Source organism: Schistocerca nitens, chromosome 1 (assembly GCF_023898315.1).
Source record: "Schistocerca nitens isolate TAMUIC-IGC-003100 chromosome 1, iqSchNite1.1, whole genome shotgun sequence".
Taxonomy (NCBI): domain Eukaryota; kingdom Metazoa; phylum Arthropoda; class Insecta; order Orthoptera; family Acrididae; genus Schistocerca; species Schistocerca nitens.
The window spans coordinates 1,294,411,371-1,294,483,459 of record NC_064614.1 but is presented as its reverse complement, the minus strand read 5'-3'; positions in this window follow the sequence as shown (position 1 = coordinate 1,294,483,459).

Genomic DNA, 72,089 nt, shown 5'->3' with positions numbered 1-72,089 from the left:
CCAATGAGAGGCTGGTGGTTCTTACCCCTACAGTATCTCTTTCGAGACTAACTCATGTGTAGCAAATCAGACCTTTTTATTAGTGGCTTTGCTGCATATGCACATGTCAAGTATATTTCACACACATTTAACATATTTCACATACATCTGTACATATATTTCACTTGCATGTCTGGAGAATTTCACCATGCAGTTTCATTTTTATGCAGCTCAATGTTTGTGACATTGTATTTCTTGAACTATATGATGTTTAACATTGTAAATTTTCAGATACATCCAGTGGTATACATGCCTATTGTCTGCAGAATGTGTTGTGGATAGAGTAAGTAGTAAAGAAATAATAAATGAAAATGTCATCCACAATGTAGAAGTTGCTCGTGCATCTCAGTTTTTATATCATATCTCCTGCATTAGTTGTCTTACAAAGATATTCTTTTCCAGGCACATTCAGCAGCATATGTGGATAATGTTTGTGAAATATGTTCCAATTAGAGTTAGTAGCAAAGAAGTGATAAATTAAAAGTCATTCACAATGCAGCAGTTTTTCACGCATTTCGGTATTTGACATCATACCTCCTGAACTACATGCAGTGTGTATGTGGACAAGAAAAAAAATTCCCAGATTTTCTGGTTAAAAATACACTTTTCCCAAGGGAAAATACAAATTTTCCCTGATGACAACACACTTTCTCCATGTTAAGTGGCAGTATACTTTCTCTCAGAAGTGTAAAACATATTAATCCCTTGAATAGTAAAGGTTTTATACATTGGCATAGAACTTCCCATTGGTCTTTCTTTGCATGTGTTACCCTTTAAACTATATAAAACACATATGTGCCACTAAAATTTTAAATAATGACATAAGTATCTGATCTCCTGGGCCCAATTTATTTCTCAGTGGCTGGTCCTGAAAGTATTTTGAATGAGGGTCGAACACTACGATTTAACAAAGTCATCTCACTTTCTCAAAGTTAAGATAATTCATCTTACATAAAAGGAAATCTACTTTGAAAGTAATGTTTTTCAAACCACAATTCACAATTTTTTCTCACAACTTGAGCAGTTACTAGAGAGCACCAGAAGACAGCAATTACTGCACATGGGCAGCTATGATGACATAGAGAGCCCACGCTTTGTGTTTGCTCTGCTCATACACCTTTCATCACATTTCTGTTTGGAATTTCGTGCATAGCGGAACATCACGTGACCCTGTGTAGCAGTGACATTTTGTTTGAAAGAGGCATTCGGAGTTATTGTTCTGAGGACTAATTAGGACATATAAGGAATGCAAAATTAGAATGCACTCCTTGGCATGATATTTGTTTCAAAACTAGACTCTACAACTCAAATTATGCAAATATTTTGCTATTTGGTGACTTTAACATAATTTTTTTTTATTCGTACTCTACAATACTGTCATTTATCATTTCCAGTCAGGTTCACATCCACACAGAATTGCAGAAAGCCAGTAAGAAGAACTAAGAACTAAGAACAGCATGCTTTTCTAGATTTTCAAACTGTATAAAATTTAATAAGATTATTTGTGAAATCAAGAAACTGTATACTTATCTATTAGATTCTACTTCAGGAGTAAACAAACATGGTGTGCTATCAGTCTATAATTTGCTCGAGAATGGTGTTCTGTAAATTTAAGATGTGGGCAACACAAATTAGGAAATAATGTCAGGCCTAGAGGAGGAACCAGGCAAGCATTGAAACACGTTTTGCAACTGAAAAAAAGACTGTTTCACGGGAGGCAGATATGTAAAATTCCGCTAAAGCTTTTCAGTGTGGCATTCATGATGCCAATATTCTCGGGGTACTATTACTGCATTATCTCAAGTTCCATTATTTATTATGGCATAATGCCACACATGCCAGAAGATGAAAACGTGCACTTGAGATTCAGTGAATAGCAAACTAGATAATAGTGTGGAATGTGGCAACGGCCTTGCTGCAGTGGATACGCAAGTTCCCGTGGGATCACTGAAGTTAAGCGCTGTCGTGTGTGGTCAGCACTTGGATGGGTGACGATCCAGGCTGCCATGCACTGTTGCAATTTTTCGGGGTGCACTCAGCCTTGTTATGCCAGTTGAGGAGCTACTCGACTGAATAGTAGCAGCTTCGGTCAATAATACCATCGTAACAACTGGGAGAGCTGTGTGCTGACCCCACGCCCCTCCTATCCACATCCTCCACTGAGGATGACTCGGCAGTCAGATGGTCCCGGCAGGCCACTCGTGGCCTGAAGACAGAGTGCTTAATAGTGTGTAATGAAACACTTTGTTTCAAAGAAACAGAATGCCTGTGCAGAAACGACTAATAGAAGTGACGTTTCCTTAGTAAACCTACAAAAATAAATTTATTGTTATGCAAAGTGATTAAGCTTAATTGCAAATAACATGGAAATAAAATAAAATCAGAAAACAAATTAATGACATATTTCAGTCCTCCATAATTATGTGAATGTATTTTAATTCACTTGATAGCAGCAGTTATTCGTTTTCATCTGACGTGAGAGCTGTAAACAAAGAGAGAACAGCAAAATCACATAACAAATGGAGGTTATGTGGACAGTACTCCTCACTACAAATAAGATTGCTCTGCACACCTTTGGTGTGCCAGAAAATTTTTTCTGGGTAGCTCTGTGCATGTGCATGCGCATGAGGCCACTGGCATCTGCTCAAATGTACCTAACTTAAACAGTTGTGACGCCACATTCGTCAAAAACAGTTTTTGTTATGAAGCATTGCACTATCTCTATCCTAAAGCCTTTGACGCATTTTGATTTCAGCTAATGCTTGTGTGTACATTGTGTTTTCTTGTTACAAATGGAGCATTTTCTTTGTAACATTTATACTGGTGTTTTTCTATTGTTTATGTTTTATTGCTGCAGTATTATTCTGCAGCAGTAGGCTGAGCATCAGTACTCATCAAAATTGCAAAAATTTAACTCAAAACTGAAACAATGAAAGATTTCTAGAATTATAAAAAGTTCCCAGTTTTTTCCCAGTGAAGCAGGCAAAAAGGAATACAAACGTCTCAAAAATGAGATCAACAGGAAGTGCAAAATGGCTAAGCAGGGATGGCTAGAGGACAAATGTAAGGATGTAGAGGCTTATCTTGCTAGGGGGTAAGATAGGTACTGCATACAGGAAAATTAAAGAGAACTTTGGAGAAAAGAGAACCACTTGCATGAATATCAAGAGCTCCGATGGAAACCCAGTTCTAAGCAAAGAAGGGAAAGCAGAAAGGTGGAAGGAGTCTATTGAGGGTCTATACAGGGGCAATGTTCTTGTGGACAATATTATGGAAATGGAAGAGGATATAGATGATGATGAAATGGGAGATATGATACTGCGAGAAGAGTTTGATAGAGCACTGAAAGACCTGAGTCGAAACAAGGCCCCGGGAGTAGACAACATTCCATTAGAACTACTGACAGCCTTGGGAGAGACGGGCCTAACAAAACTCTACCATCTGGTGAGCAAGATGTACGAGACAGGCGAAATTCCCTCAGACTTCAAGAAGAAAATAGTAATTCCAATCCCAAAGAAAGCAGATATTGACAGATGTGAAAATTCCCGAACTATCAGTTTAATAAGTCACAGCTGCAAAATACTAACATGAATTCTTTACGGAGGAATGGAAAAACTGGTAGAAGCCGACCTTCGGGAAGATCAGTTTGGATTCCGTGGAAATGTTAGAACACATGAGGCAATACTGACCCTACGACTTAGCTTAGAAGAAAGATTAAGCAAATGCAAACCTATGTTTCTAGTATTTGTAGACCTAGAGAAAGCTTTTGGCAAAGTTGACTGGAATACTATTTTTCAAATTCTAAAGGAGGCAGGGGTAAAATACAGGGAGTGAAAGACTATTTACAATTTGTACAGAAAACAGATGGCAGATGGCAGTTACAAGAGTCGAGGGACATGTAAGGGAAGCAGTGGTTGGGAAGGGAATGAGACAGGGTTGTAGCCTCTCCCTGGTGTTATTCAATCTGTATATTGAGCAAGCAGTAAAGGAAATTAAAGAAAAATTCGGAGTAGGTATTAAAATCCATGGAGAAGAAATAAAACCTTTGAGGTTCACCAATGACATTTTAATTCTGCCAGAGACAGCAAAGGACTTGGAAGAGCAGTTGAACAGAATGGACAGTGTCTTGAAAGGAGGGTATAAGATGAACATCAACAAAAACAAAACAAGGATAATTGAATGTAGTCTAATTAAGTTGGTTGATGTAGCGGGAATTAGATTAGGAAGCGAGACACTTAAAGTAGTAAAGGAGTTTTGCTATTTGGGGAGCAAAATAACTGATGATGGTCGCAGTAGAGAGGATATAAAATGTAGACTGGCAATGTCAAGGAAAGCGTTTCTGAAGAAGAGAAATTTGTTAACATCGAGTATTGATTTAAGGAAGTCGTTTCTGAAAGTATTTGTATGGAGTGTAGCCATGTATGGAAGTGAAACATGGACGATAAATAGTTTAGACAAGAAGAGAATAGAAGCTTTCAAAATGTGGTGCTACAGAAGAATGCTGAAGATTAGATGGGTAGATCACATAACTGATGAGGAGGTATTGAATGGAATTGGGGAGAAGAAGAGTTTGTGGTACATCTTGACTAGAAGAAGGAACTGGTTGGTAGGACATGTTCTGAGGCATTGAGGGATCACCAATTTAGTACTGGAGGGCAGCGTGGAGGGTAAAAACCGTAGAGGGAGACCAAGAGATGAATACACTAAGCAGATTCAGAAGGATGTAGGTTGCAGTAGGTACTGGGAGATGATGAAGCTTGCACAAGTTAGATTAGCATGGAGAGCTGCATCAAACCAGTCTCAGGACTGAAGACCACAACAACAACAACAACAACAAAAACAACAACAATCAGGCATTTTAACATGGTAGTGAAGACGTAAGCTTTAACTTCCAAAGCATTAACAGCTGTCAAATACTATGCATATTGAGCACTTTACACATTTGCTAACCAAAAATCTTGTTTTATGGGAGTATTGTGAGCAAAAAAAAAAAAGTTTTATATTTAACAATTACATCCATAAGTAGTACCAAATTGAAAAAAATGGGGAAAAAGAATGAAAAAGCTGCATACTCATCCAAAAAAAATGGAAAAGTAATGAAAAGAATGCATACTCATCGTAGAAGCATACAGAAATGTATTTACAGCATATTAAATGTAAACTGTTAATCAAAAAAATTATAATTTTGCTGATTGTGCATGTGTGCCTACCTGAAAGTATGGGCTACAAGCAGAGAGAACTACTCTGTGAGCCTGGAGATGCTTGCCCTCAGCAGCTAGTGTTACATCCACCATAGATTCCGTGCGTAGTAGATGCGTGAAAACTGAGATAAAATTTGGCTGGTGATTATTACAGCGAAGGCAAAACTGTTCCTCAGCCATTGCCACTCTGACCTAGGGAAAAAAAAAATAGTTTTTATTTTCATAACTTTCAGACACACAAATAATGGTAACCCAATTATTCTACTTGAAGAAGTAAAACACAAAACATAAAATATTTTATATTTGATAAAAGATACATAAGAGACAAGGAATACAGAATGAACATGGAAACTGGCTTCAATTTTCCATTTGTTTCTCAAAATGAAACATGTAAAAATGACACAGACCAGAAGCCATAACACAATTACACCCTCAACTGTGCTCTACAAGCTGAGCTCAGGATACACTGCACAGGTGGCAACATTCGGAAGGCTCTACAACACGTACTTAGAGACGTCACGTGGGTAAGGTGATACTCAAGTGCTGGCTGCTGACTGTAGTTCCATGAGAACATGGTCTGTTAACTATAGTGCAGGCAGGACTACATTTGCACTTACAGGGACAATGTATATAAAAATAGTTTTGCTTGTTTTCTGAATCCACATGATACTTTCACTTTAACGATAGGTTGTTAACAAAGATAAGTACTGAGATGAACAAGTATGCTGAACAATTTGTAAGTCCCCACAAGTACAGACTGAAACAATTGTGTGTCCATCAATCAGTACCAACAAACAGAGCAAAGTTGTATTCCTTGTTCAAAGTCAAAGTTCAGAAACCCTAATTTGAAATTTATTGTTTAAGCAAAGAAACTCTTTAAACACCACTTTTCTGGAAAGTAATGCAAGAAAGTAGATTTAGTCTTCTTCTGAAATTTATTCATTTTAATGACTATAGTTTCTGCTTGAAAGATTATAGTATTCCAGCTGAAGAATAAAAATTAAATACTTGTGGCTGACCATCTGCAGAAAAAATTTCATGCAGTGTACACTCCCGAATGAGAATTCTGGTGAGAAATCATGAATGGTTTTTTCCCAAGGCTCAATATTAGCTCTTCTTTTGTTCCTCATACAGGTAAACAATTTTCTATCTAATCTACAACAAGCAGAATTACTTATTTTTGTAGACGACATTAGTTTTGTCATCATTCCGAGCATATACACAGGAACAGAAGAAATGGTAAGCAAAGTTTTGGCTTTCTGTAAATGGTCCCCCACTATTTCAAAGAGACACTACATACTCAGTTCAATACACTCAGAGGTACTATAGCAATGTTAAGTATAATACTAGGTGAGAAGGAACAATTAGGGTGGAAAGGATCAATATTTTTAGGTGTCAATGTTGACTAGAATTTAAACTGGAAAAAATACATTTTTGAATACCCTATAAAACATAGATCAGCCACACTTGCACTTTGAATCATTAGAATCTTTGGGGTGAAACAAATCTGTAATCTGTGATATTTTGTGTGTTTTCAATCAATGATGCCTTACATAATAATATTCTGGGTTAATTCAACTTTAAGAAAGAAAGTTTTCATTGCCCAAAAATGTGCTGTAAGACACATAAGTGGTGCTCACAACCAATCATCTTATAGGTATCCATTTGAAGAGTTAAGCATTTTGACTATTGCTTCACAGTATATTTACTCCCTTGGTGCTTCACAGTATATTTACTCTCTCATGAAGTTTGTTGTAAATAGTCCACTGCAGTTCAATAACGTACATTATCACAATAGCAGAAGAAAAAGTGACATTCATTACTCAACAATATGGTTGTTTTCAGCATGAACAGGTGTGCACAATGCTGCAACCTACAATTTTGGATCACCAAATGACATAAAATGTCTGACACTGATGTAAATTTTGAAAACAAACCAAGAAAGCTTCTCCTTGACAAATATTTCTATTTCATAGAACAATTTGTACTATTGCAATGTTCAAAGATGGTAGGTAGGAATTACTAATTGTCATCTGTATATCACAAACAGAATGGTCATCATGAAGCCAGCCATACTTAAAAATTAATTTGTTGTTGTTGTTGTTGTTGTTGTTGTTGTTGTGGTGGTGGTGGTGGTCTTCAGGCCTGAGACTGGTTTGATGCAGCTCTCCATGCTACTTTATCCTGTGCAGGCTGCTTCATCTCCCAACCTACATCCTTCTGAATCTGCTTAGTGTATTGATCTCTTGGTCTCCCTCTACAATTTTTACCCTCCACGCTGCCCTCCAATACTAAATTGGTGATCCGTTGATGCCTCAGAACATGTCCTACCAACCGATCCCTTCTTCTTGTCAAGGTGTGCCACAAACTCTTCTCCCCAATTCTATTCAATTCCTCCTCATTAGTTATGTGATCTATCCATCTAATCTTCAGCATTCTTCTGTAGCACCACATTTTGCAAACTTCTATTCTCTTCTTGTCTAAACTATTTATCATCCATGTTTCATTTCCATACACGGCTACACTCCATACAAATACTTTCAGAAACGACTTCCTTAAATCTATACTCGATGTTAACAAATTTCTCTTCTTCAGAAATGCTTTCCTTGCCATTGCCAGTCTACATTTTATATCCTCTCTACTTTGACCATCATCAGTTATTTTGCTCCCAAAATAGCAAAACTCGTTTACTACTTTAAGTGTCTCATTTCCTAATCTAATTCCCTCAGCATCACCTGACTTAATTCGATTACATTCCATTATCCTCATTTTGCTTTTGTTGATGTTCATCTTATACCCACCTCTCAAGACACTATCCATTCCATTCAACTGCTCTTCCAAGTCCTTTGCTGTCTCTGACAGAATTACAATGTCATCGGCAAACCTCAAAGTTTTTATTTCTTCTCCAAGGATTATAATATCTACGCCGAATTTTTCTTACTGGGAACGCCTTACGTGTGGCCGCCTGGGAAGTCTTTCGCCACCTTCTTCACCCCGCGGAGACATCCCACTCGACCATCTAACACAGAACACCCAGACAGAGCCGGTTAATTTGCCTGCCACGTGCCGCTTGCTATTGGCTGCAGGCAGCAGAGGCACTGGGACAAGAACGAGGACAGTTCCTGCCTCGCCGCCCGCCCGCCCTCTCCGGTTCCCGTCTCTCTGTCCGCCCGCCCTCTCCGGTTCCCGTCTCTCTGCCCGCCTGCCCTCCCTCTCCGGTTCCCGTCTCTCTGCCCGCCTGCCCTCCCTCTCCGGTTCCCGTCTCTCTGCCCGCCTGCCCTCCCTCTCCGGTTCCCGTCTCTCTGCCCGCCTGCCCTCCCTCTCCGGTTCCCGTCTCTCTGCCCGCCTGCCCTCCCTCTCCGGTTCCCGTCTCTCTGCCCGCCTGCCCTCCCTCTCCGGTTCCCGTCTCTCTGCCCGCCTGCCCTCCCTCTCCGGTTCCCGTCTCTCTGCCCGCCCGCCCTCTCCGGTTCCTGTCTCTCTGCCCGCCCGCCCTCTCCGGTTCCTGTCTCTCTGCCCACCCGCCCTCTCCGGTTCCTGCCTCGCTGCCCACCCTTTGCACAAGTGCAGCCCCACTGGGCACCTGCCCCACCTCCTACAGAAGCCCACCGTGCTGCTAGCCCCGCCCTGCCTGCTGTAGAGTCCCACAAGGTTCCCCCACCCCTCTTGCCCACTAGACATTTATACCCGCCCTCCACAGTCCTCATTTATAGTTGCTGCCTGTTCTCGGTCCAGTCCCTCTGTCGCCTGCAGCCAATAGCGAGCGGCATGTGGCAGGCAAATTAACCGGTTCTGGCTGGGTGTTTTGTGTTTGTTCTCCAGACTGTATTTACTTATGCTGTCACGCTGTGATTTGATAAATAGCTGGTGGCTCACGACTGTTTTTTATTGTGTTCAGAGTTAGAACAGGACACAGTAAGCACTGGAAATTTGGTCTTTCTGTTCCCTGAGGAAAGAGTGTTGTATGTACATTGTGTATGACATTTGTAAAAATTCTTCAGGTAGGTTTTCATTGTAGGAAGTAATACATATAGCGCCACTTGACAGAAGAAAGTTTTTTATGTACGAAAGAGTGCACACATATTGAGTTGTGTGGGCAGGAGTCTTCATAAGTGACAGTTCTTTCTCAAACGTGCTTAACCCCTACATTAGGCCATTTCTTGCACCATGCAGCTGCCGTTATTGTGGAGTTACCTGCTGCTATTGTGTGGATTTGCAGGAGCTGCTATCCGTTCTGGCCTATGTAATTATTCCTGAGCCTCAAGGTGCTCTTTTGCAGCACATTCTATTTTGACACGTTTTGACATGCTTTTCTCAAATGAAGTGACTTGTGATTTTAATTTGCCAACAGTTTGAAGCTTTTGGCAGCAGTAATGTGTGTTACGAAAATAAACAAATTACTTTTGACTTATTTTGATAGACAGGGGGATGATTTTATCCAAGGAGCTAATGCATACTCAGTTTCCTTGTACAAAATTTATTTAGAAATTATTTTTTATCTGGTACTATTAGAAACAAGGTATTAAAAATAGACCAAAATAACATGCTTCACAATAAACATGTGTTTTTCTTATTTTATTTCCATTGATGTTTTTTCTACTGCAACACATTTGGCAATGTCTCATAGGTGCCTGTTTCTTCTCAATAGAGGGAACATCTTCCAGAAAGCACAGTTTGACAAACCCGTGTCGGAGCTGACACTTGGCAGAGGCAACCCACTTTTCTTTGTTGAGAGGAAGAATGTATAAAATGCTCCAAATTTTTCAATTAAAACTTTCAGTTGAATTTGACTGTCAAACCTCTCGAATTTTTCATTAAGTTTCTCATGCAAGAGATTAAAATTTAGAGCAGCAACAGTCAACATGGTGAAAGTGCTTTATGTAATGTTTTTAAGAGAAGTTTCCTTTCTCTCGAATAATTTGTCATGTACTAGTCAGAAGTCATTGCCACACATTGTGTCACTGTATTTGAGGATAGTTTCTGGCTTCACTTTCACTGTTTTCTTCCTCACAGCTTGTAGTAATTATTCACTGTACATACTAAGTACCATATAGACGTCTTTGTGTTACTGTCCCATTGCCATCCATTTCACTTTTCAAAAAGTCATACCTGTACCCTTCTTGAGTTTTGCCTCCCTCAAAGCAGCTGGTATTTCCATGGTGGTACTCATAACTGTGCCAGTGCCGTCAGTATTTTTAGAGACAAGGAAGTCAAATAACTGGAGACATGAATAAAATCTGTCGGTATGCCCTTTGTCAAAATATCCTTTGAGCAAAAGCAAAACTTACTTTTATATGTAAGAGGATTTTTAATATGTTGTGGCTCAAATACTATGAATCTCCCTGTGTGAACTGTAAGGCAAAATAAAAAGCCACTACTTGCTTCACACAAGCAAAATGTTTGAATATCAAATTGATCATATTTCATTGGTACTACTTTTTTTATAGCGGTGTCCCTTTCCACTATGAAAGTTACTTGTCAGTAGTAAGTTAGTTACGTGTTCAACAAATGATTGGCATGATAAATTGTAATGATGTGGAATGAGTCATTTTACATTAGAGTAACATATTAATACCTGCCTGCCCGATTAAGGGATCTGACATTCCACGCTCCAATCCATAGAACGCCAGTTTTCTTTCCCCTGATAACGACATCCTCTTGAGTAGTCCCTGCCAAGAGATCTGAATGGGGGACTATTTTACCTCCGGAATATTTTACCCAAGAGGACGCCATCATCATTTAACCATTCAGTAAAGCTGCATGCCCTCTGGAAAAATTACGGCCGTAGTTTCCCCTTGCTTTCAGCCGTTCGCAGTACCAGCACAGCAAGGCCATTTTGGTTAGTGTTACAAGGCCAGATCAGTCAATCATCCAGACTGTTGCCCTTCCAACTACTGAAAAAGCTGCTGCCCTCTTCAGGAACCACATGTTTTTCTGGCCTCTCAACAGATACCGCTCCGTTGTGGTTGCACCTACAGTACGGCTGGCAAGGTCCACGGTTCAGGGGGGGTGGGGGGGGGATGACCGATTGCGGACCTATGGTACAGAGCTGAGTGGAGGATCTGAATCAGAGGCTCAGACGGTTCTGCAACCATGTAGGCTGCAGATTCATCGACTTGCGCCAAAGGGTAGTTGGGTTTCTGGTTCCGCTGAATATGTCAGGTGGCCACTATACACAGGAGGCGGTTACACGGGTAGCAGGATCTGTGTGGTGTGGACTGGGCGGTTTTTTAGGTTAGAGAACTCGGGAAAACACAAGAAGGGCTTCAGTCACAAAGAGTGCAGGCTGAACACAGAAAGAACGTAGATACAGGAACCATCGGTATAACAGTTGTAAATTGTCGTAGCTGTGTTGGGAAAGTACCAGAGCTACAAGCGCTAATAGAAAGCACTGATGCTCAAATCGTTATAGACACTGAAAACTTGCTAAAGCCGGAGATAAGCTAGGCTGAAATTTTTGCAAAGAATCTAACGGTAATCCGAAAGGATAGGCTGAACACAGTTGGCGGAGGCATGTTTGTTTCTGTCAGAAGTAGTTTAACTTGTCGCGAAATTTAAGTACATACTTCCTCCATGGGAAGGGAATTATTAATATCTGTTTGCATTCATGGATAACACGATTTTGAGATGAATTGTGGACTGAGTAAAAAGTCTGCACTCCAGATTTTATTAGCTACTCAGGACTGTGACCTTTTCCTATCATTGGATAAGTCAATTTCCAGTCAATTTCCAGTCAATTTCCAGTCAATTTCCAGTCAATTTCCAGTCAATTTCCAGTCAATTTCCAGTCAATTTCCAGTCAATTTCCAGTCAATTTCCAGTCAATTTCCAGTCAATTTCCAGTCAATTTCCAGTCAATTTCCAGTCAATTTCCAGTCAATTTCCAGTCAATTTCCAGTCAATTTCCAGTCAATTTCCAGTCAATTTCCAGTCAATTTCCAGTCTGCGCATAATAAGATTATCATATTCCTGTACATAGCCATGAAGAGAAATGTATAGACACTTTGTCAAGTATCAGAGATATGTACGAAGACCAAAGGAACTTCTGATTGACAATTGTAAACAGCATCTAGAATCAAGTTACATAATATCTATGCTTTTTATTATTTTAATAAATGTGTGTGAAAATTAATAAATTTCTGTTTAAAGTTGGTCACCGTCAATCTGCTACTCTGAGTGTGCAAGTGGCATTTCTATCATCTGACCTAACGGCAGAAGATAAACATGCCACGATAAGACCACGAGACATATTGCTGACACTCGCCTACTTCGTTAGAGCGACAAGTCAAATAACCTGGTGGTGTGTACTGAAGGTCTTACAGTATGCACACCACACATAGTATTGTACAGTTGTACATGTGATATTGGACAGTTTCAGTTCCTCATTGTTTGTTCTTCTCTTTTCTTCCAGTATGGTTTCATCTGCTCACTGTGTTTCTTCAGTCAGCCTTCAGAACATTTTGATCCAGTCGTGTTAGCTACTTGGACTTGGGATCCTTCCATTTTTAACACTTCTTCCCGAGAGGTCTCCTTGGTGTTCATATCTTCTGTTTTTCGTCTTTTGTTTTCAAACTCCATTTTCTACTTTGTTGACACAACTTGTGCACTGCTTACCCAAAACTATTTGAAAATCTTATTTGTTAATCTTCTGTCTTGCACTCGAAATGTCCAGAAAACATGAGCCTTCTTTTTCTCATTAGATTTGCTGTATTTTGGTATCCTCTATTGCAGTTTTTTGCAACACATTTTCTTGGATTCTCCCCCTAGATACTTTAATGTATTTACCCTCTCTATTAGGCCAATACATTCTTAGGAATTTTGGAGCATCCTGAACTTTTGTTAAAAGTTTTTATTTTTATTTTTTGTAGGAATTCTTAAGCCAGTTCTGCTGGCTACTTTTTCCAAGAGATTTATTTGTGTTATCACTGATGTCATACTTTCAAAAGGCATAATGAAATCTCCTGCATATGTAACACAATTTGATTTCAATCTTTTTTCTTCCTCTTCCTAATATTATTGGCAAAATGTTGAGTTCCATATGTTATTCATTCCAAATTATAATTATTTTCTCTAACACAGTATTAAAAAGAATTGGGGATAGTCCATCACCTTCTGGTACATCTGTTATAATTCAGAAAATCTGCAAAATTTCTTTAATAAATTTTTCTTTACAGACTACATCAGTATGTGTTCCATGAATTACATTTGCCAGTTTAGGCCTTACACCAAATCCTCAAATTATTTTGTCTATAGTTTCTCTGTCAACCAAATTAGAAGCGTTTTTGTTATCCACAAACAAAACTACCATGTCCTTTGAATTAACCTGTGGTGACTTACTGGCTTGAGGTTAAATATTTGTTCTGATCATGACCTTCCCTTCCCACAACAACCTTAATATTCATCTTAACAGTTGTCTAGGTTATGTATGTATGTATGTATGTATGTATGTTGTAAACTGGAGACCTAGGAATGATGGAGAGGCTCCATCCTGCCATAGCCCTCAGTGGTTCATAACCCCACAACAGGCCACAATAATCCACACACCCCACACCGAACCCAGGGTTGTTTTGCAGTTCAGCCCCCCACCCCCCTACCCCTTCCTGCCACCGGAAGGTCTCATACCAGGTGAGTGGAACCCCAAATGTTAGTGGGGTAGAATGATCATGTTGTATGTGTACATGGAAACGGTGTTTGTGCAGCAATTGCTGACACAGTGTAACTGAGGAGGAAATAAGGGGACCCATCCCACATTTGCTGAGGTAAATAGAAAACCACCTTAAAACCACCCAGAAGCCGGTCGGCACTCCATACCTCAACAATATTCCACCGGGCAGATTTGTGCCACAGACCAGCATGCCTTCCTGCTTGGGAAGCAGTGCATCAGTGCCTGGCTAGCCAGGTGGGCTTGTCTAGGGTGGTTTATATTCTTCTTAATAAAATTTATGAAAATACTTAGATGCTACTGGCAGTAATGAGATTGCTCTGTAATTATTTACATCCTGTGTATTACCTGCTCTGTGCAGTTCATGTGTCAAGTCAACTCTCCATTCCTCAGAGTTTTCTGTTTTCCAGGTGTGTTCATAGAGTAAATTTAAGTAATTTGCTATATTTGCCAAGGACAACTTCAAAAGTTCAGCTGTAGTAGAATATTCTCCATTAGCTTTGTTATTTTTCATCATTTTAGTTACTTATTCTATTTCTTCTATAGTTGGTGGTATATCATCTTCCAAATGTTGTTTATTATTTGAGAATTCAAATTTGTGACTTGGCTGAGGACAGTTGAGAAGCTCATGAAATATACTGCTAGTATTTCATAATTCTCAGTATTGTTTAAACCAGTTCTGCAATTTTCATTTTTGAAACACATTTGGAATTTGTTACCCCTTTAATTAATTCTAAAAAGTTTTGTAAAAATCACAGGAATTATTTTTTACAAAGTTTTTGTCTATTTCCAAAAGTTTTTCTCAGGGGCCCATTTGAATTTGTGATTCATCTAAATGTTACCTTTGTGTGTTGTTGAAATTGACCACAATCTTCAATTTTCTTTGGGCATTTCCATTTTTCACATCCCTTAGCCCTCTCTGATAAGGTTTCTTGCCATATTTCATTACATCATATTTTCCTTTTACTTTTTATTGACTGATATATTTTCTGTGCAGAATTATTAATTGTTGTGGATATTTTCTTTTTGTCAGTTGCCATGTTTAGCCACTTAAATTTCATGTTGACATCTTTTAACTGAAACTTTTGTAATAGTAAGACTGTCTGTATTATTTGAGTAACCTTTTTACCTCTTCATTCTTTATAAGGTAAGAGTTTGGTTTTAATTTTAGAGAGGTAATGATCACAATGAAATTCACCATTCCTTACTACTCTTACATTCATATTTTTCATTGTACCTCTTTGCAAACTGGCTACATAATATAACTGAAATTCTCTTAACATTGCATTCAGAGATATCCACATTTTGGCTTCCATTGGGAGCTTCCTAAGGAAGATTGACATTAGTTTCAGGTTAGAGATTTGACAAAAAATGATTAGTGTCAATTGTGTTCGTTATTCTCTGAGGTGGGCATTGTCCTACTACATTTATAAAGTTCTTTATTTTCCTTTCTTGTACATTACTATCATGACATTTGCCCTGAGCCTTTACCAAGTACAACAGTAATTGCTATAGTTGGATGTCAAACGAAGTCATCAGCAACATTTTTTAAATAGTGTCCCAGCATGTAGAAAAGTACAAAATCACAAAAATATGTGGCAGACTGGTAACAAACCTATTTTCTAATAATAGAAGAATTGAGCCACAGGATATACAATACATTAATTACATGTGCAGTTTCTCCAAATATGTTAACAAATAACTGTGCAGTTTGAGGCTAGCTTGGTTACAGCATTGTACTAATTAAAATAAAAGTATCTTCCTTCATATTCTGGAAAACCCTCATTTGGCTGAGGTGGTCTGTTATCAGGTAGTCGTCTTATGTTACTTTCAGTTACATCAGCTGAAAATTCTAGAAGATCTTGAATTTGGTTTTGATGATTCACTATTTAGAGACCTGAATCAAGTTAGTCTGGCACACTATGTAGAATTGCCAAAGCTTAACCCCCTCTCCCACTTTCCCTCCTCTTGTCCACGCTGAGTACTTGAAGTGATGTTGCAATGAATGGCAGTATCTTAAAAATATCCTATAAACCATTTTGATTTTTGGATAAGCATCTCTTAGCCCATACTTGAAAATATGTAAAGGAGAAGCTTTGTCAGTGCTTAATTCTATGCTCCCAAGAGTCCTGAGTTTGTCATGTTTGATGCATAATATTTCAATGACAGACTGAGCAGGTTCTTTAAGGTGCTGCAAATTAGGAGTTACGTAAACTTGAAGCTAGGTCTCCAACCTGACAGTGAACCATTTATTCTTGGTCATGCACCACTATTTATAACAGATTTTGATTTCCCTTTCATATTGCTGTTCCATGCTCTTTTGTTGTTTGGATCCTTCACTGATACTCCATGACATGGAAATATTGTGTGTCTATCAGCAATGGTGAATGAGATGGGCAGTGATAGCTTAATAAATTCAGCACTGGACCACAAACCTTGATTAAATTGAAATGTCTGTTCCTGTTTATTAGATTTTCTGACATATTTATTTCAACACTTTGTAACTCTTGGCAGATGTACTGATTTTTGTAACCCATCAGGCACGTGGTGTACTTACACACATGTGAAGGATAGCTGTCTTTGTTACCAATTTAAATGTATGTGAGCAGACAGAATTTAATCTTAGTTTCATTAAGCAATGATAAAATATACTTCCACTATGTGAGCTGAATCACTTTTTAATCAAACAATAATGAAACAGGCTTCATTGTTCAACTCTGTTGCCCCCATACAAGTGTTAGCACACAGTTAAGACAAACTCTAAGTATCAAATAGCACAGTTCCATCGGATCCCTGATACATGTATTCAAGTACTAATTATCTCATAGGCAACTGCCTCATTCAGAGGCTGTGCTGGTAGCACAGAATCTGGACCTTTTTCTTCCACAGATCATAAAATTTTCTCACCTGGCTTGTGGTGTATTTTATGCTCTACTGCTCTCTTAGACATATAACACAGCTTACCACTGTTAGCAGAAGCAATGAATGAATAGAAGTAGCCTCAAAACGGTAAAATAGCAATGTAATGATACAAATTGATATTATTTATGGTTGGCACACTTCATACATACGCTCAAGGTTAATTACTCTGCCAAGCTATCTGAAGTTTCCAACATGATACTGGTGTTATCACATTTCAATTCACGATTGTATTTGAGGCAGAGCTCAGTGATAGCTGCTTGCTTTTTTGTTTTACTTGGATGTGTTGCTGGTGGTCTACCTAGTTAACCTTTGACATTACAGAGGAGACTTCTTATCCTAGCTGAAATGAGGAAAATGCACAGAATGTTGTGTACCCATAGGAGTTTACCAATATGTCCATATATTGGGCCAGCATTAGGTAACAAAGCGAATTTCTGGATTCTCTTACTCTCTCATTTTCAACCTCTTACTCGGCTTCTCTTGAATTTGACTGGAGCACCCACTCATTTTTCGTGATGCGAGTATCAATTCCTTTGTATACTATTTTTAGGTGATGTAATTCTTTGACAAAGCTCTTTGTCTGAAAGTGTTAGAGCTCTGTGGACTACTCCTTAACACTAAATTGGCTTGTCACAGTATTGTGAAAAGGATAGCTGCTACTCACCATATAGCAGAGATGCTGAGTCGCAGACAGACAAGACAAAAAGACTGTCAGAAATAGAGCTTTCAACAACTAGGCCTCCGTTGAAAGCAGCCATGGGGACCTGCAAGGCACCATCCTATGCTAACCTATTGATGCGCCATATAGAGGAATCTTTCCTAAAGACCCAGAATACCAAAACCATCACCTGCTTCAGATTCATTGATGACATCATTATGCTCTGGATTGAGTGTGAGGACACCCTATCCACATTTCTCCAGGACCCCAACACCTTCTCCCCCCATTTGCTTCACCTGTTTCTACTCTACCCAACAATCCTTGGTGTTGACCACCTCGAAGATTGTTTCATCAGTACCTCTGTCCATATCAAACATTCCAATCACCAGGAATAACTCAACTTAGACAGCTGCCACTCATTTCACCAGGAAGCCCCTTCCACAAAGCCTAACTACCCATGGCCCTTGCACCTGTGGAGACAAGCGGTCCCTCTTGAAATATACCAATGGTCTCACTGAGCTCATTGAGGCCTATTCAGACAGTAATTACCCCCCCCCCCCCCCCCAACCTTGTACAAAATCAAGTACCCCATGCCTTATCTTTCCAGTCATCCCACAGCCCCCTAAAGCTCCACTGTCCAACCACAGAGGAGCATTCACCTTGTGACTCAGTACTACCCAAGACTGGAGCTGTTGAATCCTGCCTAGTCATCAAACATGGGGTGTCTACTGATCGGAGAAAGCAGATTTTGTAAACAACCAATTCAAACAAATCAGTTCAATAGTTTTTGTTACAAAAAGTGAACGACAATACTTTCAGAAATACAGATGTGTTCTAAGGAAAGGGTGACATGCAAAACAAACAAGTAAAACTCGAAGATTGAGCCACATAGATAGTACAAGCAAGAAATGGGCTTCGATGCTTCAGTCCTAGTTACTAGCTTCAAGCTGCTGTAGATTTGCAGTGTGGCCAGGCAGGTGTGACGCTTATGTTATCTTCACACAGAGGCTGCTGCTGTCATGTTGCCATCTTGGAGAGGGGTTAGTCAGCATGCAATTGGCTGACATGTTCACAGCTCTGTCTGTGCTCTCATTCCCAATCGGCATGCTGGCACTTGGCTTTACATCACAACTGGGGCAACTGAACTACATTCTCTACTAGGGTTTGACTAGCTGTCATTGTACCCTGAAATGAGAAATTCCCTATCCAGTATCCTTCCCAGATGGCCACAGTGGTATTTCACTGCCCAACATCCCTCATCCATCCCTACACAACCTCTGCCCCCAACCCCTTGGCTCATATCCATGTAATGGACCTAAATGCAAGACCTGTCCCATACATCCTCCCACTGCCACCTACTCCACTCCCATCACAATCGTCACCTATCCAAACAAAGGAGGGGGTTCCTCGCAATGAGCCAATCGTCATCTTCAGTCAGCATCTACTAAATGTGAACTGAATGAGGCCAACAATTCCAAGAACCTCCCAGCTGCACCATGGTTCCTCATGGTTTCACATACTGAAGACAGTCAGTCCTTTGCTATGATATAACCATTTATTCAGAAAGGTGATGATGCCATTCCCAATGCTGGGCTTGTTTACACAATAGCTCTTTGCTTTTGGAGACTTCTGATTTTCATGCACAACAACAGCTTGCAGCTTTGGTCCTCCACAGCTATCCTGTTAATGTTGAGCCCCATGAAATGTTGAATTCTTCCTGTGCTGTTATTTACAATAGGCTACTTGATGGTCTGACTGAGGCAGAAATCCAAACACAGCTCTTTGATCAAGGTGTGACTGCATTCCATCAGATAATAACAAAGGCACACACATGCATAATGACACATGCACTCTTCTTAACACTTGATAGCATGGTGCTTCCATCAAAGATCAAAGCAGGATATGAAGTAAGCACAGTCAGACCATTCATTCCAAACCCAATCCAATGCTCCTAGTATAATCGTTACAGTCACACTCAATGTCCTGTCCATACCCAGCCAAATCTGTAAAAGGCTCCAAAAAGTAAAACAAGGGCAAACGGCCTAATCCTTCACTGGCTCAGAGATCCTCTTCAATGGTGTCACCTCACGATACAATCCCTGGCAGACCAACCAACTTGTCACCAGTGTACACCATAAACTGTTTTTCTGCTCTGGACTCCATTGACTGACAGAAGAAGAATGCTGATGCCCCTGTATATCTCACGGAGCAGGATCCTCCAGCCTCTGCACCCTGTAGCAGTGAGCATTTGAAGGCTGGCACTCAGTAGCCACTGAGATGACACCCCTTTAGTCTTTTCCTCCTCCCATTTCCTCATGAAGACACTCATTCAATGGAACATCTGCAGTCTTTGATTGAACAAACAGGACTTAGGGCTGCTCTTGGAATCACAGTGCTGGCTTGTCTTCTGCCTCCAGGAAACAAAACTCAGTCCTCTCAGCTGCTTTGAACTCTCACATTTCTTCCTTGCCTGCTTGAATCCTGCCCTGCCACCCCTTGGAAGATCGCATTCCATATCATTGGGCAGACTACCTTCAGCTTATTGGCCAGCTACCTGCCCCAATTTTAATAGTCAGTGACAGTGATGTGCATCATCCCCTTTGGGGTTCCTCCAGGACCTGCCAGAAAGACACTCATGGCCAATCTTCTTACCTAACGCAACCTCTTCTGCCGTAACACTGAAGTACCCACTTTCCATTCTGACTCCTTGCACAACTATTCCAATTTTGATCTATCCTTTTGCACTGTCCGGCTTACCCATCATCTTGAATGGTCTGTTCTTTCTCACACCTACTCACGTGACCATTCTCCCATGTGCTCTCCGTCTGCTGAACACTACCCCATCCACATGCATGCCCAAATGGCAGCTTACTAAGGCTGACTAGCAGCTTTACTCCTCCCTGGTGACCTTTGCAGAACAAGATTTCCTCAGCTGTGATGATCAGGTGGACCATTTCACCAACGTTATCCTTACTGTTGCAGAATGTTCGATTCCTTGCATTTCCTCTTTACCACTTCATGTCCCAGACCCTTGGTGGACTGAGGCATGCTGTGACACAATTTGCACATGGAGACATACTCTCCACATTTTTAACCACCACCCTATGCTGGAAAACTGCATTCATTACAAACAGATGTGTGCAAAGCATTGTAGAGTTCTTTGGGGTAGCAAAAGAGCTAGTTGGATTTCCTTCACTAGTTCTCTTAACAGGTGCACACCTTCCGCTGTCATGTGGGCCATCCTCCAACGGTTCTCTGGAACCAAGATCCGTTCCGCCATTTCCGGCCTGACAATAAGTGCCGATGACATAGTGGATCCTGTTCCTATCTCCAACACCTTGGGCCGCCATGTTTTGGGGGTTTTGAGCTCTTCCCACTATCACCCTGCCTGCATCGATCAGAAACAAGTGGAGTAGGTTTGGGCGATGCCCTTCTACTCCCAGAATCATGAGGGCTACAATACTGCCTTCACTATGAGGGAGCTAGATCATGCGCTTGGTTCATCCAGGTCCTCTGCCCCATCAACATTTAGATGTTGCAGTGCCTCTCCTGCAAGCAAGCACTTTCTGCTTAATACATACAACTGCATCTAGGCTGAGGGCACATTCCCTGGACGCTGGCGTCAAGCCACCATCATGCCCATACCTAAGCCCAGTAAGGACAAAAATCTTCTTTCTAGCTTCCACCCCATCTCTTAACAGCTGCATGTGCAAGGTGATGGAATCTATAATTCATGCCTGGCTAGTGTGGTGGCTCGAGTGTCACCATTTACTCACAAATCTGCAGGGGAGATTTAGAATGTGGCGTTCTGCAGTTAACCATCCCATTACTTTGTCCACCCAGGTTGTGAATGGTTTTCTGTGGAAATCCCATGACCATGTTTTTCATTTGGAGAAGGCGTAAGACACCTGCTGGAGAACTGGTATCCTCTGTACTCTTTACATGTGGGGCTTCCGTGGGTGCCTACTCTGTTTAGTTCAGGCATTTTTACAAGACTGAGTTTTCAAGGTGCATGAGGGTTCTTCTTCTTTGACACCTTTATTTAGGAAAATGGTGTGCCTCAGGGTTCCATCCTGAATGTCATCCTCTTTGCTATTGCCATTAAACCTATAATGGCCTGTCTCCTGCCAGGTGCCTCCAGCTCCCTTTTTTGGTGATGATTTTCCCATCTATTGCAGTTCTCCACAGACCTGTCTCACTGAGGGGTGTCTTCAGTGCAGTCTTGATCATCTTCACTTCTTGAGCATTGCCAATGGCTTTTGCTTTTCCACTGACAGAACAGTCTGTATGAATTTCTGGTGGCACAAGTGGTTTCTCCCACTCTCTCTACTTCTTGGGCCTGTTTCCCTTCCATTCATTGACACTACTAAATTCCTGGGGCTCATGCTGGATAGGATACTCTCTTGGGCCTACTACGTCTCTTACTTGGCAGCCGGCTGTACGCAGTCCCTCAATGTCATCCGTGTCCTCTATGGTATTTCTGGGGGGTGCCGATTGAAGCACCCTCCACCTTTTGTACCGCTCCCTTGTCCATTCGAAACTCAGCTATGGGTGCTTCGGTTATGCATCTGCACACCTTCCCTTTTACACCATCTCGACACTAGCCATCATCATGGCATCCATTTGGCCACAGGTGCCTTTTACACCAGCCCGGTTGAGAGAGTGTATGCTCTAGCTGCTGAACTACCGCTGTCCTACCTCTATGACTTTCTCCTCAGCAGGTATGCATGCTGTTAATCTGCCATGCATGGCCAACCCTCCTATACCTCCTCCTTTGATGGTTCCTTAGATCATCATTACAGGACTCATCCCTCTTGTTACCTTGTGGAGTCTGCTTTCGCCACTTGCTATGTCGGTTTAACTTCACGCTACCTGCAACTTTCCCAGTGGTTTTGAACCCTTCACCTTGGGTTTGTGTAGCAGCCCATAGTGACCATGGCCTTCATTCATCTCCTTTAGTTTCACAACATTTGCATGGAATGTAGCGATAGTACCTTTGTATACACTATGGCTCTCAGACTGACCATGGGGCTGCATGTGCCTTTGTCATTGGAAGCCCCCTTGTTTCAGTATCAGCTTCTGGCACACTCTTCAGTATTTACAACTGAGCTTTTTGCCTTGTATCGGGCACGCAGTACATCTGGCGACACAGCATTCCCAGTTGTGTCCTATGGTCAGACTCACTCAGCTCCCTCCAAAGTCTCTGTGTGCTGTACACTGCTTATCCATTAGTGCAGCGAGTCCAGGAAAACTGTAATTAGCTCACTCTTTGTGGGGCCAATGTCATGTTTCTGTGGGCCCATGGTCGTGTTGGTCTGCCAGCAAATGAGGCTGCTGACACCGCTGCCAACTCTGCAGTCCTCGTACCTCAACCTGCGAGTACCTCTATTCCCTCTGGTGATCTCTGCCTTGCCATCTGTCAGGATGTGGTGTCCCTTTGGCATCGCCAATGGTCCTCCCTTCATGGGAATAAGCTTCATCTAATTAAGCCTCTCCAGGCGCCGTGGATGACAACCTCTCGGCCTTCCCACTAGGAGGAGATTATTTTAACTTGCTGCATATTAGCCATTGTCATTATAGCCATTGTCATTATAGCCATTGTCATTTGCCCAGTGGCACTGCCTCACCACTTTGTATGCATTGTGCCCAGATTTTAACTGTCTGCCATTCCTGACGGACTGCCATTTTTTTACCGATTTATGTTCCAGCTTGGGTTTGCCATCTGATTCATTAGCTATTTTAGAGTAAGATGTGCAGGTTGTCAACAATGTTTTACTTTCTATCCATTGAAGCAATATGGTGAACGCCATTTAATTTTCAGTTTTGGACCTCCATTTTTGAATTGTGTATTTTTAATTCTTTTTCCATGTGCCATTTCTAGCTGTCTCCTATTCTGTCCATTGGGACTGACATATAATCATTTCCCTCATCTCTGTGTTTGCATTCTATAATTTTGCGTTGGGCACCAATGATCCCAGTTTTTTTTCACCGGTGGGAGTTGGAGGGGCGTGGGAGTTGGAGGGGCGTGGGAGAGAGAGAGAGAGAGAGAGAGAGAGAGAGAGAGAGGATGAGGGGAGAGGGAGAGAGAGAGAGAGAGAGAGAGAGAGAGAGAGAGAGAGAGAGGATGAGGGGAGAGGGAGAGAGAGAGAGAGGATGAGGGGAGAGGGAGAGAGAGGGAGAGGATGAGGGGAGAGGGAGAGAGAGGGAGAGGATGAGGGGAGAGAGAGAGGGGGGGAGAGAGAGAGAGAGAGGGGGAGAGAGAGAGATGAGGGGGAGAGAGAGAGATGAGGGGAGGGGGAGAGAGATGAGGGGAGGGGGAGAGAGATGAGGGGAGGGGGAGAGAGATGAGGGGAGGGGGAGTGAGATGAGGGGAGGGGGAGTGAGATGAGGGGAGGGGGAGTGAGATGAGGGGAGGGGGAGTGAGATGAGGGGAGGGGGAGTGAGATGAGGGGAGGGGGAGTGAGATGAGGGGAGGGGGAGTGAGATGAGGGGAGGGGGAGTGAGATGAGGGGAGGGGGAGTGAGATGAGGGGAGGGGGAGTGAGATGAGGGGAGGGGTAGTGAGATGAGGGGAGGGGTAGTGAGATGAGGGGAGGGGTAGTGAGATGAGGGGAGGGGTAGTGAGATGAGGGGAGGGGGAGTGAGATGAGGGGAGGGGGAGTGAGATGAGGGGAGGGGGAGTGAGATGAGGGGAGGGGGAGTGAGATGAGGGGAGGGGGAGTGAGATGAGGGGAGGGGGAGTGAGATGAGGGGAGGGGGAGTGAGATGAGGGGAGGGGGAGTGAGATGAGGGGAGGGGGAGTGAGATGAGGGGAGGGGGAGTGAGATGAGGGGAGGGGGAGTGAGATGAGGGGAGGGGGAGTGAGATGAGGGGAGGGGGAGTGAGATGAGGGGAGGGGGAGTGAGATGAGGGGAGGGGGAGTGAGATGAGGGGAGGGGGAGTGAGATGAGGGGAGGGGGAGTGAGATGAGGGGAGGGGGAGTGAGATGAGGGGAGGGGGAGTGAGATGAGGGGAGGGGGAGTGAGATGAGGGGAGGGGGAGTGAGATGAGGGGAGGGGGAGTGAGATGAGGGGAGGGGGAGTGAGATGAGGGGCGGGGGAGTGAGATGAGGGGAGGGGGAGTGAGATGAGGGGAGGGGGATTGAGATGAGGGGAGGGGGATTGAGATGAGGGGAGGGGGATTGAGATGAGGGGAGGGGGATTGAGATGAGGGGAGGGGGATTGAGATGAGGGGAGGGGGATTGAGATGAGGGGAGGGGGATTGAGATGAGGGGAGGGGGATTGAGAAGAGGGGAGGGGGATTGAGAAGAGGGAGGGGGATTGAGAAGAGGGGAGGGGATTGAGAAGAGGGGAGGGGGATTGAGAAGAGGGGAGGGGGATTGAGAAGAGGGGAGGCGGAGTGAGATGAGGGGAGGCGGAGTGAGATGAGGGGAGGCGGAGTGAGATGAGGGGAGGCGGAGTGAGATGAGGGGAGGCGGAAAGAGATGAGGGGAGGCGGAGTGAGATGAGGGGAGGCGGAGTGAGATGAGGGGAGGCGGAGTGAGATGAGGGGAGGCGGAGTGAGATGAGGGGAGGCGGAGTGAGATGAGGGGAGGCGGAGTGAGATGAGGGGAGGCGGAGTGAGATGAGGGGAGGCGGAGTGAGATGAGGGGAGGCGGAGTGAGATGAGGGGAGGCGGAGTGAGATGAGGGGAGGCGGAGTGAGATGAGGGGAGGCGGAGTGAGATGAGGGGAGGCGGAGTGAGATGAGGGGAGGCGGAGTGAGATGAGGGGAGGCGGAGTGAGATGAGGGGAGGCGGAGTGAGATGAGGGGAGGCGGAGTGAGATGAGGGGAGGCGGAGTGAGATGAGGGGAGGCGGAGTGAGATGAGGGGAGGCGGAGTGAGATGAGGGGAGGCGGAGTGAGATGAGGGGAGGCGGAGTGAGATGAGGGGAGGCGGAGTGAGATGAGGGGAGGCGGAGTGAGATGAGGGGAGGCGGAGTGAGATGAGGGGAGGCGGAGTGAGATGAGGGGAGGCGGAGTGAGATGAGGGGAGGCGGAGTGAGATGAGGGGAGGCGGAGTGAGATGAGGGGAGGCGGAGTGAGATGAGGGGAGGCGGAGTGAGATGAGGGGAGGCGGAGTGAGATGAGGGGAGGCGGAGTGAGATGAGGGGAGGCGGAGTGAGATGAGGGGAGGCGGAGTGAGATGAGGGGAGGCGGAGTGAGATGAGGGGAGGCGGAGTGAGATGAGGGGAGGCGGAGTGAGATGAGGGGAGGCGGAGTGAGATGAGGGGAGGCGGAGTGAGATGAGGGGAGGCGGAGTGAGATGAGGGGAGGCGGAGTGAGATGAGGGGAGGCGGAGTGAGATGAGGGGAGGCGGAGTGAGATGAGGGGAGGCGGAGTGAGATGAGGGGAGGCGGAGTGAGATGAGGGGAGGCGGAGTGAGATGAGGGGAGGCGGAGTGAGATGAGGGGAGGCGGAGTGAGATGAGGGGAGGCGGAGTGAGATGAGGGGAGGCGGAGTGAGATGAGGGGAGGCGGAGTGAGATGAGGGGAGGCGGAGTGAGATGAGGGGAGGCGGAGTGAGATGAGGGGAGGCGGAGTGAGATGAGGGGAGGCGGAGTGAGATGAGGGGAGGCGGAGTGAGATGAGGGGAGGCGGAGTGAGATGAGGGGAGGCGGAGTGAGATGAGGGGAGGCGGAGTGAGATGAGGGGAGGCGGAGTGAGATGAGGGGAGGCGGAGTGAGATGAGGGGAGGCGGAGTGAGATGAGGGGAGGCGGAGTGAGATGAGGGGAGGCGGAGTGAGATGAGGGGAGGCGGAGTGAGATGAGGGGAGGCGGAGTGAGATGAGGGGAGGCGGAGTGAGATGAGGGGAGGCGGAGTGAGATGAGGGGAGGCGGAGTGAGATGAGGGGAGGCGGAGTGAGATGAGGGGAGGCGGAGTGAGATGAGGGGAGGCGGAGTGAGATGAGGGGAGGCGGAGTGAGATGAGGGGAGGCGGAGTGAGATGAGGGGAGGCGGAGTGAGATGAGGGGAGGCGGAGTGAGATGAGGGGAGGCGGAGTGAGATGAGGGGAGGCGGAGTGAGATGAGGGGAGGCGGAGTGAGATGAGGGGAGGCGGAGTGAGATGAGGGGAGGCGGAGTGAGATGAGGGGAGGCGGAGTGAGATGAGGGGAGGCGGAGTGAGATGAGGGGAGGCGGAGTGAGATGAGGGGAGGCGGAGTGAGATGAGGGGAGGCGGAGTGAGATGAGGGGAGGCGGAGTGAGATGAGGGGAGGCGGAGTGAGATGAGGGGAGGCGGAGTGAGATGAGGGGAGGCGGAGTGAGATGAGGGGAGGCGGAGTGAGATGAGGGGAGGCGGAGTGAGATGAGGGGAGGCGGAGTGAGATGAGGGGAGGCGGAGTGAGATGAGGGGAGGCGGAGTGAGATGAGGGGAGGCGGAGTGAGATGAGGGGAGGCGGAGTGAGATGAGGGGAGGCGGAGTGAGATGAGGGGAGGCGGAGTGAGATGAGGGGAGGCGGAGTGAGATGAGGGGAGGCGGAGTGAGATGAGGGGAGGCGGAGTGAGATGAGGGGAGGCGGAGTGAGATGAGGGGAGGCGGAGTGAGATGAGGGGAGGCGGAGTGAGATGAGGGGAGGCGGAGTGAGATGAGGGGAGGCGGAGTGAGATGAGGGGAGGCGGAGTGAGATGAGGGGAGGCGGAGTGAGATGAGGGGAGGCGGAGTGAGATGAGGGGAGGCGGAGTGAGATTGGGGGAGGCGGAGTGAGATTGAGGGGAGGCGGAGTGAGATTGGGGGAGGCGGAGTGAGATGAGGGGAGGCGGAGTGAGATGAGGGGAGGCGGAGTGAGATGAGGGGAGGCGGAGTGAGATGAGGGGAGGCGGAGTGAGATGAGGGGAGGCGGAGTGAGATGAGGGGAGGCGGAGTGAGATGAGGGGAGGCGGAGTGAGATGAGGGGAGGCGGAGTGAGATGAGGGGAGGCGGAGTGAGATGAGGGGAGGCGGAGTGAGATGAGGGGAGGCGGAGTGAGATGAGGGGAGGCGGAGTGAGATGAGGGGAGGCGGAGTGAGATGAGGGGAGGCGGAGTGAGATGAGGGGAGGCGGAGTGAGATGAGGGGAGGCGGAGTGAGATGAGGGGAGGCGGAGTGAGATGAGGGGAGGCGGAGTGAGATGAGGGGAGGCGGAGTGAGATGAGGGGAGGCGGAGTGAGATGAGGGGAGGCGGAGTGAGATGAGGGGAGGCGGAGTGAGATGAGGGGAGGCGGAGTGAGATGAGGGGAGGCGGAGTGAGATGAGGGGAGGCGGAGTGAGATGAGGGGAGGCGGAGTGAGATGAGGGGAGGCGGAGTGAGATGAGGGGAGGGGGAGTGAGATGAGGGGCGGGGGAGTGAGATGAGGGGCGGGGGAGTGAGATGAGGGGAGGGGAGAGAGAGAGATGAGAGGAGAGGAGAGGAGAGGAGAGGAGAGGAGAGGAGAGGAGGGGCGGGGAGGGGAGGGGAGGGGAGGGCAGGGGCATGGGGAAGGAATTGAAGCCTGAGACTGAAAATGGGTCACAATGACTCGGGGCTCTGAGTGTGCCATATAGGAACTTGCCTAAGAATTGCGAGCCCCTGTGGGGTATCAGGAACATCAAACATGTTGCATGAATGTAAACTAAGTACACAGACAATGACATAAAATGTTTTAAGCTGAAAGTAGTTTTAAGTATGTTTTGTTTAGTATATAACAGACCATACACAAAAGAAACCAATACATCATTGAACCCCTATGTGTTCTGCTCATGGTTCAATGTAATTCAGGAAGAATGGAGGTGAAGTGACAATGTATGCTAAATTTACACTTCTGAACAATATGATGCAATCTTCTTACAACTATGAAAAAACCACAAAAGTACATTTCTGGACAAATTAAAGAGGCATATAAAACACTTATTAGAAACTTGAATATGAAGTATAGATGTTCCACAAAAGCAAGGAAAGATGCCAATTAGTACTTTGGGCATTGTAATGAAAGTTTCAGTTTCCAAAATTCTTGTAAATTCTTCACACTTAGGCAAGTGTAACTCATTTTCAAAGAAAAATTATATTTTTAAATAGTTTTATGGTGCAACATCAATGCTGCATATTTAAGTTTTTAATTAGTATCTGTCATTCACATTACTGACTGAATATCCCACAGAAACACTTACATCCTCTGATGAAGCTATAATATTCAGCTCCAGGCCTGTTCTGTGTTCCATGATGGGTCTGTAACAAATGAATCAACACGCATTGCACACTGGAATAATGTAATTCACTACTACTGTCAGAAATATAATTAAACATAAAATTAAGACAATATCCCTAGTACTGATGTGACATAGGATTTTATTTCCACTAGAGTTGAAAATTTTTCATACTGAGACAAATTTAATGAATTCTAATGAAAAACTAAATTATCAAATGTAGGTGAAAAAAAATTGTTATGAAAACACCACATTTTCATTACGATATAAAAAATGGCCACTGATGTCTGTGTTTCTTTGCAGTTTCATAGGTCAATTACCCTCTGAAACTGCTTTTCATTGTGTATAGATGACCAATATATTGTCCAGTATACTTCAACTAAAATATTTATATGCATTTCCTTTCACTGTATGTCTCGACACTGGAGGAAAATTCATTTCAAAACAAAAAGACACCATAAGGTGCGATACCTTCAGTGATGAAGAAAGGTGGGACATCTGTTGCAATTGTTGCACAATTTACTGATGAGTAGAAATTATGCTACACAGGAATCTGGTTCTTTGAGTCAACACCATAGTTACAGAAATGTTATGTACTTACTGTATGCACTAATGAGTCTGAAAATTCCATCCCCAAAAATACTCACACATAAGTGAAATGCACTTTGACTGTACATAGGACAGTAGTGTATGTTTTAGATTGAGAGGGGTAGGCACCTCCAGAGTGCAGGAGTTAACAGGACACAATTTAAAGGTGCAACACTACAGCAGTGTTTTTTTCAGGTGAAATAATCTTATCTCAAAGTCTAGGATACCATAAGGGGGTATCAAATTGCATATCCAGTGTCAGATTACCCACTTGGCCAATTTATATTCAAGGTCACCCCCAGTCCCCTTCTCCCGGGTAACCACTGAGAATTCATCAAGGTCAGATAAATTGATTTCTAAGTGAGTTAGAAGTCTTGTTAGATAAGGCTAACAGGGAATTCAATTATGTAATTGTAATTGGTGATCTAAACATTAGCACACTGAAATACAATTGTTATATGAGGAGTTTTTAAGATCTGATTAAAACTTATGAACTTAATTTAGCAGTAGGCAGTCCCATGAGGTGCTGTGAAAACACAAACATTACTAGATCATGTAATCACTAATACATAACAGAGCAGACAGACAGTACAGGTCATATATGTAACCATTGTAGACCTTTATGGGGTATTAGTTGAATTAGCAAACAGCATAGGAAGGCCAGAAAAATGTTTAAAGTCCTTAGACAAACATAGGTAGGCTGGAAAGGCTATTGGAAACTTAAGATTATAGTGAAGTATACTTAACAGAAAACCTAGATGAAGGATGGTAATCCCTCTGCAATACATTAGGCCATGACATAGATTTTGCATGACCATTAATATGCAGGAAAATAAATGAGAAGTATAATGAAAGTAGAGGTAAATAGAAAGAGGTGGAAATTGTGTATGAAAATTGTTGGCTAAGACCAACCCAAATGAATAGGGATACATATAGAGAAAAGAAGAAATCATACACCAAACTGATGAAATAAACTATTGACATATTATTCAAACAAGATAGTAACCTCAACAAAGTTCAGTAAAATCATACGGTCTCTCTCAAATGAGGAGAGGGAAGGTGTATGTGTGGAAATAATGGTAACTTAACACTTGAGGTAAATCTGAGGAAATTCAGGGATGCACAAAATGCCATCAGTACTTTAAACAAACATACTGAAGTTGAGGACACATTAGTAAATCAAAATTGTACTTCCAAAATAAAAACCATCATTCCATATGCTTATACCTGACCCCAACTAATAAATCAGAGGTCGTAAAAAGAATATATAGTCTAAAAACAAAACACACAGTGAGGCTTGATGGTATATTCACTGAAGTAATTAAATACTGTTTACAGTGGGTAGTAAAGCCATATGCCAGTCTGATAAACTTATCTACAAAAAAAGGTATATTTCAAATGTGCCTCAAAAAGAGTAAAGTAATCCCTATATATTAAGAAGGTTGCAAAAAAGACCCAGGAAATTACAGACCTGTAACTGTTACATCTCTCCTTTCTAAAATAATAGAAACCATAATAAAAGACAATATTAAATTTTATACAAACATGCAATACTCTCAACAATGAACAACATGGGTTCAGAAAGGACAAATCCACCAAAACAGCAATTGCTGAATTCATAACACTTAACTGAAGCACTTTGTGAACAGAACTTCTGCAATATGTTTCTGGATCTATCTAAAGCATTTGACAGTGTACACCATGATATTCTATTAGAAAATCTTCATTGTTATGGTGTAAGAGGGAAACCAGTAGACATCAATCAACTATTTTTGCAAACTACTAAGTGTTGTACTAAAATAAAGTGAAAGGTGGAAAGTGGAAAATAATACTGGAGGTGTGTCTCCAAATTTTGAAATTGTGAAGCACATGGTTCCTCCAGGATCTGTCCTTTGTCCACTACTTTTCATTCTGTATGTCAATGATTTGACAAAAACTGTATCTGATAGTGTAGTCATGAGAACTCATCATTTGTTGTTACCTGTTCAACAACAAATGACCTGTAAGAGAAGGCTTTGCTAAATATAAAAATTTTAAACAATTATTTCAAGGAAACAGTGTTCATAAATGGAAACAAAACAACATATATGCAGAAACATTAAACAAAAAAAAAAAAAAAAAAAAAAACACTGTTGACAATATTACTATCAGACCTGGAGACACACAACTGAAAGAGGTAGATAGCTATAAATTTCTAGGTTTAAGAATGGATGGGTATATGACATGGGAGAATCACATGTAACGTTTGTAACAAAACAGGTTCAAGCATATTTCTGAAGAGAGAAATATCGAAATCAGTAAAAACACACACACACACACACACACACACACACACACACACACACACACACACACACACACACACACACTCTATCAAGTTTACAAAAGAGAACTGCATAATGCACTGCAGAAGTATCCCCTAGAGAATCCTGCAGGAATAAGTTAAGGGAGCAAAAGTTTTAACTGTAGCATCAGTGTTTCTATACGTATATGAAACAATTATCTACTTAAAAACTAACTGCACTGCATTTCTGAACAAAGATTACCATGAACATAGTACAAGAAGAAAAAATTACTATCATGCAGAACGAAGTAGGCGAAATTTAACAAAGAACCTGTAAATGCTGGACACACATTTTACATCAGTTTACCACAGTGTATAAAGATGGTAGAAAATATACCTCTTCTTTAAAAGAAAATTAAAAAGCCATCTGATCAATATTTTCCCTTACAATGTTAAAGAATACTTTGAAATGAAAAATTAAATAGTGTGTCAGTATACATTGCAAAGAGAAACTGCAACAAATTTGAAACTATTTATAGAATCACTTCAACTATGCATGATGTACCTAAGAATATTTCATGTCAAAATGCTAATGCAACTATCCTCTACTTTTTCTCTGTTTTTCTTGAGAGTACTGAGAGAAGATCACAGAAATACATTTTGTAAGTAGCTAATATAAAGTCAGATTATGAACACGATATCTGCTATGTATAAGTAAGCTTTATATAAACATGGCATGTCTAACATCATAAGAAATTATCCATAGACACATACAGAACTGTTGTCCATAAAGAAGGAGTCATCCAGGGGAACTCCCACACAACCTAGGCAATTGTGAAAGCTATATTCAATGTCCTGACATAACTCAATAAAGGTCACACAATATACCCCTCCATATGCCTCAGCCAACTGAAGCACAATAGAATGGCAGAAATCCTGTTGAACAAATAAGATCAGAGCTCACCATCCTCCATTATTATAATTCTTCATAACTAGCTCAACTGTGTAAGCTTCTCCTTTTGAGGTCTGAGCATTAATGGGGAGATCTGAAGGCCTGCTATAACCAATAACTATCTAGTGGAAGGGTTTGTAACTTATTATTATGTAACAAATTCAGTAACAGGTTGTGAACAACTGTTTTCATAATACATGTTTTGTTATCTTTGTTGTTTATTAACATTTTTAATTTTATTTACAATGTTTCGCATTTGATGTACACTATCTTTTGTTATTGTTTATTAATAATTTTTCTCTGCAAAACTCTCACATGCAGTGGTTTCCTTACAAAGCTAATTTTTCTTACAAATAATATTCAAGTTTTCTTTTTGTTCTATTATTTGCACATATGTATGCACACTATATTCATTGACCAAGTACTTTTCCAGATGCCTTATTACTCTCCAATACATTAAAGCTAGGAAAACTACTTCAATACTACATTTTCCATTTTGTTTCTTTATACAATACCATATTAATTTTCTTTCTCATCAGTGTATATACAGTAGCTACATTTTAACAGTATCTTTCTGATGTATTTTTCTCATGTGTACAGGGTGGTCAGAAACAGTCCACCAGATCAGTGGCAGATACAGAAAAACCTCAAGGAGGGGGTGATAAAGATGTCTTTACCTACCTTTACTTTTACCATAATAAAAATAATCAAGTTGCATGCAAAGTTTTACTTCAAGTGATTATACACACATCAAAAAACGTTTTGCATCACTTCTGTTTCAATAGTTCCAGAACCTGTACAGAAAACTGGTAGAGAGATCAACATAAACATCATTTCTGCCACTTTTATTGCTCATGAAAACCATACATTGCATGCTGTACCACCACCCAGCAAGACCTTCAGAGATGGTGGTCCCAATTGCTGTACACACCAATTCCTCTAACACCCTGTAGCACATCCTCTTGCATTGATGCATGCCTGTATTTGTCGTCACATACTATCCACAAGTTCATCAAGGCACTGTTGGTCCAGATTGTCCCACTCCTCAATGGTGATTTGGCATAGATCCATCAGAATGGTTGGTGGGTCACTTCGTCCATAAACAGCATGATCGATAGTGTTCATGTCTGGAGAACATGTTGGTCACTCTAGTGGAGCAATGTCATTATGCTGCAGGAAGTCATTCACAAGATGTGCATGATGGGGGGCAGGAATGGTCATCAGTGAAGACAAAAGCTTCACCAATGCGCTGCCCATATGGTTGCACTGTCAGAGGATGGCATTCATATATCATACAGCATTTACGGCACCTTCCGTGACCACCAGCAGTGTACACCAGCCACACATAATGCCACCGTGAAACAGCAGGGAACCTCCGCCTTCCTGCAGTTGTGTCTAACACAGTCAGGCTAACCGGGTTGCCTCCAAACACGTCTCTGTCAGTTGTCTCGTTGAAGGCATATACGACACTCATCGGTGAATAGAACACGATGCCATTCCTGAACAGCCCCTTCGGTATGTTGGGCCCACCTGTACCATGCTGCATGCTGTCGTGGTTGCAAAGATGGACCTCACCATGGAAGTCTGGAGTGAAGTTGCACACTATGCAGCCTATTGCGCACAGTTTGAGTCATAGCAAGACCTCCTGTGACTGCATGAAAGGCATCATTCAACATGGTGGCATTGCTGTCAGGAGTCCTCAGAGCCATAATCCATAGGTAGCAGTCATCCATTGCAGTAGTAGCCCTTGGTTGGCTTGTGTGAGGCATGTCATCAACAGTTCCTCTCTCTCTCTCTCTCTCTCTCTCTCTCTCTCTCTCTCTCTCTCTCTCTCTCTCTCTCTCTCTCTCTCCCCCCTCCATGTCTGAACAGCATCATTTTGGTTCACTCCAAGACATCTGGACACTACCCTTGTTGAGAGCCCTTCCTGGCATAAACGATGCAGACATGATCGAACTAAAGTACTGACCATCTACACTTGGTTGAACTACGAACAACACTAGCCATGTACCTTTTTTCTGGTGGAATGACAAACTGATTGGCTGTTGGACCCCCTCCATCTAATAGGCACAGCTCATGCATGGTTGTGTACATCTTTGGGAGGGTTTTGTGACATCTCTGAACTGTCAAAGGGGCTGTCTGTGATACAACATCCACAGTCAATGTTTATCTTCATGAGTTCATGGAACCCTGGTGATGCGAAACCTTTTTTTTGTGTGTGTACACATATACAAGACAATGCCATCTTATGATATAAAATGTTACAATTGTAGTTCTCTTCCTTAAATGATAAAATCTATGCACCTACTCTTCCTGGGAATAGGACAACCACTGTCATGAGTGTTCAACAGAGCAAACCCATTAAGTTGCTCCGCCGCCATTATCAACCTCAGCCATATTTTTGAAATCCACAATGTCAAGAAACTTCTTTCTACTGTATCGAGATCACTAGAATGACCATGACTTTAAAATACAGGGTGATTCAAAAAGAATACCACAACTTTAGGAATTTAAAACTCTGCAATGACAAAAGGCAGAGCTAAGCACTATCTGTCGGCGAATTAAGGGAGCTATAAAGTTTCATTTAGTTGTACATTTGTTCGCTTGAGGCGCTGTTGACTAGGCGTCAGCGTCAGTTGATGCTAAGATGGCGACCGCTCAACAGAAAGCTTTTTGTGTTATCGAGTATGGCAGAAGTGAATCGACGACAGTTGTTCAGCGTGCATTTCGAATGAAGTATGGTGTTAAACCTCCTGATAGGTGGTGTATTAAACGTTGGTATAAACAGTTTACAGAGAATGGGTGTTTGTGCAAAGGGAAGTGTTCTGGACGTCCGAGAACGAGTGATGAAAATGTAGCACGCATCCAGCAAGCATTTGTTCGCAGCCCAGGAAAATCGAATCTCAGAGCTAGCAGAGAGCTGCAAATTCCACAATCAACTGTATGGAGAGTCCTACGAAAAAGGTTAGTTATGAAACCTTGTCGTCTGAAATTGGTTCAAGCACTGTCTGTAGATGAACGTCAACTACCCGAGGCGATGGATCGGCCGCCAGGCAGTCCGTGACAGAGCACTTCATCACTGGCCTCCAAGAAGCCCTGATCTTAGCCCCTGCGATTTTTTCTTATGGGGGTATGTTAAGGATATGGTGTTTCGGCCATCTCTCCCAGCCACCATTGATGATTTGAAACGAGAAATAACAGCAGCTATCCAATCTATTACGCCTGATATGCTACAGAGTGTGGAACGAGTTGGAGTATTGGGTTGATATTGCTCGAGTGTCTGGAGGGGGCCATATTGAACATCTCTGAACTTGTTTTTGAGTGAAAAAAAACCTTTGTAAATACTCTTTGTAATGATGTATAACAGAAGGTTATATTATGTTTCTTTCATTAAATGTTGTTGTTGTTGTGGTCTTCAGTCCTGAGACTGGTTTGATGCAGCTCTCCATGCTACTCTATCCTGTGCAAGCTTCTTCATCTACCAGTACCTACTGCAACCTACATCCTTCTGAATTTGCTTAGTGTATGCATCTCTTGGTCTCCCCCTACGATTTTTACCCTCCACGCTGCCCTCCAATACTAAATTGGTGATCCCTTGATGCCTCAGAACATGTCCTACCAAACGATCCCTTCTTCTGGTCAAGTTGTGCCACAAACTCCTCTTCTCCCCAATCCTGTTCAGTACCTCCTCATTAGTTATGTGACCTACCCATCTAATCTTCAGCATTCTTCTGTAGCACCACATTTCGAAAGCTTCTATTCTCTTCTTGTCCAAACTATTTATCGTCCATGTTTCACTTCCATACATGGCTACACTCCATACAAATACTTTCAGAAAAGACTTCCTGACACTTAAATCTATACTCGATGTTAACAAATTTCTCTTCTTCAGAAACGCTTTCCTTGCCATTGCCAGTCTACATTTTATATCTTCTCTACTTCAACCATCATCAGTTACTTTGCTCCCCAAATAACAAAATTCCTTTACTACTTTATGTGTCTCATTTCCTAATCTAATTCCCTCAGCGTCACCGGACTTAGTTCGACTACTGTGAATTATCCTCGTTTTGCTTTTGTTGATGTTCATCTTATATCCTCCCTTCAAGACACCATCCATTCCATTCAACTGCTCTTCCAAGTCCTTTGCTGTCTCTGACAGAATTACAATGTCATCGGCGAACCTCAAAGTTTTTATTTCTTCTCCATGGATTTTAATACCTACTCCGAATTTTTCTTTTGTTTCCTTTACTGCTTGCTCAATATACAGATCGAATAACATCGGGGAGAGGCTACAACCCTGTCTTACTCCCTTCCCAACCACTGCTTCCCTTTCATGTCCCTCAACTCTTATAACTGCCATCTGGTTTCTGTACAAATTGTAAATAGCCTTTCGCTCCCTGTATTTTACCCCTGCCACCTTTAGAATTTGAAAGAGAGTATTCCAGTCAACATTGTCAAAAGCTTTCTCTAAGTCTACAAATGCTAGAAACGTAGGTTTGCTTTTCCTTAATCTTTCTTCTAAGATAAGTCGTAAGGTCAGTATTGCCTCACGTGTCCCAGTGTTTCTACGGAATCCAAACTGATCTTCCCCGAGGTCGGCTTCTACTAGTTTTTCCATTCGTCTGTAAAGAATTCGTGTTAGTATTTTGCAGCTGTGGCTTATTAAACTGATTGTTCGGTAATTCTCACATCTGTCAACACCTGCTTTCTTTGGGATTGGAATTATTATATTCTTCTTGAAGTCTGAGGGTATTTCGCCTGTTTCATACATCTTGCTCACCAGATGGTAGAGTTTTGTCAGGACTGGCTCTCCCAAGGCCGTCAGTAGTTCCAATGGAATGTTGTCTACTCCGGGGGCCTTGTTTCGACTCAGGTCTTTCAGTGCTCTGTCAAACTCTTCACGCAGTATCGTATCTCCCATTTCATCTTCATCTACATCCTCTTCCATTTCCATAATATTGTCCTCAAGTACATCGCCCTTGTATAGACCCTCTATATACTCCTTCCACCTTTCTGCTTTCCCTTCTTTGCTTAGAACTGGGTTCCCATCTGAGCTCTTGATGTTCATACAAGTGGTTCTCTTATCTCCAAAGGTCTCTTTAATTTTCCTGTAGGCAGTATCTATCTTACCCCTAGTAAGATAAGCCTCTACATCCTTACATTTGTCCTCTAGCCATCCCTGCTTAGCCATTTTGCACTTCCTGTCGATCTCATTTTTGAGACGTTTGTATTCCTTTTTGCCTGCTTCATTTACTGAATTTCTATATTTTCTCCTTTCATCAATTAAATACAATATCTCTTCTGTTACCCAAGGATTTCTACTAGCCCTCGTCTTTTTACCTACTTGATCCTCTGCTGCCTTCACTACTTCATCCCTCAAAGCTACCCATTCTTCTTCTACTGTATTTCTTTCCCCCATTCCTGTCAATTGTTCCCTTATGCTCTCCCTGAAACTCTGTACAACCTCTGGTTCTTTCAGTTTATCCAGGTCCCATCTCCTTAAATTCCCACCTTTTTGCAGTTTCTTCAGTTTTAATCTACAGGTCATAACCAATAGATTGTGGTCAGAGTCCACATCTGCCCCTGGAAATGTCTTACAATTTAAAACCTGGTTCCTAAATCTCTGTCTTACCATTATATAATCTATCTGATACCTTTTAGTATCTCCAGGGTTCTTCCATGTATACAACCTTCTATCATGATTCTTAAACCAAGTGTTAGCTATGATTAAATTGTGCTCTGTGCAAAATTCTACCAGGCGGCTTCCTCTTTCATTTCTTAGCCCCAATCCATATTCACCTACTACGTTTCCTTCTCTCCCTTTTCCTACACTCGAATTCCAGTCACCCATAACTATTAAATTTTCGTCTCCCTTCACAATCTGAATAATTTCTTTTATTTCATCATACATTTCTTCAATTTCTTCGTCATCTGCAGAGCTAGTTGGCATATAAACTTGTACTACTGTAGTAGGTGTGGGCTTCGTTTCTATCTTGGCCACAATAATGCGTTCGCTAAGCTGTTTGTAGTAGCTTACCCGCGTTCCTATTTTCCTATTCATTATTAAACCTACTCCTGCATTACCCCTATTTGACTTTGTGTTTATAACCCTGTAGTCACCTGACCAGAAGTCTTGTTCCTCCTGCCACCGAACTTCACTAATTCCCACTATATCTAACTTTAACCTATCCATTTCCCTTTTCAAATTTTCTAGCCTACCTGCCCGATTAAGGGACCTGATATTCCATGCTCCGATCCGTAGAACGCCAGTTTTCTTTCTCCTGATAACGACATCCTCTTGAGTAGTCCCCGCCCGGAGATCCGAATGGGGGACTATTTTACCTCTGGAATATTTTACCCAAGAGGACGCCATCATCATTTAATCATACAGTAAAGCTGCATGCCCTCGGGAAAAATTACGGCCGTAGTTTCCCCTTGCTTTCAGCCGTTCGCAGTACCAGCACAGCAAGGCCGTTTTGGTTATTGTTACAAGGCCAGATCAGTCAATCATCCAGACTGTTGCCCTTGCAACTACTGAAAAGGCTGCTGCCCCTCTTCAGGAACCACACGTTTGTCTGGCCTCTCAACAGATACCCCTCCGTTGTGGTTGTACCTACGGTATGGTTATCTGTATCGCTGAGGCACGCAAGCCTCCCCACCAACGGCAAGGTCCATGATTCATTAAATACACATTTTTAAAGTTGTGGTATTCTTTTTGAATCACCCTGTACAATGATGTGGACATGCATGCTACATAGGGAAGTACAACTACTCGATAACTCGATTCAGTTGAGCTGACTGATGAAAGAAATGAATGAATTGCATGCGGACTGACTGGTGTGGATGGCATGGATGGCAATATGGGTGGCCCCACAATGGGGCAGGGAGGGGGAGGGGGGAGGCACGTGCCCCCATATGTATCCGCCACCTCACCAGATACAATTAGTGTCAGTTCTCATAGATGATGGTGCGTGAGATTTCTCAGCCTTCATCTCTACTTCGATCCTTAATACTGTCCAATATCCCAATTTCTGTTTTGCTCTTTTTAGGTTTTGCAAATCCAACAATGAACTAATTTGGGGACACTGCACACATGATTGAATATAATTCTGCATCGAAGACAGTAAAGCCTTGAGGCAGTCCGGACCTTGATGACATAATACAGCAAAACATAGCAACCAACTGAATCCCTGTTTCGACCCATCTGTAAAAACAGCTACATAATTTTATCACACCAAGTCTAAAATCACTCTGGGCCTCTCCAGTAACCAGGGAACCAGACTCGTTAGAACGCTGGATTTGGGGTCTCACATGCTCCACAACGATTAACTCCAGCACACATTGCATTGTTGCTTGTGGAACATTGGGAAAAAGGCATTCTAGAGATGGACGAGCCACAGTATGGTGTGTGGGCGAAGTCTGAGGAAGTTACATGGCGGCTGACACACCATGAGGAGCTGCTACTGCATGGTAAGTGGCAATTCCCCAGGCTCAGTATGGGACGGGTCCTATAAGCACCCATGGCCAGCCAAAGTTCTTTATGGTGGACAACGACAATGATCCTCAAATAACGCGACCTCACCAAACCATACACCATGCACCCATAATCCAGCCACAAACACATGAAAGCAGTATAAAATTGGGAGACATGCCCTCTCTGCTCCACAAGACCTGTGGCTAAAGCACTTTATGCCCAGTGTCTTCAGGGTTCTGGCTTCCAAGTCCTCAGGTGAGGCAAACACGACAATCTGGAGTCAAAGAGGCTCAGAAACCTCACTTAGTCTCAAATTCGGGATGGTGTCCCTCATATGCAATTCAGGTAAATTGAAAATACGATGAGAAGAATTAAAATCACGCACACGCACACATATGCAGAAAACTGTAAACACCGCTTTGCAGTCCATTCCTGTAATCTCCGCACTAAGTTGCAACTGATGGCTCACTGTAACACCAGACGAGGAACAGGAAACAGCAAAATCGACCAGAAATAAGGAACACTGTGCAGTACTCTGTACCATAGACATACGGTTTATGGCTATGGCAAAGACGGTAACACTTTGAACACTGCTCTGAGTGATGATTTCTCTGCTCGAAACTGACAGCGAGTCAACAACTCTGCTCATGAAAAACCTCAGACAGGAAAGACTGAAGACTGTTAGGTGGCCACGAAAGCCCATTGATGCAGTTGTGCAAGGATACAGTGGCTCCAAGTAATATCGTACACCTTACCTATATCTAAGAATGTGCCAATGCAGTGATGTTTATGAAGGAAACCCCTGCCTATAGCAGCATCACCCCGCCCCCAAGAGCAAGTTTTGGGCGAGCCCAACACAGGACATGATGGGTATTGAAGTCTCCCAGGAGGAGGAATGGTTGCTGGAGTTATGTGATAAGATCTGCGAGAGCCTCAGAGTCTAGTACATCTTGTGGAGGTAAATACAGTGAGCAAACAGTAATCATTAAACACAAACTAATTTGAACTGCAACTGCTTGCAGGTCAGCAGCGAAGGGGATAGCAGAGGTGTGGTGCACATTAGTGACAAACACTGCGACACCTCCCTTGGCGCCGGCCGTGGTGGTCTCGTGGTTAAGGCGCTCAGTCCGGAACCGCACGACTGCTACGGTCGCAGGTTCGAATCCTGCCTTGGGCATGGATGTGTGTGATGTCCTTAGGTTAGTTAGGTTTAAGTAGTTCTAAGTTCTAGGGGACTGATGACCACAGATGTTAAGTCCCATAGTGCTCAGAGCCATTTGTACCTCCCTTGGCCCTTTGCCCTAATAGGTCATCCTTGCAGTATAGCGTATATCCCTGTAGCACAGGGACATCGGTATCTTTAAAATGTGTGTCTTGTAAACAAAAAACGAGGGACGTGCTTGTGCTAGTAGTTTCAGTTCCTCCACGAGTCCTGAACCCATTCATGTTCCACTGTAGTATGGAAGCCATATCATCGGTGCGATTTTAATTTACCCCTATCTTTGTACTGGGGAGGTTAAGCACTTTAAGAGCGAGGGGGTGTGGAGGGGCTGCCTGGATAAAAGGCATGTAACTATGATATCCTCCTCATCAGCCAGATGGGAAAAAATGACGTCAGACAGGGCTCACGCCAGCTTTTGACCCAAATGTCATGAGCCTTTCCCTGCACCCTGTCCCTCTGAGGATGAGGGGAAAGGGGCCTTGAGAGGCACTCTGCTCTTGTTCCTTCTAGTTGCTCGCTGTGGAACCGTTGGTCTTTCCTGGTGCAGCTGCCTGGATTGTTTTTTCCTTACTCTTTTTTCCCTCGACATGTACACGTGCAACTACAGGTGCTTGTGGTGGATACAGGCACACTAGGTGTAGTCTGTGTCGATGTGTGCGCTTCAGAAATAGGTTTCTGTACCATGGAAGAATATGAAGAGGCATACACAGAGGGTTTCGTCGTCTCCTATTCTTTTTGGTTTCGGCATAGGGGATCCGCTTAGTCACATATCTCCTATGTTTTGCATTCTTCAGCGAAAGCAGGACAGCCTTGGCTTCAGATTGGGTGGTTCCTACAGCAGTTGGTGCAGACTGCCGGAGACGGGCAGTCGGTAGCCAGTACCAGCGTCACGAGTGGCTTTTCCGCAGATCCTGCAGATCACTTTACGTCCTCAACTCGTGATTAAGGCCGGAACGCTGGCATTTATAGCACTGCATAGTGTTTGGAATCTCAGGCCGAACGTAAGTCGAAGGAATCCCACCATACGATGTTCAGGCAGTGTCAGAGAATTGAATGTCACAATGTTTTCAGTTGTTCTGTTGTTCCTGCATGTCTGTGGCTCCACATCGACTATTCCCTGCTTCATTTCTGCTATGTTCATGTCGATGATACCTCGACATGTGACAATGCCCTTACTGGAGTTGAGAGAGGTGTGCATCTCAACAATATCATAGTTACCCAGTTTCTGCGATTTCTTAAGAATGTCTACCTGCTTTGACCTATTAGTTTCGACCAACAATGAGCCATTATGCAATTGGGTTATAGATTTTAATGTTCCAGAACGGCCTTCTAAAACCCTTGGATATAAAAGGGGACATTTTCAAACGCCCCCTCCTTTCTCTGTAAATAGAAACGCGTCATTATTCACGACTCCACGAGACCTGTTACTGCAGTTCTAAGTATTATTAGGAGGACTACCCTCTCTCCCCTTATTTTGGATGAATGGGTGTGAATACTCCCAGGCGGTACACCCTTCTTGTTGAGAGGAGGAGATGATTCCAAGGATTCCATCTCGGTCCCACGAGCAACTAGGGAAATAAGGGTCCACTCAGACAGAGCCCCGCATACCTGAGTAAGCCTTATACAACTGAGGTGCGGCAGGTTACCCAGAGACTCCCCACTACCGACTGTTCCATCTCAACAACAACGCATCCCATCAGCACACCGCACATCTTGAGACAGAGGTTTTTTGTACAGGTTTATCCTGTCATAATACGGGCGATCAAGCCAAGATCATCATTCCCTGAGACACACAATGTTCCATTGCTGAACCGCACAGTGGCCACTGAAGTGTGACCAGAGCTTATGGTGACAGGGGACTGGTGATTCTTACCAGTCCCCAGCTCAAGAACCCCAGGTTCGCCAAGCCCATACCCAGCAAATCAATACTGAGCCCCTGAGGGCGGCTCAGTCGTGGACTAGATGACTGCCCCAGTCCAACGTCAATAAGCTCTATTAGCTCTACCAAAGAGTCAAGAGACGACAGACAGTAGGATGTCGACATTTTTACTTCGACTCTGTCGATGGTGGACGCTTAGATTTTATTTTTGCCCTAGGTAGCCTTTGGATCGAAGGCCACAGCCGCTGTAGTGGCACTGCTGGATGGTGGACCAGACAACCTTTAGAGGAGGGAGCTCTACACGTTAGCAACAACAGACTTGCCATGTTTTGGGAGTAGGCTTCCAAGGAACTGCAGCAGAAGTGCACTGGCAAACGCAGATGCTAGTGCTGATAATAGCAAGCTCCATTTGGGTAGCAGCACCAGTCTTCTGAACTGGTTGTTTAAGAGTGGAAGCAAAGGGGGGTAGTAATCTTCAGGGTTCCATGGCCTTACCGATATTTTTGGTCTCCATATGAGATACATTTCATTGCTTTGATTTACAGTACCATCCTTTCTTCAAGAGACACTCTGCAGTCTGTGCTGCAGACTGGGTGATCGCCAGAGCAGTGTACCTGATGTGGAGAATTTGCACAACTTACACCTTCATGGACAGGCTTACCAAATTTGCTCCATTACAACCTGAGGTGGTGTGTCCAAATCGCTGCCATGTAAAATAGGGCATCAGGTTAGGAAAATAAGAACGCACACTGAGGTGGAGGAAACCAGCCTTAATGTGCCCTGGAAGTTCTGTGCAACCGAAAGTCAGTATAAATGAGTCTCACTTAACAAGTTCGCCATTCATCAATTTCATTATGTTCTTTACCTTCCTGGGACCACGCAACTTTCAGCTCTCCTCAGGGAATGTCAACTAGATCCCTTTAAGTCATAACAACTCTGCTAAGATTTAAGGTGTTGTGCAACTCAGTTTCAGCTTTCTGTATGTCCTTGATTTGATGGCAGTTGGATGTTTCTACCAACATGGATCCGTTTCACAAGCGCTTCACATATTTTAAGTTTCCAGCGATTCCCTCTAACCCTTTCTGTATGTAAAAAGGTGGAACTTTCTAAAAGGTCCCTTCTTTCTGTTTAATTATAAGAAAGACATTCTGGCCTCCAGCACGAGTTCTATTACTCATTACCAAGCCCAGGTCTGGAGGACTGGTACCTACCAGTGGCCCACCCTTTCCACTGGAAGGTGAAAGAAGATTTCGAAGGATCCATGCTGGTCCCACAAAACAACAGAGCCCCACATGTCTTCACAAGTCTTATGCACCTGAGGTGTGGCATATTCCCAGAGATTACCCACTAACAACTGTTCCACCTCAACAGCAATGCATCTTATCAGCATGCAGCACACCTCGAGACAGGAATTTTTTTATACCGGTTATTACCATTCTCGTGATCCAGGCAATCAAGTTGAGATCCTCGTTCACTGTGAGATACAACGTTCTGCCGCCAAGCTGAACACTGCTCGCTGAAGCATGCCCAGAGCTTATGGCGATAGACAACTGGCAGTGCTCACCAGCCACAGCTCAGGAACTCCAGGGGTCACCGAGCCCCTACTCGGCAAACGAATGTTGATCCCCTGGCGGCGACACCTGCTCGCAGCTGTGTTTAGCCCCCCAATATCTTTTATCACTTCTGGCAGTGTTTTTGAATGTCTGCTTGGACCAATGTGTGCACCTGCACTGAAATCTAAGGATCAGGAGTAGCTCAGCCCACTTCCACAGTAATAATAAAAATTGAAGGTAGTGATATTAATTATTTTATTTCATCAGCATTGGCTCATGATATCCTTGGGGACCATCCAAACACATCCAGCAGTTGCTATCCCATAGAGGCCATCAACGAGCTGGTTGTCATTAGCTGGAGGTAATGGAGCATGTCTGTATCCAGACGTAATTAAACTCTGGCGTGTGTTTTAGAAACAAAGATGAAAACCCGAATGTTTTTATCAGTAGCATCCTGCGACGAGTGTTATAAATCTTTGTGTGGTGTTTTATATGACCACGAGTTTTGTTAATCTATTTCTACCCTAAATAACCAAATTTGTAGACAGATGTATAATACAGGGTGCCCACTCGAATAGGCCCCACAAACTTTTAGTAATTCCGCTAAAATTTCACCATGTAATTTATAGTATCTGACGTGGTAATACTGCACTCTGCAACATCGTTTGACACAGAAGTTTGTTTCCGTACACTGCTGTGGCTGGAACTCAACATTCAGTTTTTAGCGACAATGTAAAATGCTTTCTGTTTTAGAGCACGCTTTTCTTGTGAAATAATATTGGATTACTGGTTCCATTAAGACATGTCAGAAAATGTTTGTTGAATGGTTTGATAAGCAGCATACACCGCCTAAATTTTTCGCACATAATTTAGTGTAAAGGCTGCCGCCATTTTCGAAAGAGAAAGTGAAGTGAAACAACGATAGTTGGTCTCTCCTGCAAACTCTGTTCGACGTTTATCTCTGGAGTGCGGAATGTCACATAGCTGTGAAGAAACCCTGCATGTATCCATACAGATTTATGCTTGTGGAGGTATGAATCATCGACGCAATTAGACGAAAGCTGTTTGTTGCCATACGTGTTTAGCTTCTTCTATCATTGGAAGCACCATCAGTGGTCTGAAATACAAGTTTCTTTTTATACATACTATAAATGTATTATTTGATTTAGTAAGCTGCTATATTACATTTTGTCGTGATTTCTCTTGCTTTTTAGATTATATGCTACATTTGTAGCCCAAGTTCCACATTGTGAATATATCGTTTGGTGTTACAATTTAACATGTGTGTGGATCTTTTTTTTGTTTTGGTTTTTTTTAGGGCGCAAAACTTCTATGGTCATTAGCGCCCAGCCCGTGACTTGGGAAACAGTAAAAAACCTAAATTGAAAACCAGCAGCAATGGGAACAAAGTCACAAAATTGGAGAAACTAAAAGCAGAGGGAATGCTTAAAAATCCACTACAGAAAGGGGTGGTTGTCCCCAATAAAAGCTTCAAATGACTGACGTCATTTCACTGTCACTAATAAACTGGAGAACGCGGTCGACTGAGCGCGTGGCATCTGCTAAAATCGATGATAGATCAGGCGATAGCTGTAGACGGGAGCGTAACGGATTAAAATAGGGGCATTCAATTAAAAGGTGTCTTACCGTCCACAGCTGAGAGCAGTGGGGACAGAGTGGGGGAGGATCACCGCTTAAAAGATGTCGATGGCTAAAAAGACAGTGCCCTATCCGGAGTCTAGCTAAAATTACCTCCTCCCGACGACGCGTTCGGGAGGAAGAGGTCCAAGCGCAAGGAAGGGCTTTCACTTCCCGCAATTTATTACGGGGAAGTGTTGACCAATGCGCATGCCATAAATGAGCAACTTTGCGACATAAACCGCTCCGTAGATCGGTGAAGGGAAGCGATGAATAGCTGGCCGAGGAAAAAAGACTGCAGCCTTGGCCGCTATATCGGCTGCCTCATTCCCACAGATACCAGCGTGTCCCGGGAGCCAGAGGAACGCCACCGAGACGCCCCCCATGTGGAGCAAGCGCAGACAGTCCTGAATCCGGTGGACCAGAGGGTGCACAGGGTAAAGAGCTTGGAGACTGAGGAGAGAGCTGAGGGAATCTGAGCAGATTACGTACTTTATCCGCTGATGGCGGCGGATGTAGTGGACAGCCTGGAGAACAGCATAAAGCTCCGCAGTATAAACCGAACACTGGTCGGGAAGCCGAAAGTGATTTGGGGTGTCGCCAACAATATAGGCACTCCCTACACCTATCGATGTTTTCGAGCCGTCAGTGTAAATAAATGTGGCGTCCGTCATTTGTGCACATAGAGCAGCAAATGCCCGACGATAAACAAGTGGAGGGGTACCATCCTTGGGGAATTGACAAAGGTCACGGAGCAGGAAGATCCGGGGACGGAGCCAAGGCGGTGCTGTACCCCAAGTTGTCAAGAAAGTTTTTGGAAAGCGGAAGGAGAGAGAATGGAGCAGTTGACGGAAGCGGACTCCCGGGGGTAGTAGGGAGGAGGAGCGGCCTGCATACCCTACATCAAAGGAGGCGTCGAAAAAAAGGTCATGGGCTGGATTAGCAGGCATGGAAGACAGATGGCTAGCATAACGACTTAGAAGGACTGCTCGCCGATGCGACAGCGGAGGTTCAGCAGTCTCAGCATAAAGGCTTTCCACAGGGCTAGTGTAAAAAGCTCCAGACACTAAACGTAATCCACGGTGGTGGATAGAGTCGAGACGCCGAAGAATAGACGGCCGAGCAGAGGAGTAGACTATGCTTCCATAATCCAATTTCGAGCGCACTAAGGCGCGATAGAGGCGGAGAAGGACCACTCGGTCCGGTCCCCAGGAGGTACCATTCAGGACACGGAGGGTGTAAAGGGATCGCAGACAGCGAGCCAAAAGATAAGAAATGTGGGAGGACCAGCACAGTTTTCTGTCAAAGATAAGACCCAAGAATTTAGCGACGTCTGAAAACGGAAGGTTGACAGGACCTAAATGTAAGGAGGGCGGAAGAAACTCCTTACGTCGCCAAAAATTAACACAAACGGTCTTACTGGGTGAGAAACGGAAGCCGGTTTCGATGCTCCACGAGTGGAGGAGATCGAGACATCCTTGAAGACGTCGTTCAAGAAGGCTGGTCCGTTGAGAGCTGTAGTAGATCGCAAAATCATCCACAAAGAGGGAGCCCGAGACATCAGGAAGGAGACAATCCATAATTGGATTTATGGCGATGGCAAACAGTACAACACTCAGCACGGAGCCCTGGGGTACCCCGTTTTCTTGGGAGAAAGTACGGGAGAGAGTAGTGTTCACCCGCACCCTAAAAGTGCGCTGTGCCATAAATTCGCGAAGAAAAAGGGGCAGGCGGCCTCGAAAGCCCCAAGAGAACAGTGTGCGGAGGATGCCTGTCCTCCAACAGGTATCGTATGCTCTCTCCAGATCAAAAAATATTGCTACCGTTTGGCGTTTCCGCAGAAAATTGTTCATGATATAAGTGGAGAGAGCAACAAGATGGTCAACTGCAGAACGATGCTTTCGGAATCCGCATTGGGCAGGTGTTAAAAGACTGCGGGATTCCAGCCACCAAGCTAAACGGTAATTCACCGTACGTTCCAAAACCTTACAGACACTACTCGTGAGAGAAATGTGGCGATAGCTAGAGGGGAGATGTTTGTCCTTTCCAGGTTTCGGAACGGGAACGACAACAGCTTCCGCCATCGTCTGGGAAAGGTACTGTCGGTCCAAATTCGATTATAGAGGCGAAGGAGGTAACGCAGACTACGGGTTGATAAATGCAGCAACATTTGGACATGGATACCATCCGGTCCTGGGGCGTAGGCGCGAGAAGAAGAGAGGGCATGTTGGAGTTCCCGCATGGAGAAAACAGTATTGTAGCTTTCGTGATTTTGAGAGGAGAAAGCAAGATGTCGCACTTCCGCTGCACGTTTCTTCGGGAGAAACGCTGGCGGGTAATTGGAAGAGCTCGAAATCGCAGCAAAGTGCTGACCCAATGAGTTAGAAATTTCGACGGGGTCCACTAAGGTATCATGCGCGACAGTGAGCCCAGAGACTGGGGAGAAACTAGGCGCGCCTGAGAACCGACGAAGCCGACTCCAAACTTCCGAGGAGGGAGTGAAGGTGTTAAATGAGCTAATAGAGAATTTCCAGCTTGCCTTTTTGCTATCGCGGATGACGCGACGGCATCGCGCACGGAGCTGCTTATATCGGATACAGTTGGCCAAAGTAGGATGGTGACGGAAAATGCGAAGAGCACGTCGCCGCTCACGTATTGCGTCACGGCATGCCTCGTTCCACCAAGGAACTGGGGGGCGCCGGGGCAATTCGGAGGTGCGTGATATTGAACGTTCCGCAGCCGTAAGAATAACGTCGGTAATATGTGTGACCTCATCGTCGACGCTGGGAAAGCGACGGTCATCGAATGTCGCGAGAGACGAAAAAAGCGTCCAATCGGCTTGGGCAAACTTCCAGCGTCGCGAGCGCATATATGGCAGTTGAGGCTGCAGTCTAAGGACACATGGAAAATGGTCACTCGAGTGTGTATCGTCAAGGGCGAACCATTCGAAGCGCCGAGCTAGCGGAACAGTACCGACCGCAAGGTTCAAATGAGATAAAGTGGTCGTGGAGGCAGACAAAAATGTGGGGACCCCAGTGTTGAGGCAAACAAGATCCGCTTGGTGGAAGACGTCTAGCAATAGGGAGCCACGTGGACAAGGATGTGGAGATCCCCAAAGCGGGTGGTGGGCATTGAAGTCCCCAACCAGCAAATAGGGGGGTGGAAGCTGACCAAGAAGATGAAGGAGATCAGCTCGTGCCATTGGTGTGGACGATGGAATGTATACCGTACAAAGAGAGAACGCGTATCCAGAAAGGGAAAGACGGACGGTGACAGCTTGGAAGGTACTGTTTAAGGGGATTGGGTGATAATGGAGAGTATCATGGAGAAGAATCGTGAGTCCTCCATGGGCTGGAGTGCCTTCAACAGAGGGGAGGTCATATCGGACGGACTGAAAATGAGGGAGAACAAAGCGGTCATGGGGACGCAGCTTTGTTTCCTGAAGACAGAAGATGACCGGCGAGTAGGATCGTAAGAGGATCGACAATTCATCCCGATTGGCTCGAATGCCGCGGATATTCCAGTGGATAATGGACATAGGGTGAACAGAAAATGGAGAAATGTGACCAAGGGTGCTGTCAACTCAACGACTGCTCAGAGCTTGCGACCGATAGCAGGGAATGGCATTCAGCCGAAGGCAGAAGATCCTGATCCATAGGTTGGTCAGGAGCAGCTCCTGCCACCAGCAATCAGCCGGTTGATCGGCCACCAGCAGTACGTCTCGGCGACACAGAAGACGGCCGAGGGCGATTTCCGCCAGGTGGTGCTGTAGATGGGACACGCCTTGGTGGAGAAGGAGAGGAACTGTGTTTCTTTGGAGCCTTCTTGGAAGTATGTTTAGATGAAGGAGGAACTGATGGTTGTGAAGTTGCGGTACGTAAAACTTCACGAGTATGCTCTTTTTTCGAAGTCTTTGTGTCTGACTTTTGAGCTCGAGATTTAGCAGAACCCGACGAAGGGTGAGCCATAGAGTGGGCAGGCGAAAGTGGTGAGGTTGAACGGGCGATCTTTGCGCTGGCCGATCTGACGACCGTGGCACTAAAGTTGAGGTCGCAAGTCTGCGTGGCCGCCTCCTTTGTTGGCCGAGGAGAAGCAAGGACAGTGCTGTATTTTCCTGTCTGAGGCACGGTGGGCTGTCGACTGGCGAATAATTTTCGAGCAGCAAAGGTCGACACCTTTTCCTTCACTCTTATTTCCTGGATGAGCTTTTCGTCTTTAAAAACGGGGCAATCTCGAGAGGAAGCAGCGTGGTCACCCATACAGTTGATGCAGCGAGGGGATGGAGGTGGACAAGCACTCTCATGGGCATCCTTGCCACACGTAACACATTTGGCCGGATTGGAACAGGACTGGCTGGTGTGATTGAACCGCTGACATCGATAGCAACGCGTAGGGTTTGGGACGTAAGGGCGAACGGAAATTATCTCATAGCCTGCTTTGATTTTCGATGGGAGTTGATCTTTGTCAAAAGTCAGGAAGACAGTGCGGTTTGGAATGATGTTCGTGTCAACCCTATTCGTAACTATGAACAGCCGTTACGCCCTGGTCAGACAGGTAGTGCTGAATTTCTTCGTCAGACAATCCATCGAGGGAGCATGTATAAACGACTCCACGCGAGGAATTTAAGGTACGGTGCGGTTCCACCCGGACAGGGAAGGTGTGGAGCAGAGAAGTACGCAGCAATTTTTGTGCCTAGGGGGCACTGTGTGTTTCTAACAACAGGGTGCCATTCCGTAATCTGGAACAAGACTTTACAGGACCTGCAATTGCGTCGACACCTCTCTGAATAATGAAAGGGTTGACCGTGGAGAAGTTGTGACCTTCGTCAGACCGAGAAACAACAAGGAACTGTGGCAACGATGGAAGAACCGTCTGTGGCTGAGACTCAGTGAACTTACGTTTGTGAGCAGACATAGTGGAAGGTGAGGAAACCATTGCGGAAGAATCCCCCATGATTACCGGCGTCTCCGATGGCGCGCTCCTCCCTTGTGGGGGCCCTCACTGAGGGCACTCCCGCCTTAGGTGATTGTTCACACCTCAGGTCACACCTCCCGACAAACGGACAGAGGGACCAATCGGCACTTTCGGAAAGTATCAGCTCGGGTAATCACCCCACCCTGGGCCTGGCCGTTACCAAGGGGTACGTACGTGTCCTACCTGTCTACCCGGGGCGGGGAATTACGCGTTACCCCGTCACCGGCTACGCATGGAAGTGCGTGGGTCGGCCTTCAGACACGCATAGGGAGGGAAAAAGAGAAAGGAAAGGAAAGAAGAGGGGGTCTCAAACGCCGCAGCGGAGAAAAGGGCAAAGAGAAGAGGGAAGGAAAAGAGAAGGACAGAGGAAGGACGAGGACTTGCAAGCGTAGAAAGCAAGGAATTTGGAACAGTTTCGAGCGTCCGTCTCCAGACGTAGGCACAAACTATACTCCCAGAGGGGGAGAAAGGGAAGGAAAGCGCCAGAGGTGAGGGGGGGGGGTGAAGATGGGGGACGGGGAAGGATGCGGAAAGGGAAGGTATGCAGCCCGGAAAGGAAGGAGGGCCACATTAGCTCGGGGTCCCGTGCTCGCTACGCACGTGTCCACAAAAGAGTTGTGGACCCCCTGGGGGGGGGGGGGATCTGGAGATGTATTTGTTAGTCTTCGTACTCCAGCTGGCCGATTTTGGCATTCTTTCATGCACATTTGTCACATTGCATGTTTCACTTACGCTTTCCATTTGGTGAATAATATATATGTTTCTGGTGTGTAGTGTTGCCAACTACTGTATGTTTTTCTTTTGTTTGTGTTGTGTTGGGTTTGATTTTTTATTTGTTGTGTGTGTGTGTTTTTTTTTAGGGCGCAAGAAACAACTGACGTCATACCCACCCAAGTCTAAACTAAAGAACGCAAACACAGAGGAGTTAAACGACGATATATTAGTCCCAATGGAAATAGGAGACAGCTGAACTAGGCAGGTAAAAAAAGGGCCAAAAAACACCATCCAAAAATGGAGATCCAAAACTAAAAATCAAATGGCTTTCACCATATTGCTTTGGCGGATTGAAAGTAGATAAGACGTGGGCGACAGCCTGCAACATTTGCGAAAACAGCTGATAAATCAGATTGCAAACCCAAGATGGTAAGGAAATTAGTAAAAAAATCATTCCATCAGGTAGTGGCAGACAGTTAAAATTTGGCCGTAATGCATACAAACTGGTGGGGCAGCGAAACAGAGCAAATGACAATGCCTAAAAAGGCAGTGCCAAATATGCAGCTGAGTTAAAATAATCTCCTCCGGGAAGGAGAGCTGAAAGGTGGTCGTCCAAGGTTCCAGAAGAGGCTTAATAAGCAGAAGCTTATTCCCGTGAAAGGAGGACCATTGGCGATGTCAAAGGGACACAACCTCCTGACAGACGGCAACACAGAGTTTGTTGGAGGGAATAGAGGTACTCGCGTGGTGAGGTAAGAGAACTGCAGTCTTGGCAGCAGCGCCAGCAGCCTCGTTTCCTGGCAGACGGATATGATCAGGGACCCACAGAAACATGACATTGGCTCCACCAAGAGTGAGCAAGTGACAGTTTTCCTGTACCCACTGCAGTAAGGGATAAGCAGGGTACAGCACACAAAGACTAGAGGGCGCTGAGTGAATGTGAGCAGAGGACAGAATTCGGAAGGCTGTGTCGCAAGATGTACTCCACGGCCTGATACAAGGTGAAAAGATCAGCTGTAAATACTGAGGAGCGGGCCAGAAGCAAATATCTAAAGACAGAGGTGCCAATGATGAATGCACACCCGACCCCATTGTCAGCCCGAGAGCCATCAGTGTATACAAAGTTACTATTTCTAAGTTCCACACGAAGGTCGTGAAACTGAAGGTGATAGAGCGAGGATGTAGTAGTGTACTTAGGAAGCGAATGAAGACCAAGGTTAAGATGGGCCGCTTCTTGAAGGCAAGGTGGTGAAGGGTTCACATCCACCAGGAAAGTTGCAGGTAGTGTTGAGTTAAACCACTGGAGTAACTGCAGAAAGCAGATTACAGGAGGTAACAGAAGAGGGAGACTCCCATCTGGTGATCGAAGTAGTCATGGAAGGAGGCATACGATGTGTGGCCACACATGTCAGACAAAAACGGCATGCATGCCAACTGAGGAGAAAGTGATGGTGGTAGGACAGCGGTAGGTCAGCAGCTTCAGCATACAGACACTCAACCAGGCTAGCATAAAAGGTGCCCATGCCCAAACAGATGCCATGACTGTGGCTAGTGTTGAGACAGTGTAAGAGGGATAGATGTGCACACATATAAACAAAGCACCCACAGTAGAGTTTCGAATGGACAAGGTACAAATGGAGAATGGTGGTTCGGTCGGCACCCCAGGAAGTACTGTCAAGGGACCGCATGTAGTGGGCTGCCAGGCAAGAGACACAGGAGGACCAGAAGTTTCCTATCGAGCATGAGCCCTAGGAATTTAGTAGTTTCAACCAATGGAATAGCAGCAGCCCAAGGTGTAAAGATGGTGGGAGAAGTCAGTTGCACCACCATAAATTCAAGCAGACTGTTTCGTCAGTGGAAAAACTAAAACCACTGTCAAGGCTCCAGGAGTAAAGACGATTAAGACATCAGTGAAGACACCTCTCTGCGACGTCCATGGAGAACTGCAATAGATAGCAAAATCATCAACAGAAAGGGAGCCAAAAATGCCTGATGGGAGACAGGCCATTATACGGTCAATAGCGATATCAAAGAGGACGACACTAGACAGAACCTGAGGCTCACCAGTTACCTGGATAAAGGTTTCCAAGGCAAAATCTCCAGGCACTTGGAAAAGTCTGTCTTCTAAAAATTCGTGAGGAAATAGGGCAGGTGGCTACAGAAGCCCCACCTGTGAAGAATTTGGAAGATACCAGTTCTCCAGCAGGTGTCTTAGACCTCCAAATTTGAAGAACACGGCCACAGTCTGGGATTTCAGCAGAAAATCATCCATGACATGAGTGGACAAAGTAACGAGATAGTCAACTGCAAAACGGTGTGCTCGAAATCCACACTGTGCACTGGTTAGTATATTATGAGACTCGAGCCACCATATCAGCCGGGCAAGGATAGTTTGTTCCACCATCTTGGAAATACAGCTGGTGAGAGGGATGTGGCGGTAGCTAGAAGCAAGGTTTTTGTCCTCACTACGCTGAGGTATGGGTATGACAGTGGCTTCACGCCAACATCCAGGAGATGTGCTCTCTGCCCAGATGCAGTTGTACCTATTGAGCACAAAGTGCTTGCCTACAAGAGAAAGGTGCTGCAACATCTGAATGTTGACAGCGTCTGGCCATGGAATGGAGGATCAGGATGAACTGATGATGATCCAGCTCCCTCATAGTAAAGGCGGTATTGTATCATTCGCAATTCTGATAAGTTAACAGTAGCAACTAAGCCTCCTCCAATCGTTTCCATTACAGGAATGCAGGGTGACAGAGGTAAGAGCTTGAAATTTCCGTAAAATGGCGACCCAAGGTGTTGGACATAGCAATAGCATCCACAATGACATCTGCTTCTGTAAGGCCGGAAATTGGCGAATGGATCTTAGTCCCAGAGAGCCATCGGAAGTTGGCTCACACGACATAGGGAGGGGTGGAACTTAAAAGAACTAGTGAACAAAACCCAGCCAGCTTTTTTGCTATCCTGAATAACGTAACGACCCTGTGCACACTGCTGTTTATAATTAAATCTGTTTGCAAGCATAGGATGACTGTTACAAACACGGGAGTACGTCTCCGCATACATATTGAGCTGCAGCATGCCTCAGTCCACCAAGAGACTGGGACACAACATGGTAAATAGGAAGTGCAAGGAACAGAACATTCTGCAGCAGTAAGGATACAGTTTCTGAGATAGTCCATCTGGTCATCATAACTGCGGAAATCGTGTTCTTTGAAGGTCGCCAGGTGGGAGTAAAGCCCCAGTCAGCATTAGTAAGCTGCCATCTGGGTGTGCATGCAGCAAACGGATAGCACATGGGAAGTGGGTGAGGTAGCTGCCCAAGAAGCTGAAGGAGGTCTGCCCTGGTGACATCGAATGATGGAAGGACATAAAGGCTACAGAGGGAAAAAGTCAGGTGAGAAAGGAAAGGGCGAACTGCAACACTTCTGAGATGGGTAGTCAGGGAGAGAGTTCGACTATGAACATCATTCCATATGAGCAGCATGATGCCCCCATTAGATGGACTGCCGAACTTGGGGGAAGGTCGAAACGAACTGGGAAGAAATGAGAGAGCTTAAAGCATCCCGAGTACACAATTTTGTTTCCCGAAGGCACAGTACAAGGGGACACTACGATTCGAAAAGCAGCTGTAAATCCTCTTTGTGGAACCCAAGGCCACGAATGTTCCGTTGGAGACGAGTCATTATGATTAACAAATAAATGGGTGTCACCTCAGCAGCTGCCGCATGACAGCTGGTGAAGACTCACTGCTACAGGGCATAAAAGCAAGATGATCCTGTTCCATGAGGTCCACTGAACGATCAGCTTGCTTGTGATGTTGGTCTGTTGAGTCTAACACAGAAAAATGGTTGGCAGTGCATGCCAGCGACACACAGGCTTGTTGGACTAAGATATCATGTTATCATGTGGCAACACCATGTAAGAGAATCTTCCAGTCGGCGATGGAGAATTTGTTGGAATTCTTCCCACCTTTGCGGTTAGCAGAGGAAGACTCAGGTATTGTTTGGCTGGAAGGACATAGGAAGTCTTCATGGGAGTACTACTCGGTCCTTTCTGGCCTACCAGTTGTTTAGCTTGTGGTGTTGCCCCTTGAGGCGACAGTTTCACGGCTTGTTGCACAGCAGGACAGTGATGGCGATGCTACCTTGACATTTGGCGATTTCAAAACCTCAGGGGTGAATTGAAGGTCGCATGTCGGTGTGGCCGTGTCTTTTATGGATTGAGGGGGTAATACGAACAGAATCAAATATCAGATTGGAGAATGCAGTGTTTGCAACTAGCCAGTAACTTGTGTCCAACTCGTTAAGGCACTTTTTCCTTGACCCAGATCTCCTGGACAGCCCACTCATCAAGATAAATGGGGCAATCCAGAGAGGAGGCGGCATGGCCGCCATTGCAGTTGACACAGCAGGGAGGATTTTTTTTGTGGGGTTTAAGGGCGCTCAACTACTGAGGTCATTAGCGCCCAGTCACAGTTGTTAGAGCACATGGAATCTAGTAAAACTCAAGGGGAGGGGAGACACCAGAAAGTACTGACAAAGATGCAGATAAAAGACGTAAAAAAGTTAGATGTCTTTGGACAAGCCAGTCAAAGTTATAAAACGCAGAACACGAGCAGCTGCTCGAGCGTCTTCAGCTAAAATATCCGGTAAAGTAGATGGCAGGGACAGGACAACACGAAATTGACTAAAACGGGGACACGACAACAAAACATGGCGCACTGTTAATGCCTGTCCACAAGGGCACTGCGGGGCTGGGTCACCGGAGAGCAGGTAGCGGTGGCTAAACCGGCAATGCCCAATCCGCAACCTGGTCATAAGGACCTCCTCGCGCCGAGATGGTCGGGAGGATGTTGTCCAAACCGTTGGGAGCGGTTTTACTGCCCGGAGCTTGTTTCCTTGGAGGGATGACCAAGCATCCCACCACAACGACACAAGCCTCTTACATACATCCCCACGAACGTCAGATGACGGGACACAATGGGAGGCTGGCCGAGGCAGGAGAACTGCAGCCTTGGCTGCAGCATCCGCAGCCTCATTCCCAGGCACTCCTACATGTCCGGGAACCCACAGAAAGGGGAGGAGAGGGTCTAGGACTGGGGTAAGGAAGGGGGAGCAAGGGGGTGAAGATGTAACAAGCATAGCTAGACGTCATGGACACAGGGTGAATATGTGTATACTTCTTACGAGCCTCTGTATAGATTAAATGAGCAAGGGACTTCTGTATCTTCTTTTCCTTCTTGTATACTTGGCAATCTAGTGAACATGGAGAATGATTGCCATGACAATTAACACACACAGGTTGGGGGAACACAGGGACTCCCCTCATGGAGTGGACGTCCACAGTCACCACAGAGAGGGGCCTGTGAACAGCGGGAAGACGTGTGTGCAAAACGCAAGCACTTAGAACACCACATAGGATGTAGGATGTATGGCTTCACATCACATCGATAAACCATAGTCTTTACTTTCTTAGGGAGGGTATCCCCTTCAAAGACCAGGATAAAGGCACCAGTATCAATCTGATTGTCCTTAGGGCCCTTCTGAACACGCCGAACAAAGTGAACAATCCGCCGTCCGAGATTGTCCCGAAGTTCCTCATCAGTTTGAAGGATGAGGCCCCTGTAAAAAATCACACATTGAACCATATTTCGAGACTGGTGGGGGGTAATGGACACAGGAATTGTGGCAAGATGGGTACAGCACGAAGGGCCGCAGACTGGGCAGCTGAAGCAGTTTTGATCAGCAACAAACCCGACCGCATCTTGCTCAGGGAGTCCACTTCGCCAAACTTGTCTTCAATGTGTTCCACAAAGAATAGTGGTTTGGTATTGGTGAAAGTATCCCAATCAGTCGTGGTGCAAACCACATAACGAGGGAAAGGCTTTGCCCCCAGCCAATGGGCCAGACCCTCTTCCCACGGGGTAGCCATGGAAGGGAAGGCCAAACGGGAAAGGGAAGCAGCACTAGAAGAATCAGTTCCACGCAGAGAGATAGCTGCAGAATAACGGGCAGAGTTCTGGACCGGTATGCGTTTCATTTGCGCAGTGTCCGCCCTAATACCACCCACTCCAATCAGGAGCTCTCCTCATGGGCGCCACCCAGCCACAGCAAGGGCCATCTGGCACAGCGGCCATTGCCGGGAGTTCCGATGGTCCAGGGTGACGAGCAACCACTCCAAGGCTTGCGTGAGGTGGTCACAGAAGTGTGATCCCTGTGTGTTCAGGGAGCTCAACCAAAAGGGTACATAGCGACCTCACCACACGGGCTGGCTACCGTGCTGGCTATGCTCCCTGCCGCCGTTGGATAAGCAGCTGCAGAAGCAAGTCGTATACTCCTAGCTCACTCATTTGTTACATAGTTTAATTCTTAATTTCTTTGCGTGTTTTTGGTACTAGCATAGTTTAATTCATAAATTTCGGGCGTATTATAGTATTTGCGAGTTGTAGCATCGCGTTTTAGTACCTGAATAGTGTAAAATCGCGTAGTGTCCTTCCGCCGCCGAGCAGTGTGTCAGCAGTGCGCAAGTAGCAGCATTACTGCATTTACTAGGCTATCTTGTATTTTAATAACCGTTTAAATTTTGTGTCGATTTGTTTGCGCTCTGTTGATTAGTTCAGACGTTCTTTGCACAACAGTTTTTAGCATGGATAGGGACTGCAACTGCTGTGTTCGGATGCAGGCTGAGTTGGCATCCCCTCGCTCCCAGCTTCAGGCAGTGTTGGCTTCGGTCACACAGCTTGAGGCTGTTGCCAATGGGCATCACTGTGGGGGTCCGGATGGGGGTTTATCGGGGACGGCCAGCTCGTCCCATGCATCCCCCGATCGGACTACGACTGTGGTTGCCTGGGATACTGCCCGCACTGAGGCTGATCCCTCACCTGTGGTAGAGTGGGAGGTCGTCTCAAGGTGTGGCAGAGGGCGAAAGACATTCCAGAGGGCTGAACGGAAGGCCTCTCCAGTTTGTCTGCGAACTGGTTTCGGGCTCTGATTCAGGCTGATACTGATCTTTGGCCTGACATGGCTGCTTGTCTTGTTCCAGAGGTTACCCCTCAGCCTGCAAGATCCGGGCGGTCGCAGAGGGTGGGCTTACTGGTAGTTGGGAGCTCCAACGTCAGGCGCGTAATGGGGCCCCTTAGGGAAATGGCAGCAAGAGAAGGGAAGAAAACCAATGTGCACTCCGTGTGCATACCGGGGGGGAGTCATTCCAGATGTGGAAAGGGTCCTTCCGGATGCCATGAAGGGTACAGGGTGCACCCATCTGCAGGTGGTCGCTCATGTCAGCACCAATGATGTGTGTCTCTATGGATCGGAGGAAATCCTCTCTGGCTTCCGGCGGCTATCTGATTTGCCGAAGACTGCCAGTCTCGCTAGCGGGATGAAAGCAGAGCTCACCATCTGCAGCATCGTCGACAGGACTAACTGCGGACCTTTGGTACAGAGCCGAGTGGAGGGTCTGAATCAGAGGTTGAGACGGTTCTGCGACCGTGTGGGCTGCAGATTCCTCGACTTGCGCCATAGGGTGGTGGGGTTTCGGGTTCCGCTGGATAGGTCAGGAGTCCACTACACGCAACAAGTGGCTACACGGGTAGCAGGGGTTGTGTGGCGTGGGCTGGACGGTTTTTTAGGTTAGATGGCCTTGGGCAAGTACAGAGAGAGCAACAGCCTCAACGGGTGCGGGGCAAAGTCAGGACAGGCGGGGACCAAGCAGCAATCAGTATTGTAATTGTCAACTTTCGAAGCTGCGTTGGTAAAGTACCGGAACTTCAAGCGCTGATAGAAAGCACCGAAGCAGAAATCGTTATAGGTACAGAAAGCTGGCTTAAGCCAGAGATAAATTCTGCCGAAATTTTTACAAAGGTACAGACGGTATTTAGGAAGGATAGATTGCATGCAACCGGTGGAGTGTTCGTCGCTGTTAGTAGTAGTTTATCCTGTAGTGAAGTAGAAGTGGATAGTTCCTGTGAATTATTATGGGTGGAGGTTACACTCAACAACCGAGCTGGGTTAATAATTGGCTCCTTTTACCGACCTCCTGACTCAACAGCGTTAGTGGCAGAACAGAGAAAATTTGGAATACATTTCACATAAATTCTCTCAGCATGTTATAGTCTTAGGTGGAGCTTTCAATTCACCAGATATGGACTGGGACACTCAGATGTTTAGGACGGGTGGTAGGGATAGAGCATAGAGTAACATTATACTGAGTTCACGATCCGAAAACTACCTCTAGCAATTAAACAGAGAACCGACTCGTGGAGGTAACATCTTGGACCTACTGATAATAAACAGACCCGAACTTTTCGACTCTGTATGTGCAGAACTGGGAATCAGTGATCATAAGGCCGTTGCAGCATCCCTGAATATGGAAGTTAATAGGAATATAAAAAAAGGGAGGAAGGTTTATCTGTTTAGCAAGAGTAATAGAAGGCAGATTTCAGACTACCTAACAGATCAAAACGAAAATTTCTGTTCAGACACTGACAATGTTGAGTGTTTATGGAAAAAGTTCAAGGCAATCATAAAATGCGTTTTAGACAGGTACATGCCGAGTAAAACTGTGAGGGACGGGAAAAACCCACCGTGATACAACAACAAAGTTAGGAAACTACTGCGAAAGCAAAGAGCTTCACTCCAAGTTTAAACGCAGCCAAAACCTCTCAGACAAACAGAAGCTAAACGATGTCAAAGTTAGCGTAAGGAGGGCTATGCGTGGAGCGTTCAGTGAATTCGGAAGTAAAATTCTATGTACCGACTTGACAGAAAATCCTAGGAAGTTCTGGTCTTACGTTAAATCAGTAAGTGGCTCGAAACAGCATATCCAGACACTCCGGGATGACGATGGCATTGAAACAGAGGATGACACGCGTAAAGCTGAAATACTAAACCCCTTTTCCAAAGCTGTTTCACAGAGGAAGACCGCACTGCAGTTCCTTCTCTAAATCCTCGCACAAACTAAAAAATGGCTGACATCGAAATAAGTGTCCAAGGAATAGAAAAGCAACTGGAATCACTCAACAGAGGAAAGTCCACTGGACCTGACGGGATACCAATTCGATTCTACACAGAGTACGCGAAAGAACTTGCCCCCCTTCTAACAGCCGTGTACCGCAAGTCTCTAGAGGAACGGAGGGTTCCAAATGATTGGAAAAGAGCACAGGTAGTCCCAGTCTTCAAGAAGGGTCGTCGAGCAGATGCGCAAAACTATAGACCTATATCTCTGACGTCGATCTGGTGTAGAATTTTAGAACATGTTTTTTGCTCGAGAAACCCAGAATCTACTATGTAGGAATCAACATGGATTCCGGAAACAGCGATCGTGTGAGACCCAACTCGCTTTATTTGTTCATGAGACCCGGAAAATATTAGATACAGGCTCCCAGGTAGATGCTATTTTTCTTGACTTCCGGAAGGCGTTCGATACAGTTCCGCACTGTCGCCTTACAAACAAAGTAAGAGCCTACGGAATATCAGACCAGCTGTGTGGCTGGATTGAAGAATTTTTAGCAAACAGAACACAGCATGTTATCAATGGAGAGACGTCTACAGACGTTAAGGTCTGTGGAGGTTCTTAAGTCACAAACAAAGATTGTCTTGACACATCTGCGTCAAGAAACTTCATGTGAATGGAGCTTTCTGACTGGTTCTGAAGTGGTATACAGATCACGAAATACAGAAACTACCGTCATAGATACTTCTTTAATTATACTGCTCTGCTTGAAACCAGTCTCCAGCCAGGCTATTTCACCACCATACCATATCGATACTTGAAAATTCGTATTCTGTACCATACAAAATCATCACTTCTGCATCCTGTGTGTACCTATCGACCACTTGGCACCCGTATACTGAGAAGACAGACTGCAAAAAAACAGAAGCACATGCACCGTATACTGTCGCAGCACTAGATGTTTCCCGAGAGGTCGGTCGGCCATCCACCACAGCCAACAGTTACGAGTCAACTCCCCCCTGCACCAGGGTGCGATTTGTGCTTTTACCAGTGGGGGGGGGGGGGTATGTCTTAGGGGGGGTCACTAGAATTATATATGTTACTAGCTTTGACCGTGGCGTTACGCATGGTTAAACAGCTATTTATAAATAGATGTTAATGCCGAAACTCACCATTGACGCGTATGCACTATCAGATAAGATATCCCTTGTTATATCTTTAAAAATACATTATAGGTAAAGCTTATTTACAAAATCGTCTACATACGGGTACAGTTATACGAGGAGAATTCAAAAAGTAGAGGCACATTTGTGAAAAGTTGTACTTATTCTGATGATAGAAAACTGAAACATTAATAGTAACACTTATTAAAAACTTTCAGTGTTCGGCTCCACTAATTTAAATTATATGTAAAGTTTTACTCCAGTGCGTGGGAAAAACATCCGAGGTTGGGATGCATAAACTAAAACCAGAGGAGGGGATGGTCTGATGCAGACGGGGGGGGGGGGAGGGATCCCCCCCCCATCCCCCCTGCAAATCGCTCACTGCCCTGCACGCGCTAGCCTGGTGTGTGATCAGAGTGCCCTCTGCTGACAGACGTCACACTCTGAACTGCTGTACAAAGTTTAGAACGGCAGGGCTGGCTCCTCTAGCACAAAGGTGTCCGCTAATGGTGCTTTTTCCGATCTGGCCTGCTTGCTGCCGTGGTTTCTTCAACCAACTGCGATCATCTCCAGACTATGGAATTTTAAGAACATTAACTTTCTGAACACAGACGATGAGAAATAGTGAATTAATTTACCAATTTCGAAACCGATATCAGCTGCAATATGCAATTTTTCATGTCCCCCCCCCCCAAAAAAAGGACGTATTTAGGAAACTTTTATGCTGAAGTCATCGAGTAGCGTAAGAAAATTTCATTAATTTTCACGTAGTTTGCCGGAATATCATACCATATACGCGACTGTTCTTGGTGTCAACCATATGTCAGTACAATTCTAAAGGTAAAGAGCGGAAATTATATCTGTAGAAAGCCGAAGCTGAAGCGAAGCCATGTGAGACATGCTGCAGTCCACTGAGTAACTAGAAAGTCATCTCGTCTGTGAAGATCTTTACATGAATACTTGATAATAGGGGAAGGTTGTTCCACTCATATTTTTAACGGATACCAATGTCAGTGATACGCCAGATTACATATAATCCTTGCACTTTGTGAATTCAACTAAAGTTTTATACTTATAATCGTAAGTGCTTCTAATAAATAGAGAACCAGCAAACCTCACTTCCAGCTGTTTTTCACCATTACATGCACACCCAACAACCGATGTTCCCTCAACCAAATAAAGATGGGAAATACGTAGAATGGCGGTACAAGCAGTCAACAGCTCAATTTACATGGGGAGGAGTAACTGCCCAGCGCACACACTCGCCCATACTGAATCTTTTCAGATTTACACAGAGCACACACCGAACACACGCGACCATGAAGGTTATCCAGTAGGAGCTGAATGGTAGTTCGCTATTCATCCACCTAGAGGGCAACACGGTTATGTCAGCTGCATGTTGGCACCCAAGCCTGTCCAGTTGGGATGGTTAAGTGATGGCTTCTGGTGTAAGCCGTAAATTTCAATTCGTTGCAGTCACTGGCTATCTCTGTCACGCACCTGCACGTCAGGCAGAATCGTCCTAGAAAACCATCCATATACTTATCAGGGTAATTACAATTAAATATTACGATCGTATCGCCAATATGACATCCGACAATAAGCAAAGTATTAGAAATACCTCATCCTGACCACTGTGGCTTTAGAAATATCAGTATCTGCACCATTATCATGACTGCCATAATTTTCTCCGTAAAATCCATCGCCCATATGGTTGTCGATTTGCTGAAACTGCAAGTCTACACGTCGTATCTATACCTACCTCAGTACCAAGCAACGCCTTTTTCTTTGCACACATCGTAACAAAAACTAGGTCACTTCACATTCCAAGTCGTACTTCATAAGCCTGGTGACCACACCCAATCTTACACACATCACCTACTAAGTATAATAGTTCTTGTTGTGTCGATTCCCTAAGGTCTCGACACAATGAGTGGCTAGGTGCACGCGAAACTAACGCAGACGGGCGTAAATTCTGAAACAGGAGACTGGATGAAAACTATAAAGAAAAGAAGAGAGATTTTAATATACTTAACTTTAATGTAGTCTTGTTCTTGTTGAAATACATCTCTTGCATAGTAGTAAGCAATTAGCAATGATACACATGGCGCCTTGCTAGGTAGTAGCGATGGACTAGCTGAAGGCTATTTAATCTGTCTCTCGGCAAATGAGAGGAAGACGTGATACGTCTTGTCGCAAGCTATGTCGTCCGTACAACTGGGGCGAGGTCAAGTCCGTGTCTTGTGACCTGCCATGTGGTGGCGCTAGGTTTGCGAATACACAGTGGCGACACGCGGGTCCGACATGTACTACAGGACCGCGGCCGATTTAAGTTACCACCTAGCAAGTGTGGTGTCTAGCGGTGACACCACAGTTCTCAACTAACCAAATGCTGGTGACATAATATTGAGTGAAAATCTGAAATGGGCAGATATATATCATTTGCTTTTCTTGGGAATGGTGCCAGTGTGTCTTAGGAAGAGATACATAATCGGTTGGTTGGTTGGTTGAAAAAAAGAGGAAAGAGACCAAACAGCGTGGTCATTGGACCCTTGTTCCTAATAAAACGATACCACAAGCGTGAGAATAGAATAGATGAGACATATAACATAAAACGGAAAGAAAGTAAAGACCACAAGAACGAAGGAAACGCAACAAACACTAAAAAGAACAAAAGAACAAGGAACAAAGATTCAAGAAGAGAGAGTGAAAGCAGATTACAGCGGCTGGCCAACCACGAAAATAAAAAGGAGAAGCCAGGCACCCTAAAAGCACTAGGGTGGGGGACACAGAGGGACAAAGGACAGGCGCTGAAACTCAGATCGAATGATGAAACCCACCCTCACGGCTGAAACTAAAGCCATATCAGCCAATGAGGCGTTGTCTGCTAAGATCAATGATAACGAGTCCAGCAACCGAAGATGAAGTAGCACAGCAGCCAAAGAAGGACAGATAGGAAGAATATGGGTCACTGTCAACCGGGCGCCGCACCGACACTGAGATGGATCATCACGGCAAAGGAGGCAGCCGTGGGTAGCCCAGGCATGGCCAATGCGGAGCCGGCAGAGAACCATGGAGTCCCTGCGAGAGGCCCTCATTGCGGACTTCCATTCTTTCCTGGTCCCCTTAATGGCTCTCACAAGGGAACCTCCCCATCGCATCCCCCTCAGATTTAGTTATAAGTTGGCCCAGTGGATAGGCCTTGAAAAACTGAACACATGTCAATCGAGAAAACAGGAAGAAGTTCTGTGGAACAATGAAAAAAATTAGTAAAATACACAAACTGAGTAGTCCATGCACAAAATAGGCAACATCAAGGAAAATGTGAGCTCAGGGGCGTCGTGGTCCCGTGGTTAGCGTGAGTAGCTGCAGAACGAGAGGTCCTTGGTTCAAGTCTTCCCTCGACTGAAAATATTACTTTCTTTATTTTCCCAATGTTATGGTCTGTCCGTTCGTTCACTGACGTTTCTGTTCACTGCAATAAGTTTAGTGTCTGTGTTTTGCGACCGCACCGCAAAACCGTGCGATTAGTAGACGAAAGTACGTGCCTCTCCAATGGGAACCGAAAACATTTGATCGCAAGGTCATAGGTCAACCGATTCCTCCACAGCAAAACACGTCTGATATATTCTATACGACACTGGTGACGGCATGTGCGTCACATGACAGGAATATGTTGTCGACCCACCTAACTTGTACACTTGGCGAATGGGTAAAAAGATTCTTCTACCTTGCCCGATTTAGGTTTTCTTGTGGATGTGACAATAACTCCCAAAAAAGTGATGAAAACATAAGAGTTTGTCACATACACTGCAACAAATGAATGCAACAGTTTCACAGTCACACAGTTTTCCCTGTGCTCCGTCAAAACATATGTTTTTAACGTTTTCCAATTTTTTCCGTGTGTAGACCGTCAAATCCTGCATATGTCCAAGCAAATCTGAACATGTCCTGGAATTTTCGAGAGCGAAGTTGATTGTGTGAGTGCCTGAACTTTGATAATTGACACACGTCAATTGCTAGGAAATAAAAAAAGTTAAAATTTTTCTCGAGGGAAGACTTGAACCAAGGTCCGCTCGTCCAGCAGTTGCTTACGCTAACCACAAGACCACGGCGCTCCTCAGATCATCGTGTCCATGATGTTGCTTATGTTACACATCGACTACTCAATTGGTACATTTTGCTTATTTTTTTCATAGTTCGACAAAACTTCTTCCTGTTTTCTGGATTGATTTGTGTTCAGTTTTTCAAGGCCTATCCACTGTGCCAACTTATAACTAAATCTGAGGGGGGTGCGATGGGGAGGTTCCCTTGTCAGTTTATTGTGCATACCGAGATTTTGCCATTCCGTCTCCCAAATGTGAAAAACCTTGTGGCGAAGTAACCAACACAGGTGAGTTGCGGGGATGCCCATCTCCAGAAGTGGTTTCCATGTAGCCTGTTTGGCCAGCCTGTCGAAGTTCATTTCCTGGGATTACGATGTGACCAGGGGTCCAGACGAATGCAGCTGAACGACTGGACCATTCCAGGGCGTAGATGGACTCCTGGATGAACGCTACCAAAGAATGACGGGGGTAGCTCTGGTTGATAGCTTGTAGGCTGTTCAAGAAGTCAGTACATGAGAAGACTCCCCAGGACATGAACAGAGATGCTGAAGTGTACGAGAAATGGCCACCAGCTCTGCAGTAAATACACTACAGCCGTCGGGTAAGAAATGCTGTTCAATATGGCCGCCGTGAACGTAGGCAAAGCCAACACGACCATCAGCCACGGAGTCATCAATGTATAACACTTCAGAGCCCCAGAACACATCAAGAATCGAGAGGAGGTGACAGTGGAGAGCCACAGGGTTAATTAAGTCCTCAGGGCCATGTGAAAGGTCCATACAAAGCTGCAGACCAGGTGTACACCACGGAGGTGTGCATGAGCAGACCACAAGTAGAGATGGTAAAGGGAAGAAAAGGGACTGCACGCAAACCGCAATCGTTCGCCATGACCTGGACCACCGATGTGGGAGATGGACTGCCGTGGGTGGGAAAAGGAGACAGTAATTCGGATGCTCAGGGGAACTACAAATGTCTGCTGCGTAACTGGCGAGCAGTTGCGCACATCTGATCTGCAGTGGAGGGACACGAGCCTCCACTAGTATGCTGGTCACTGGACTCTTCCTAAAAGCTCCTGTCGCTAATCGAACCCCACAGTGCTGCACAGGTTGAGTAAATGCAATGCTGAAGGCGCTGCCGAACCATAAACCACACTTCCATAGCCAATTCGGGACTGGACAAGGGCTCCATAGAGCCGCAGCAGCATAGAGCTATCTGCACCCCAGTTGGTGTTGCTCAGGCAATGGAGCACATTGAGGTGCTGCCAGCACTTCTGCTTCAGCTGACTAACAGGAGGAAGCAAAGTCAATCGAGCGTCTGAAGCCAGACCTAAGAATCGCCTGCCTTGTGGATGGCTCCCTTTAGGCACCGCTCAGCACCAACAGTACTGGAGCAGCAGTACGAAATGCAGAAGTCTTCTGCCTACAGAGGTGAAACGGACGGCCTGACAGCTGCTGCTAGACCGTTAATGGCCACTAAAAATAGACGCTCAATACAGAGATCAATACAGACCGTTAATGGCCACTAAATATAGACGCTCAATACAGAGCCCTGCGGATATGGATGGAACTATGGGAGGCGCCAACTTTTACACAGAAAGTACGGAGCGACAGGAAGTTTGGTAAATTCGGGAGCAGGCCCTCGATACCCCACACATAGAATGTGGCAAGGGTATGATGTCGCCGTGTTGTGTCTTATGCTTTACGTAAGTCAAAAGAGATTGAAACCAGGTGCTGGAGTCTGGAAAAGGCTGTTCAGATGGACGAGAGTATCAGTGGTAGAGCGACCCTGGCAGAAGCCGCCCTGACATGGAGCCAGCAGACCATGTGACTCCAGGACCCAACGCAACCACCGACATACCATATGTTGCAGCAGCTTACAAAGAACTTTGACGAGGCTGATGGGGCGATAGCGGGTTTTTACCGGGTTTGAGCACTGGAATGATTGTGCTCTCCCATCATTGCGATGGAAAGACGCCATCGTACCAAATCCGGTAGATGAGTAGGAGATGTCGCTTGTAGTCAGATGAGATGTTTTATCATCTGGCTGTGGATTGTATCTGGCTGGGGCAATGTGCTAGCGCACTGAGGAGCTCCCACTCTGTAAATTGGGCGTTATAGGATTCACTATGGCGTGTAGTAAATGAGAGGACGTTCCCTTCTAGTTGCGGTTTTAGAGTTCGGCCGGCCGGGGTGGCCGAGCGGTTCTAGTCGCTACAGTCTGGAACCGCGCAACCACTACGGTCGCAGGTTCGAATCCTGCCACGGGCATGGGTGTGTGTGATGTCCTTAGGTTAGTTAGGTTAAGTAGTTCTACGTTCTAGGGGACTGATGACCTCAGAAGTTAAGTCCTATAGTGCTCAGAGCAATTTTTTAGAGTTTGAAACGCTGGGGGGGGGGGGGGGGGGGTGGTGTACTTTTCCGACACAGAGGCTTGAGCAAAGTGCCCGGCAATTGCATTTTGGTCGGTACATAACACGCTATTTATGGTAACACCAGGGACACCTGCTGGGGCCTGCTACCCAAAAGACGTTTGATCTTTGCCTAGGCTTGGGAAGGTGACGTATGGCATCCAACGGTCGAGACTTCTCTCCCTCAATAATCCTGTTTCCATCATTTGTTAAGTTGGGGAAGGTGGGCACGGAGGCGTTTAAAGGCAGTGAGGTGCTCCAAGGAAAGGTGCCACTTATGCCGTTGTGGAGCTCGCCGACGCTTCTTAATTGCTTCAGCGACTTCCGGCGACCAAGGGACTGCGTTACGACTCTGGCAACCTAAAGAGCGAGGGATCGTGTTTTCTGCTGCAGAAACAATTGTTGTTGTTATTGCTGTTGCTGTTACCTGCTCAACCGTCACATTAATGTTACCGTGTGGGAGGATTCAATGGTGACAGAGGTCAAATTTTCCCAGTCTGCCTTGTTTAAAGCCCATCTGGGCAGGCATGCATGGGTCTGACGCGGGGGCAGTGACAGGAAGATGGGGGGTCACTATGACACAGGTCGTCATATTCTCTCCAGTGGATAGATGGGTGAAGTCCTGGGTTCCAAACTCATAAATCAAGGACCGTGTAACTACCACGAGCCTCACTGATGTGGCGGCCCCAGTATTTATGAGGCAGAGGTCGAATTGAGACAGTAAAGTTTCGACGTCTCTGCCTCAGCCAGTAAGTATGGTGCCATTAAAATCTCCCGAAAGTAGGAAAGGTAAAGGGAGTTAATCAGTGCAGCTAATACATCCAGGGGTACAGCACCATCTGGAGGAAGATATACATTGCAGACTTATTTCCTGCTTCTTCATTGTGACAGCCACAGCTTCAAGAGGGGTTTGAAGGGGCACAGTGTCACTACAGATTAAGTTCAGGACAGACTCAAACTCCACCTGACATTATTATAGTCGTTATGGTTCTTGTAATATCCCTTACAGCCATGGTGGGCAGGAGTCCGCATTGCTGGGAACCAGCTTTCCTGGAGGGCAATGCAGACTGCAGGTGTAAAGCTCAACAGTTGCCATAGCTCAGCCAGGTGGTGGAAAAAAGCGCAGCCATTCCACTGGAGGATGACATCGTGAGAGTGGGAAGGCATGGAACATTCAATGAGGCAGTTCACACCTCAAGTTACATGCTGCCACCAATTTATTTGCCCGAGCAGTATATATCCATTGTGTCTGAGGGTCTGGCGAGATCTAGGTCCTCAGCGGACGAAAAAATCTCCACCCCACCCTCAGACGCAGAGTTTGTGGGTAGCGGTGGTGTGAGTGCCACCGCAATTTCCTTTGTCATAGGGGTTTTCTTTTTGGATTTCTCTCCCTGCTCCTTGGGTTTCTCTGGCTGGGTGGACTTCACTGGCTGAGTCTCAGGGACTGGGGATGATCGTGAAGCCCTACGACCAGCTGCTTTTGAGCTCTTCAGCCTCTGGTGGCTGTCATCTTTCCCACTAGCAGAAACAAGGGAAGGGAGTGGCCCAAGGAACCCCTTCCTGGCGAGAGAAGCCGAAGAAGACTACTTACACTTCGCTGGCATGACAGTGGGGACATGTCCCCCCTGATAGTAGGGGGGGGGGGTGCTCCTGAAGTAGGTGGTGCAGGAGAAACAGGGAGGAAAATGCCCCGACCATCAAACGAGCAGGTGTAGTTTCAAGATCTGAGGTGACTGGGGTTGGCAGAGCTGATGGTGCCAGAACTGTAGTAGTGGCGGCGTAAGACCATGTCATACGTACATGATGCAGGTGTTCTAATTTTCTCTTAGCCTCAGTGTTGGTCAGTTGGTCCATGGTTCTGGAGACTCCTGAGGTCTGGCGAGCAAGGCTCTCCACAGTTGACACATATGGGAGCCAGGGCACATTTAGTATTGGAAGGTGATGGGCATCCACAATCTCGACACGCGACGCTGGAAGTACAGCAGAAAGTCGCATGGCCGAACTTCCAGCACAAAGTACAGCATCGGGGGAGGGATATAGGGATTTACATCACAGCGGTAGACCATCACCTTGTCCTTCTCGGGCTATTTATCACCCTCGAAGGCCAAGATGACGGCACTGGTGGCTACCTGATTATCCCTCTGACCGCGGTGGATATGCCGGACGAAATGAACACCTCTACACTAAATTATCGTGCAACTGATCGTCAGGCTGCAAAAGACAGTCCCTGTGAAATATGATACCCTGGTCCATATTTAAGCTCTTATGGGGCGTGATGGTTACAGAAACGTCTCCCAGCTTGTCACAAGCAAGTAACGTCCGTGACTAAGCAGAGGATTCTGTTTTGATCAAGACTGACCCAGATCTCATTTTGGACAAGCCTTTACCTCCCCGAACTTGTCCTTAACGCTCAACAAAAAACTGAGGATTCATTGTTGTGAAAGATTCCCCATCAGCTTTTGAACATACAAGGTATTGGGGCAAATAAGATCCACTGCCATCCTTAGCCTGATATTACTTGCATGGTGTGGCCAGGTTAGGGAACGATTTTGGTTTACACTGCCGTGCACTGAATTGAGCTCACAAAACCAGGGGCCCTTCCATGGACGCCACCTAGTCACAGCAAAGGCCACCTGGCAGGATGACCATTGAAGGGTGTCCCGATGTCCCAGGGGGTGGGCATCTACCTCTTGGCATATGCGGGGTGTTTACGGCACAGGCATCAACAGAGCAATCCCTGTGTGGTCAGGGGGCTACAACCAGTAAGGTACATGGCGGCCCCACCACAACGGACTGGCTACTGTACGAAGAAGTCCATTTTCATAGTCGACACAGAAAGCGACACTGCATAGTGCATGGTGGAAAACGCACCCAGGAAGGTGCAAATGATTAGCTTTTCAGAGCATTCACACAAGGTTGGCGCCTGTGGCGACACCTACAACGTGCTGACATGAGGGAAGTTTCCAACCGATTTCTCGTACACAAACAGCAATTGAGCGGCGTTGCCTGGTGAAACGTCGTTGTGATGCCTCGTGTAAGGCGGAGAAATGCGTACCATCACGTTTCCGACTTTGATAAAAGTCGGATTGTAGTCTATCGCGATTGCGGTTTATCGTAACGCGACATTGCTGCTCGCGTTGGTCGAGATCCATTGACTGTTAGCAGAATATGGAATCGGTGGGTTCATGAGGGTAATACGGAACGCCGTGCTGGATCTCAATGGCCTCGTATCACTAGCAGTCGAGATGACAGGCACCTTATACGCATGGCTGTAAAGGATGGTGCAGCCACGTCTCGATCCCTGAGTCAACAGATGGGGACGTTTGCAAGACAAGAACCATCTGCACGAACAGTTCGACTACGTTTGCAGCAGCATGGACTATCAGCTCGGAGACCATGCCTGCTGTTACCCTTGAGGCTGCATCACAGACAGGAGCGCCTGCGATGGTGTATTCGACGAGCCTAGGTACACGAATGGCAAAACGTCATTTTTTCGGATGAATCCAGGT